At 44.2% G+C, this 67,165-nt stretch overlaps 5 protein-coding genes and 1 gene segment (V, D, J or C); 3 read left to right on the forward strand and 3 right to left on the reverse strand.

The window, feature by feature from the left end:
* Positions 1-2,026: 2,026 nt before the first annotated feature.
* Positions 2,027-5,323, forward strand: LOC134082466 (uncharacterized). The gene is made up of 2 exons (XM_062538203.1): positions 2,027-2,132; positions 3,401-5,323. The coding sequence occupies exons 1-2, from the start codon at positions 2,117-2,119 to the stop codon at positions 4,924-4,926; spliced, it is 1,542 nt and encodes a 513-aa protein (XP_062394187.1). The 5' UTR covers positions 2,027-2,116; the 3' UTR covers positions 4,927-5,323.
* Positions 5,324-5,513: 190 nt separating this feature from the next.
* On the reverse strand, positions 5,514-6,430 carry LOC134082467 (CD209 antigen-like protein C). The gene has a single exon (XM_062538204.1). It carries the CDS (start codon positions 6,387-6,389, stop codon positions 5,541-5,543), a length of 849 nt encoding a protein of 282 aa, XP_062394188.1. The 5' UTR covers positions 6,390-6,430; the 3' UTR covers positions 5,514-5,540.
* A 3,493-nt stretch (positions 6,431-9,923) lies between these two features.
* LOC134082469 (keratin, type I cytoskeletal 13-like) lies at positions 9,924-12,714 on the forward strand. The gene is made up of 7 exons (XM_062538207.1): positions 9,924-10,391; positions 10,580-10,662; positions 10,898-11,054; positions 11,230-11,391; positions 11,743-11,868; positions 12,072-12,307; positions 12,393-12,714. Exons 1-7 carry the CDS (start codon positions 9,924-9,926, stop codon positions 12,586-12,588), a joined length of 1,428 nt encoding a protein of 475 aa, XP_062394191.1. The 3' UTR covers positions 12,589-12,714.
* Positions 12,715-15,644: 2,930 nt separating this feature from the next.
* On the reverse strand, positions 15,645-18,617 carry LOC134082468 (keratin, type I cytoskeletal 13-like). Its single transcript, XM_062538205.1, has 7 exons — positions 17,986-18,617; positions 17,713-17,795; positions 17,330-17,486; positions 16,993-17,154; positions 16,513-16,638; positions 16,074-16,309; positions 15,645-15,988 (listed from the first exon to the last, which is right to left on the reverse strand). Exons 1-7 carry the CDS (start codon positions 18,454-18,456, stop codon positions 15,793-15,795), a joined length of 1,431 nt encoding a protein of 476 aa, XP_062394189.1. The 5' UTR covers positions 18,457-18,617; the 3' UTR covers positions 15,645-15,792.
* A 1,939-nt stretch (positions 18,618-20,556) lies between these two features.
* Positions 20,557-32,507, reverse strand: LOC134082470 (Ig kappa chain V region Mem5-like). The segment is given in 4 exon segments: positions 20,557-21,260; positions 22,400-22,432; positions 32,009-32,308; positions 32,425-32,507. Coding segments are annotated over 4 exon segments (714 nt in total).
* Positions 32,508-40,238: 7,731 nt separating this feature from the next.
* LOC134082471 (alpha-N-acetylgalactosaminidase-like) lies at positions 40,239-47,944 on the forward strand. Its single transcript, XM_062538208.1, has 9 exons — positions 40,239-40,372; positions 42,078-42,234; positions 42,526-42,666; positions 43,374-43,585; positions 43,847-43,941; positions 44,135-44,296; positions 45,170-45,367; positions 46,241-46,381; positions 47,490-47,944. Exons 2-9 carry the CDS (start codon positions 42,080-42,082, stop codon positions 47,709-47,711), a joined length of 1,326 nt encoding a protein of 441 aa, XP_062394192.1. The 5' UTR covers positions 40,239-40,372; positions 42,078-42,079; the 3' UTR covers positions 47,712-47,944.
* Positions 47,945-67,165: the final 19,221 nt, after the last annotated feature.

A 67,165-nucleotide genomic window follows, 5' to 3' on the forward strand; every position in this document is an offset into this window, starting at 1 on the left:
GTTATCTGATAAGAATGCTGTGGCTCCTTCCAAGTGAAACCGGGCTGTTTTGCAGTTGGCAGGATCTGTTTGAATGGCTACAGTATGTCAACGTTGCTATGTCAACTGTTTTGAGAACCTGAACCTCATATTGGATCAGTCAGAGGAATTTGATCAATATCAGTTGGGTGAAAACTGTAAATAAAAAGACCACATTACAAACCTAAAATTAAAGTAGATGTTCTGATTGCTTCAAGTCCAATGGTTCATGTCTGATTCAGACATGAACCACATCTTAAAAAGATATCCACACACAGAAAAACTTCCCAAAATGTGTCACTGGGCTGAAGCCCCATGAAGGTCTTTCGCTGGACCGGTCTCACAAGGATTGCGATCAGCCAGGATTGAAAAGATGAGAGGAAGGAGTGCATGTTTGTGTGTGTGTGTGTGTGTGTGTGTGTGTGTGTGTGTGTGACTGGGCATTTAAACCGGCACTGAGCTGCAGGGGATCAGTGAGCAACAGTGCCACAGTTACTGAGTTCAACACCTATACAAGTTGGAAATTATACTGTATACTGAAGGGGTTTTGACATTTCACTGTCTTCCTGAGTACCCCAGCGCTAGTTGGTGCAGGTTTACTAGGCCTACTTACTAGACTAGACTGGGTAAACCCAGCCCGATCTGCCAGCGATTTTGCCCTGCAGCTCAGGCTGGAAACCTGCATATCTTTCTCTCCTGCTTCCTGTCCACGTTTGCTGGAAGCAATCACAAACGGGCTTATCCACCAGGCGCACCCAGATTGCTGGTCTGATTGGTTGAAGGACTATCCTAATGCGCACAGAGTCATCTGAAGTGTCCTGCCTCTTGTGCAGTAGAAATGCAGAAACACAGACTGAGACTCCCCAGACTAAATGTTCAATCTTAAAAGATTGAGCTTAGTCTGGTGATAGCCAGGCCACTAGTAGACTACATTCCACAACAACAGAGTAAACACCACACCATTGGTACTGCAGCATAAAGCATGATATGTGGAGTTGGTTGATGGGGTTGAGAGGTACAGTACGTTCCACAAACATCATGCCAAATCAGATCATTTCATTTTTTACACTGTTTTATTGATACACACTACATTACAACCTTCTTCTTTTTCGACAACAGAAGGAAGTGATGTCATAGACGCTTGATTTCTGATCTGAAGCTCTCGTGAGTCATGTCCTGGAGCAGCAGGAGGGGGGAGTCTGTCAGGGTAGACATGGGGGCTCCAGAGCCACAGGACAGGACAGTTTCGCCCCTAACACAGTGGAGTCAGCCACAGGCCTCAAGGCACTGTGTGTGTGTGTGTGTGTGTGTGTGTGTGTGTGTGTATGTTTGTGTGTGTGTGTGTGTGTGTGTGTGTGTGTGTGTGTGTGTGTGTGTGTGTGTGTGTGTGTGTGTGCTGTGCAACCGGTTATGATACAAATCTCCAACACTGTAAATTAAACATCAAGTCCAGTAGGCCTATTGGTTCAAATGCCATGAGTAGGCCTACGCTACATGTGAAGTCAGCAGGCTATAGATTAAAAGCATTAAAAGAATGAATGAGATTAATAATTTGGAGGGAAATAGTAGCCTTTTGTCCTGACTGAGGTAATTTTATCCTGACTGAGAAACTATTATTTTGGCTACCTTATTCCTTATGTTCTCAAGGGATAATGGGATAATTGAAGCTATCATTCAGCCTAGATGTTTCAGTAGGTCTGGTGGCAAATTAAAAGATTGAGAGCAAAATTCATTCCCTCTAATATGAATGAATAGCCAAATGTTTTAATAATTGAATTTCAAATAAAACACGTTAAAACTTAAATTGTATTCCTTGCGTGAAACCGTGGAGGTGTGCAGAGATCACATCTAGGCCTACTGTATATAGGCTATAATGTGTGCAGAGATCCTACTGATAACCAGTGTGTGTAACGTCGAGTGCTCTCTCTGATCGGAGACACGATTGGAGTAATATCCTACCGGCGGAAGTTTCAGCTCAGGTAGGAGGTGTGTCCCAGCAGATCATGTTCTGCGAGTGCGGTAGGGAGAGATTCACCTGCCTCTCGGTGCGACCGTCTCAACAACGGTCTCTGCTGCCGCGGTGCTTGGGATCGTTACCATGGCTTCGACACCAAGTAAGAACAGAAAACAAGACGCACCTTACATTCAATACGCTACAGAATCGTATGTCTGTCAACGCAGTTGCATGCTGTATAGCCAGCTAGTCAGTGTCAGTGTGTGACACATTAATAATCGCTACTTTGTTTTCTTTTTTTTTCTGTACTGAATTGCTGTTCTGTTGCTTTGTCCTTTGGACGTCTTTTACAATAATAGCCCAATACTGTAAGCCTATAGGCTACTGCTTTGAAAATATGGCAGTAGCCTAGGCTTACTAGAACAGCCTATTCTGTTATTTGCTGAATTTAGTATTTTGTAAGCCCTTCAACTGCAGTTCACGTGAGAGAGAAAGTGCAACTGATCTGTATCATTTCACCACTGAAACTTGTCCGACTGGATAAGCGCGTTTGGTTCACCAGCTATAAGTTTAGGTAAATAAAGGAAACTTTTCCCACACAATTTATTTGTGTGACATACGCTTGAAGTTACCAATGTGACTACAGACATTAAGCCTGAATCATAAAGCCTGAATTTTTGCAGAAATGATAGACCAAATTTTATAGTTCTGTGAATTCACTCACTGTTTAGGCAACTGGCTTCAGAAAATAAATGAATACACTAATATATTTGTTCTTCACTGAAAGATCACAGGAAACGATAATTGTCTCATATCCAATGGTCTATCAAACCAACTGACCAGCGGTGTATAATTCCTGTAGATAATAACACAGAGTTCATCATATGGTAGCTGTTCAACTCCCCAATACACAGGGTAGTCTGTTATAAGCGTATCCACCCTAATTGCCCCCTGGTCAGACAGACCAATCCAGGCCATTTCATGGTGGCTGTGACCATGCACATAGCTACGGCAAGCCGAATGAGCATTTATTCCGATATCTTGATATCAAGCTACAGTGTCCAATACTAGTGAGTATTTTCTGTAAACTTGTTAACTAGTCTAGTGAACCACATTTTCAGCACTAGTTAAGTAATAAGAGCCCAAATGCTTTCTAGTTAACTAGTGAAGACAGACATGCACACTTTAACTAGTGCAGGAAATGTGGTTCACTAGTTAACTAGTTTACAGAAAAGACAAAAGATTGGACACTGTAGCTTGATATCAAGACATAGGAATAAATGCTCATTCGGCTTGCCATACATGGCCATGTTATAGCTCATGTGCTAAAGCTAGCAGGTATACTGTATATATGGTAGACTAGACAGTGAATGCAGTGGATGACACATGCATGCAGGCACCTCATGCTCTTCTCCTCTGCTGTTCCAGAAGCAGGCAGCCCAGCGATGGAGGCCGCCGTGGGCTTCATCCTGGGTGCGGTCGCCGGCTGTGCCCTGGGAGCCACGGAGGGACCCATGAACCAGGCGGCGGCGGCGCTGACCTCCGGGCCACACCTGAAGGTCATGACGGACGCCGTGGGAGACGTGGGGCCCCTGGGTGTGGGGACGCTCATCGGGGCCACGGCCCTCTCTACCGCCGTGGCGTCCGCCGTGACGGGGGTGACCATGGCCTCCCTGGTGGCTCTGATGCTACTCAGAGTGAGGCGACGCAGAGACGGGTCCTTGGGAGTCGGGGCGCTCGTGTGGGTGACCTCCGGGCTCGCCGCTGTTGTCGGGGCGACGGCCAGCGGAGCGACGCTCGGGGCGGCGATCGAGATGCTCGCACGGGCCTCGGCGGCGGCCGGACTGCTGTGGGGGCTGCTGGCGTTGGCGCTGCTGACGCCGTTCCTGCGCGCCGCCCTCTTGCGGCTCGGGGGCGCGGAGCGGCTCTGCTGCGGGATCCTGGAGCCCAGCGAGGAGGACCGGGAGAGGGAGCGGAGGCGGCAGGAGGCGGCCGCGGACGAGCAGAGGCAGAGGGTCGCCGTGGAGATGGAGCAGAGGATAACGATGCTGGAGGAGGGCGCTGGAGACGGGAACGCGGACGCCACGCAGCAGCAGCAGCAGCAGCATCGGGTCGCCTGGGAGACGCAGTGGCGGGAGAGGAAGGAGGCCGAGCGGGAGGAGAGGGAGCGGACGGAGCTGGAGACGGAGCAGAGGAGCGTCTCCGAGCGCGTCGCCAAGGCGATGGCCCAGTACGTGGACCTGCTGGCGTTCTCGGGCATCCCGATGACGGTGACGGCGGCCGTGACGACGGGCCTCGGGCTGTTGGGGTTCGGCGACTACCGCTTCGTCTTCATGGCCCTGCTCGCGCTGGTTCTCGTCATGACCTTTGCCCTCATGAGGTCGGCGAAGCTGAGCTTCTGGAAGTTCGCCGGCTGCATGGGCCTGTTCGCCACCTTCGCCATCGCCGTGCTGACCGTGCACGCCGGGCAGGAGGTGGCCGGGGACTCGGCCAGGCTGAGAGCGGCGGGGAGAGAGGTCCCGCCCCGCGAGCTCCTCGTCGCCGCCATGAGGCAGCGCTCGTCCCTGGAGGCCGTCGCCGCGGGCTTCTTCGTGGCCAAGCTGTGCCAGGTGGGCCTCGGGGCCACCGTAGGAGGACCCCTGGGGCGGCAGGTGGACGGGAAGGTGGTGGTGGGGGCCGGGGGGGCTGTGGCGGCCACCCTGGGTCTGGTGCGAGCCTCGGCCGGGTTCCTGGGCGCGGGGGGCACGGCGGGGGCCCTGCTCGGGGCAGTCGGAGCGTCGGGGGTGTCTCTGGGGTCAGCGGCGGCCATCGCTGTAGGCTGGTCCACGTGGGCGGGGACTGTTGCCACGACAGCGGGAATGGTGACGGGGGCATTAGCCACTGGGAAATGGGACGTTCCCAACTTAATTCAAGTGCCTGTTGCGTATATGTTTGCTATGACCACTCCCTACTGACAGAGCTGCAGTATTGCTTATTTATTAGTTCAGGAAGATATCTAAAATATTGTCTAACTCACAGTACAGAATTGCATCCTCAGAGATGCTCCCTGAAACACTGCTGACCGCCAGCATAGTTATCAATAAATGTATTTTACTTTACTAATTTTTTATTTGTTTTCCAACAAATGTGAACATAGTTTGTTTTTTAAGGACATGTGAAAGTGTAAAATGCAAAGACAATGTTGTTTGACACACAACATTAATATTTTATGATAAGAGCCAGACAGTTTTTGGTATTTGAATATATGTATTTCTAAATATTTAAAATCCCATTAAAATGTTAAAATGTCAAATGTATGGCAGTGGTTACGGTCTGTGCCAGAACAAGAGCAATAAAGTGTACTGAAATCCCGCTTACAGTAGGGGGCAGTGTTTCTCTGTGTAACATGCCACGGTTCCTTCACAGTCATGGAACAAAGAATAAGAACTTTGAATATGAATACAATAAACATTAAGCCTGAATAATATATTTCTGCAGTAAGGATAGACCTTACAGATATATTCACTCACTATTTACTGACTTCAGAAAATAAATGAATACATTAATATAGATGTTATTCGCTGAAAGGTCACAGAAGGAAACGATGCTTCTCACATATCCAATGATTTGATTCTTCACAGGGTCTATCAAACCAACTGACCATAAATGCAAAATACCTGAAGATGGTAACACAGAGTTCATCTTCATATGTTGGCTGGTCAGTTCCCCAATACACAACGTTGAATGTTATACGCCCACCATCCACCCAGTGGAAAACCCGATCTGCCTCCTGGTCAGACAGACCAATCCAGGTGACTTCATGGAGGCTGTGCAGGAACCTTTGTTCTTCTTCACTGTTGATGACCACCAGGTCAGCACCTCTGTCCTTACAGTCCTGTCTACTCTCAGTCCAGGATTTCTTCTCTGTGGACACGTAGTAGGTGCTGGTCTTGAAGCCGACCCATCCCTCGCACGAACCCTCCATCCGACAGAGCTTCGTCTCAATCTCCCGCTTGTCCTTAAGTAGCTGCTCTATCTCGGCAGCCTTCATGCTGGCCAGGTTGTTTAATTCTGCCTTCAGCTGCTCTATCTCGGCAGCCTTCATGCTGGCCAGGTCGTTTAATTCTGCCTTCAGCTGGTCAATTTGAGCAGATGTGGTGTTGGTCAGGTTGCTGATGACTGCCTTTAGATTGTCCTCCGCGGTGGAGTTCATGTAATGCCATCGTAGGAAGATGCTCAGGCTCAGCTGCAGAATGCATGTGACCGTGAAGCCCACTGCAACAAGCGGGTAGATCCAGGTCCCGCGACCCCCTGCGTTCAGCCTCCTGCTCTGGATGTCCTGCTGGATCTCGCTGGTCCTAGTGCCCACTTGCTGCCCATCTCCTCTATGGCCCTGGACACAGAGTGGGTCAACATTAATATACTCTTCACCTGCCATCTTAGAGTTTTAGATAGAGCTTTTTCAGGCACACCACTGTTTTTCCAGCTTCACCGAAGAAAGCGACTCAGTGTCTGTATGTGATACTGGGTGCTTTCCTCCTTTTATGTTCAGAGTGTATCTGTGTGAAATGATAATTCAGCGGAAGTTAGGTAGGTGGAAGAGGGCGGGCCAAGGCCTACCAGGCTCCCCACAGTGCCATGCAGGTGCATGTAGTTCAGTGTCAGCACATGTAGCTCTTACACATTTAGAAGTGATATCAACGCTGATAAGGAAAGGGACTTCTCCTTCGCTAATTTCCCACGGAACTAGTGAACACTTTATCTAATTTCATATCCTCTCCTATCCCTATCTTTGTTCTATCTTGTGCTATCTTACTTCGCAGATGTCACCATGCAAAAACAGCTATTTTCCTTCATGTGTTCAGGCTGTCTTTCTGTTTCTCCTGTGTGTTCTTGTACTGTATGTAATATGGTGTTTATATGGTTTTGTTTCTTTTAACTTGCATAAAACACTGTCCAGTGGCTTATACACAATGCGGCTTATATGCGGGAAATTACTGTAGTTTATAGTTTGTAGACTACTGTCAATCCCATGTTGAGTTATTGATAGAAAGATAAATGGTTTATTAATAAATGGTTAATTTGCCTATTGCTTATACACTTCAAAACTCGTCAAAACTCTACACACAGCCAGACATAGAACTTAGACTCAAACATATAGAACTCAACAATATGCCAAAATGAAACACTGCAATCAAAACCCAATAATCCTGTCTAAAATGTAATTATTGCAACAAAACCAAACACAAATGCACCATTTGAATTACTCTACCAAATCAACAGCAACACACTGATGTGCTTTATATAAAACACTGCAGTCTTTGCGTTTCTATATGTGACCCTGCAAAGCGAAACCAGTCCATGTGGGCATCAATGACTCTTGGAAGGCCAGAACCCTGGCACACATGAAACATGAAACTTGGTGGGAATGTTGCTCCATTAGAAATAAGCATTTTCCCCAGGGGCCACTACCATCCCCCCCCCCCCCCCCCCCCCCCAATTCCAAATAACTACCCGCACCGTTGCTCCCAAGATGACAGAATTTTAGAATTTTAGTGGTCAACCTAGCCCATAACCACTCATTTATAATACCCCCCCCCCCCCACACACACACACCCAAGTAAACAAATACAAAATCAAATGCATGCCACTTTAATTTCCGCTATCTTTGGCCAAGATGTTCTAAACTGCACCAAAATGTGTGTGTGAAAGATGTGTATGATCACCACAACAGCCTCTATGACATCCCAGCCACCATGCCTCAGGGTGCTCGGGTATTGCTGTGAGCAGTTGTTTTAAAGTTCACTAAGGATTAGTGAAGGTGTTTACTAAGGTTTGTTGCTTGAATGAAATGCCTGAAATGCTTTTCATAAGTTGCAAATTTATGTTCAGAGCGTTTGTCTCTTGCTTCACTTCAAGAATCTCTTTTTACTCAACTTTATATGGGGTGCCAAAAACACTGTATTTCCAATACATTTTTTCATCTGCATGGCATGTTCTAAACTAACAAACTAATAAAGAAAATGTTTCAGTGAATGCTTGTGAAATAGATTCAGATTGAGATTTACACAAATCACACAACCATCAACAGACTAAAGCCATTTTGCTGTGAAAAATGACATGAAATGTCGCTCAAATTGTATTATTGCATTGCATTAAAAGTATTGCATTATCCAGCTAAACGAAACAAAGTGGCCTAAATGACACATCCATTTATGGTAATAAACAAATGTGTTTCATCTCATATTTCTACTTCAGTCATCATGTCATACTGCTGGGACCAAGAGACAGCTATAGTACATTAAGTTGCAGAGCCGATAAGATTTTATTGCACCTACTGTAATGTAGAGTTTGAATGACTCTTGTCAATTTGTTTGCTATACTTATACAATAATCAATGTATCCAGTATATTTTAAGCATCAATTTGTAAATTAGTTCCACAAAGTTAATCAGAAGTCATCACTGGAGGGGCAGTTTTTCCGCATCTTCTTTCGGGGGGGCATGCCCTCAGACTACCCTATAGCATTTCAGGGGGACCCAGAATTATTTTCTGTCATATAGGGCCCACATTTTCTAGAAGCGGCCCTGAGTACTTTAATGAACACTGTCGCTAATCCGGTGTGAACTTTACCAGTGGGAATACACTAGAACCCCTGCAGCAGAATCGTTGGGATGTTTTCGAAGCCATGCGAGTGCAGTGCACGGATTAAGCTTTTTTTGTGTAGAAGTGCAGGAAATGTACATGTTAAGGGGTTATTTTACTGTGATCTACCTCTGCTTTGTCTAGAGGCGACACAAAATGACAGTGTTGCTTTGTTTATAAAATAAGGCTGATAAGATTTAAATTTGTCTACCCTCAGTAAATGTCATGCTGAGTTGAGTGGAACAGGTGTCACTTTTATATTGTTCAAAGTTGCTACAGGTGCTCACAAACTACTTGATTGATATAGTCTGAAATAAGATGAAACTCCTTATAGACTTAAAATTGTGTTAGCAAAAAAGATTTGTTGAACATAATAATGTATTTTATATGCTTTACAGTATAATAATACTCTATAATCAAGTACATTTTAAGCGTCAATGTACGAATTAGTTCCACAAAATTCAAGGGGTGATTGTTCAAAATGTTGTTCTTCAAATTTTCTAGCAGCAAACAGTATAATGGAAGTGGCCAAATCAACACTGCCAGCAGGAATACCAGAAACCCCTGAAGCACAATTGCTGAGATATTTCCGAAGCCATGCATGCGAGCGCACTTCATGGATTAAGTTTTTCTGTGTAAAAGTGCAGAAAATGTACATGTTAAGGGGTTATTTACGGTGATCTACAACAGCCAGACTAGAGGCGACACAAAAGTGTTGCTTGTTTTTTTTATTTTTTATATAAGATAAGGTTCATGAGATTTCAATTAGTCTACCCTCAGTAAATGCCATGCTGGGGTGAGTTCAGCGGGTGTCACCTTTACATTATTCAGAGTTGCTATAGATGCTCAGAAGCTGCTCTATTGAGTCTATGAGATGAGATCAAACTCCCAAGACTTGCTTAAAACTGTGTCAGCAAAAAAGAGTAGTGGAATTCAATAACCTGTAGTTTTGTGCTGTATAGTATTATGCTATGCTATAATTTAAATGTGAATTTATCAATCAGTTCCACAAAATTCACCAGAAGTTATAATTGAAGTGTGTGTGTGTGTGTGTGTGTGTGTGTGTGTGTGTGTGTGTGTGTGTGTGTGTGTGTGTGTGTTCTAGCAGCGCCTCTGGGTCTACTTTAGAGAACACTGTCGCTAATACGAAGTGAACTTTAAAAACTGCCAGAAGGAATACAGGAACACCTGCAGCTGAATGGATGGAATATTTCGGAAGTCATGCGAGTGCACTCAACGGATTAAGCTTTTCTGTATAAAAGAGCCGCGTGTCTGGTCTCTCACCACTCCTGAGCTGCTCTGAGAAGCATCAGTAGCCTCCACTCACAATGGCAACCACCTTCTCCAGCCGCGTCTCCATGTCCTCCGGATCATCCATCGCAGGGGGTATGTCATCTGGACTCTCGCTGTCCGGAGGTGGAGCTCGCTTGAGCGTCATGCGGGCCGGCAGTGTCTACGGTGGAGCAGGAGGATCTGGAGTTCGCATCTCCAGCGCCGGTGCAGGTTTCGGCGTTGGGGCAGGGTTCGGTGGGGGTGCAGGATTCGGGTTCGCTGCTGGTGGTGGTGGCGGCGGCGGTGGCTTCAGTCTGATCGCTGGTGGTGGAGCTGGCAGCGAGAAATTCACCATGCAGGACCTGAACGGACGTCTGGCGGCCTACCTGTCCAAGGTGCATTCCCTGGAGAAGGCCAACGCCGAGCTGGAGCTGAAGATCAGACAGTTCCTGGACGCTAAGATCGGACCAGCTGTGCATGACTTCTCTGGCTTCATGGCCATCATCAATGACCTCCAGGCAAAGGTGAGTGTTGGGATGTCCAGTCCCAGTTAAAGGTAATTTTAGCTTTAAACACGTGTAAAACACACGTGTTCCATGATGCATGGATGTGGTGAATTTCTACAGTTAGTTCACGTGGTTGTAGGGCCATAACATGTACAGTATAGTCTGTTTCTAATCTTGATTTTTCTCCCTTTAATTTTTACTTTTAGATTACGGCGATCATCGGTTTTAGAGGAGGAGCTGTGCTGGCCATTGACAACGCCACACTGGCAGCTGATGACTACAGAGTCAAGTGAGTTTTAAGTCAGCAGCACAGCACAGCACAGCACAGCACAGCACAGCATAGCACAAGACAGAAAACACATGTGTGACTTAAGGTCACAGTCACCCTCTACTGGAGGGTATGAATATGTGACCAGATGCATAAACAGTACACATTCATCCATTCCATCACAGCCTGCGTTTTTGTCCTGTTTATTATTACCACTTAATTTTCATGTGTTTTTTTCTTTTTTTTAATATTTCAGATTTGAGGCAGAGCAGGCCATGCGTCTCTCTGTTGAGGCTGACATCGCTGGACTCAAGAAGGTCCTGGATGACCTCACCCTCTCCAAATCGGACCTCTCCCTGCAGTTCACTTCCATTCAGGATGAGATCGCCTTCTTGAGAAAGACCCACCAGGAGGTTTGTTGCTTCGCCTTCCCTCGTTCATATGTACAATTTTGATAGGCTTTGATAGGCTACAACGTATTTCTACTCAGTTGCGTGAAAAGGAGCGTATGTACTGCATGTATGAAGTTTCATATAATCACCTTGGTCGTCATCATCTTCACCGTCCTCCTCATGATGTTTTCCTCAGGAACTCGTGGCTCTTCGTGCACACGTTGGCCAAACAGTAAACGTGGAGGTGGACGCTGCTCCTCAGGATGACCTCATGGCAGTCCTGGCCGGCGTCCGTGAACACTACGAGGCTGTGGCCGTCAAGAACAGAAAGGAGCTGGAGGTGTGGTTCCAGGCCAAGGTGAGTAGGAGAACACCTGCATAGCATGAACCAAAATGGGATTCCAACAGAAACCACTTTAAGAGTTAGAAAACAGAGTAGATACATGTAAGGAAATAACGTCTTTGTCAGTGGCTTCTACTTTGTTATTAATATTTATTAATATACATGATGTAATATGAATAACTGTATGTATGGCATCCAAGTAAATTAACGTTATCCCAATATTGTTAATTTTGTTATCTAAATCAACAGGTGTCAGTACTCGAAAATAGACTTCCAATAACAAATTAACGACAACAAAAGCAGGCTACATTTAGGAGGCAACTCAAGCAACTGTAACATGTTTGCGTTTCTTTCCCATGTCTGCAGACGGAAGCACTCAGCAAAGAAGTCCTCACAAGCACAGCTGTTCTCCAGACGTCCACCTCAGAAGTCACAACCCTCAAGAGCACAGTGCAGGCACTTCAGATCGAGCTGCAAGGCATCAGCAGCATGGTGAGTGGGCACTTAAACCATGTCCGGTGGTGTACTCTATTAGCTGTAGTCAATAACTATTCATAGTAGGCTAGTATTACATTAAGCTATCCTGTATCAATGGGATTGCAACATTAACAGTCAATATTATTAGCGACAATGGTATAATGTGGGATGTAACAACGCTTTCATGACTAGTTTTCTCCTGTTTGTGTGTGTCTTAGAAAGCGTCCATGGAAGTGACCCTGGCAGAGACACAGACCCGCTACGCTAGCATGCTGGCCGGCTTCCAGGTACAGGTGAGCAGCCTGGAGGAACAGCTCGCCGCCCTCCGCGGAAGCCTTGAGCGCCAGGGCTACGAATACGCCATCCTGCTCGACATCAAGACCAGACTGGAGCTGGAGATCGCCGAGTACAGAAGACTGCTCGAGGGAGACGCGTACGCCGCCTCTTCGTACTCGTAAGTATAGCCCACCACGCTTGAATTGAATTAGAGTTCATTAAACTCAACTCATGTTGACCGCTGTCTCTCTTCTCTCTGCCAGGACTATATCGTCTTCTTCAGCGTTGTCGTCATCATTGTCGGCATCATATTCGGCATCGGCCTCCGCAGCGGCAGCAGTATCAGCAGTGGTAGTAGCGCCCGTGGCCACCACACGTACCAGAGTGGTGACAGTGACGGAGGAGCTGGTGGATGGAAAGGTGGTGTCCTCCTCTTCCTCCTCCTCCATGGTCGCGTAAGGAGGTGCCTCCACCGAGTTTCTAAAGCCCTGATCCACGACTTACCTGTTGATTCACCTGAGCTCAAGGCAGGTTTTACCATGCAGTTTGGCACAGGTTATCTTTAATGTCAAGTCAGAATAACTACCAATAAAACAAGAGCCCTCTAAAATCCCCATTCTCTGTGTGCATCCTTATGTGTGTGGAGTTTGTAAAGACAAAGGAACATGTTCTTTTTAATCACTCATTCCAGTGCAAGGTTTAGGAATCACATAATACCAACATCACATCAGACCAATGATCCGGGTACATCTTTTGGTTAAAAGCTAGTTTGTGATTGGACTCAAAGGCGGTGGACAGGAAGCAGGGGAGATAGATAGATATGCAGGTTTCCAGCCTGACCTGCCGGCCGAAATCCAAATTCATCCATCCAAACGGATCCCAACAAACATCCTGTAGACACTTGCATATGCTCATAAATAAGTACATTAAAGCTACAGTAGGAGATCCTTTCTGATACATTTTTGCTATAGAGTGAATTCTGGTGAATTCATTTTTTATGTTCTTCACAGAAAATGAGCCAAGGCCAATGAGTCTGAGTTTAAGGAAATAATAAATAGGATATTTTTTTAGTTTAGTGAACATTAAAAATGGGTCCCATAGACCCGAACACCTCGCAAGGGTTAAATTAAACTGCACGACTGTAGCCGAAGGAGCTATAACCACATCAAGATGTAAGGTCTAGAAACTCACCATAGCAGGGCTCAATCAGAGTGGGATAAACGGTTGTCTTTCAAATTCCCTTTCCACACAATAGGATAGCGCTAAACGAATCATCTTCTTGTTTTCAAATAGCAAGATGCTTAACGGTCGCAACTTCTGGTCGCAGGTCAATTTTTCTTTTGTTAAACCTGCCTACTGACTCTATACACTATGTGATTGGCCTGGCCCTCGTTGAACATGGCAAGCTCCCAAGTCAACAGAGAGTTGCTAGACTACCCCAGCAGCAAATTCGATTTGCTGCCACTAGGGGCATCTAGATTTCTAGGCTCACTCTAATGTTTAAACAGGGCTCATTCGCAAACACCATCACGGCCATATTGTTGACATGACATTCGACTGAAGCACGTAGATTTTAATTAAACTGAACAGAGCATAGAAGCCTTATAGCTTCATCCTGTCTATATCTATCTTTCTATATGGGGCAGCCGTGGCCTACTGGTTAGGGCTTCGAGCTTGTTACCGGAGGGTTGCCAGTTCGATCTTGAGCAAGGCACCTAACCCCTCACTGCTCCCCGAGTGCCGCTGGTTGGGCAGGCAGCTCACTGCTCTGGGTTAATGGGTGCTGTGTGTGTTCACTAATTCGGTTAAATTGGGTTAAATGCAAACTGAATTTCCCTTACAGGATCAAAAAAGCATATATTCTATTCTATATATTTCATATATTATATTCTTTCATGAAGCAAAAGCACCACGCTGTGCTGCCATGGAGAAGAGTAGGTCTAATATACAGTACAGTCCTACAGAGCCCCAAAAAGGACTTTTATCCTGATCAATGTGGACATTTAGTTTTCCTATTGAGCTCTCTCATAATTTGCCTTATTCATGATGGTAATTGTAAAACAAAACAAGGCTATGGGGCACACAAGCTAGATGATTGTTGTGTTCAATGCATTCGCCAGCAGGTGGCGAGAATGCATATACAGAAGGCAGAGTACCCTACCCCATAATTTTGGTTTACAAACTCAAACAAGTTTGGAAGGGCAACAAAGTTCTTTGTTACAGGACTGCACAGGAAGCATGTTACACAAAGAAACAGTGCCCCCCTGTGTTCACTGATGTTTTCACATTTTGACACTGTTAAAACCAGGGGGTCAGGATTTGACTGATCAGCTTCGCCAATTAGCAAGGCACTTTCTCGTCGCCAGAAATATATCATGTCCGGTGCCATTTCTCCTCATGCTGATTGGTGGCTGTTCCACTCTCAGCTCATGCACGAGCTTAGTGTGGGCACAACCTCTCCTTATAGCTTTCTTCTGTACCTTACGTCAATCATTAACCTGGCACTTCATTGGCTAAGTAAAATGGCACCGGAAACAAGCCCCTTGAAACGCCATGTTGAAGCCTGAAAAAATCGTTCAATTCTGGCAATTTTCACTAGCCTAGCATTCCCATTGAAATGAATGGGGGCGGGAGTTGTTCACTTACTCCAGTTCTTATAATACCTCCACCAGGTTTGTTTTAGGTGTTATAACATGGGGGAAACCACACGTGGATGAAGATTAAAGGACTTACAGTAGAGTATACTGACTGTACACTGAAGTGCAGTCAGGACAATTGTGATGGTGACAGATAAAGCTGCCGTGTAAATCAGTGTAATGTGCTATAATCCAAACAAAAGACAAAAGTGATGCATTCTGGGGAGGAGAACGCAGAACCCCAGTCAGGTAGCCCCTGGGTAGCACCTTTTACTTGTGAAGAGGAGGAGAACGCAGAACCCCAGTCAGGTAGCCCCTGGGTAGCACCTTTTACTTGTGAAGAGGAGGAGAATGCAGAACCCCAGTCAGGTAGCCCCTGGGTAGCACCTTTTACTTGTGAAGAGGAGGAGACGCGCTCACACTATCGCCTTCTGATGAATCCAAGTCTTTAACTGGGTGCTGCCTGAATCCCACGTGTAAAACATAAATGAATGAAAGAAGCGAAGGACAGCACTCTTCAGATTTTCTTTGTTTATTCGCCTACGATCGTTTCGGGCAGAGCCCTTCTTCAGCGTGTAATGGCGATTGCACCCACAGGTGGTAGGTGGGCCTGCTGTCCTTAGCTTCTTTCATAGCACCTTTTACTGCCATGCCCATAAATAAGTACAGTATGTCTATGTTTGTTGGGATCACAGAGAGATGTGTAGAGATCTTTGTACCTTGTCTGAACTGTTTTGCAGTGGATGGCATTCCATTCCATTCCATTTGGCTGACGCTTTTTAACCAAAGCAACTCATTCCAGTTTCTTTCTTATAGTAAAATACTAATTTTGTCTTTATCAACTCCACACACATAAGGATGCACACAGAGAATGGGGATTTTAGAGGGCTCTTGTTTTATTGGTAGTTATTCTGACTTGACATTACAGATAACCCGTGCTAAACTGCATGGTAAAACCTGCCTTGAGCTCAGGTGAATCAACAGGTGTCGTGGATCAGGGCTTTAGAAACTCGGTGGAGGCACCTCCTTACGCGACCATGGAGGAGGAGGAGGATGAGGACACCACCTTTCCATCCACCAGCTCCTCCGTCACTGTCACCACTCTGGTACGTGTGGTGGCCACGGGCGCTACTACCACTGCTGATACTGCTGCCGCTGCGGAGGCCGATGCCGAATATGATGCCGACAATGATGACGACAACGCTGAAGAAGACGATATAGTCCTGGCAGAGAGAAGAGAGACAGCGGTCAACATGAGTTGAGTTTAATGAACTCTAATTCAATTCAAGCGTGGTGGGCTATACTTACGAGTACGAAGAGGCGGCGTACGCGTCTCCGTCGAGCAGTCTTCTGTACTCGGCGATCTCCAGCTCCAGTCTGGTCTTGATGTCGAGCAGGATGGCGTACTCGTAGCCCTGGCGCTCAAGGCTTCCGCGGAGGGCGGCGAGCTGTTCCTCCAGGCTGCTCACCTGTACCTGGAAGCCGGCCAGCATGCTAGCGTAGCGGGTCTGTGTCTCTGCCAGGGTCACTTCCATGGACGCTTTCTAAGACACACACAAACAGGAGAAAACTAGTCATGAAAGCGTCGTTACATCCCACATTATACCATTGTCGCTAATAATAATGACCGTTAATGTTGCAATCCCATTGATACAGGATAGCTTAATGTAATACTAGCCTACTATGAATAGTTATTGACTACAGCTAATAGAGTACACCACCGGACATGGTTTAAGTGTGCACCCACCATGCTGCTGATGCCTTGCAGCTCGATCTGAAGTGCCTGCACTGTGCTCTTGAGGGTTGTGACTTCTGAGGTGGACGTCTGGAGAACAGCTGTGCTTGTGAGGACTTCTTTGCTGAGTGCTTCCGTCTGCAGACATGGAAAAGAAACGCAAACATGTTATAGTTGCTTGAGTTGCCTCCTAAATGTAGCCTGCTTTTGTTGTCGTTAATTTGTTATAGCAAGTCTATTTTCGAGTATGTCTGAAAACTGTTGATTTAGATAACAAAATTAACAATATTGGGATAACGTTCATTTACCTGGATGCCATACATACAGTTATTAATATTACATCATGTATATTAATAAATATTAATAACAAAGTAGAAGCCACTGACAAAGACGTTATTTCCTTACATGTATCTACTCTGTTTTGTAACTCTTAAAGTGGTTTCTGTTGGAATCCCATTTTGGTCCATGCTATGCAGGTGTTCTCCTACTCACCTTGGCCTGGAACCACACCTCCAGCTCCTTTCTGTTCTTGACGGCCACAGCCTCGTAGTGTTCACGGACGCCGGCCAGGACTGCCATGAGGTCATCCTGAGGAGCAGCGTCCACCTCCACGTTTACTGTTTGGCCAACGTGTGCACGAAGAGCCACGAGTTCCTGAGGAAAACATCATGAGGAGGAGGGTGAAGATGATGACGACCAAGGTGATTATATTAAACTTCATACATGCAGTACATACGCTCCTTTTCACGCAACTGAGTAGGAATAAGTTGTAGCCTATCAAAGCCTATCAAAATTGTACATATGAACGAGGGAAGGCGAAGCAACAAACCTCCTGGTGGGTCTTTCTCAAGAAGGCGATCTCATCCTGAATGGAAGTGAACTGCAGGGAGAGGTCAGATTTGGAGAGGGTGAGGTCATCCAGGACCTTCTTGAGTCCAGCGATGTCAGCCTCAACGGAGAGACGCATGGCCTGCTCTGCCTCAAATCTGAAATATTTTAAAAAAGAAAACAACACATTAAAATGAAGTGGTAAAAATAAACAGGACAAAAAACGCAAGCTGTGATGGAATGGATGAATGTGTACTGTTTATGCATCTGGTCACATATTCATACCCTCCAGTAGAGGGTGACTGTGACCTTAAGTCACACATGTGTTTTCTGTCTTGTGCTATGCTGTGCTGTGCTGTGCTGTGCTGCTGACTTAAAACTCACTTGACTCTGTAGTCATCAGCTGCCAGTGTGGCGTTGTCAATGGCCAGCACAGCTCCTCCTCTGAAACCGATGATCGCCGTAATCTAAAAGTAAAAATGAAAGGGAGAAAAATCAAGATTAGAAACAGATAAAGCTACATGTTGTGGCCCTACATACAACCACGTGAGCTAACTGTAGAAATTCACCACATCCATGCATCATGGAACACGTGTGTTTTACACGTGTTTAAAGCTAAAATTACCTTTAACTGGGACTGGACATCCCAACACTCACCTTTGCCTGGAGGTCATTGATGATGGCCATGAAGCCAGAGAAGTCATGCACAGCTGGTCCGATCTTAGCGTCCAGGAACTGTCTGATCTTCAGCTCCAGCTCGGCGTTGGCCTTCTCCAGGGAATGCACCTTGGACAGGTAGGCCGCCAGACGTCCGTTCAGGTCCTGCATGGTGAATTTCTCGCTGCCAGCTGCACCACCAGCGATCAGACTGAAGCCACCGCCGCCGCCGCCGCCACCACCAGCAGCGAACCCGAACCCTGCACCCCCACCGAACCCTGCCCCAACGCCGAAACCTGCACCGGCGCTGGAGATGCGAACTCCAGATCCTCCTGCTCCACCGTAGACACTGCCGGCCCGCATGACGCTCAAGCGAGCTCCACCTCCGGACAGCGAGAGCCCAGATGACATACCCCCTGCGATGGATGATCCAGAGGACATGGAGACGCGGCTGGAGAAGGTGGTTGCCATTGTGAGTGGAGGCTACTGAAGCTTCTCAGAGCAGCTCAGGAGTGGTGAGAGACCAGACACGCGGCTCTTTTATACAGAAAAGCTTAATCCGTTGAGTGCACTCGCATGACTTCCGAAATATTCCAGCCATTCAGCTGCAGGTGTTCCTGTATTCCTTCTGGCAGTTTTTAAAGTTCACTTTGTATTAGCGACAGTGTTCTCTAAAGTAGACCCAGAGGCGCTGCTAGAACACACACACACACACACACACACACACACACACACACACACACATACACACACACACACACACACACACACACAACCCCTTCAATTATAATATAACTGGTGAATTTTGTGGAACTAATTGATAATTTACCCTTAAATTAGGTATTAATTACATTGTTTATCATATGCATATATTACTATACAGCACAAACCTACACAGGTTATCGAATTCAACTAATCTTTTTTCCTGACACAGTTTAAGCAAGTCTTGGGATTTTGATCTCATCTCATAGACTCAATAGAGAAGCTTCTGAGCACCTGTAGCAATGTTGAATAATGTAAAGGTGACACCCGTTGAACTCACCTCAGCTTGGCCTTTGCTGAGGGTAGACAAATTGAAATCTCATGAACCTTATCTTATAAAAAAAAGTTCGCTTCATATTAGCGACAGTGTTCTCTAAAGTAGACCTAGAGGTGCTGCTAGAAACACACACTCACACACACACACACACACAAAGACACACAGACACACACACAGACACACACACAAACACACACACACACACACACACACACACACACACACACACACACACACACACACACACACACACACACACACACACACACACACCTTCTGGTGAATTTTGGAACAAATTGAAAATATATTGTTTATAGCATAGCATATTAGGCCTACAGCACAAACCTACACAGGTTATCGAATTCAACTAATATTTTTTCCTGATACAGTTTTAAGCAAGTCTTGGGAGTTTGATCTCATCTCATAGACTCAATAGAGCACCTGTAGCAACTCTGAATAATGTAGAGTGACACCTGTTAAACTCACCTCAGTATGACATTTGCTGAGGGTAGACAAATTCAAATCTCATAAACCTTATCTTATATTAAAAAAAAGCAACACTGTCATTTTGTGTCGCCTCTAGTCTGTAGACAAGGTAGGGGTAGCTCACTGTACTAACATGTAGCCTACACTTAATCCATAAAGTGCACTCACATGTCTTGCAGGGGTTCTGGTATTACCGATGGTAAAGTTCACTTCAGATTAGCGACAGAGTTCACTAAAGTACCCAATTTAGGCATTTTTATGACAGAAAATAATTCTGTAAATAGAAATGCTGCGGGAGTCTGGGGGCAAAATGTGAAAAAATCACCCCTTTGGCGATAACTTCTGGTGAATTTTGTGGAACTAATTTACAAATTGACACTTAAAATATATTGCATTGCAAACATTGATTCACAAAGCAAGGCAAAACTTAGTTATTGCAAGGGAATGCAAAAACATTGTGAGGGTATGCGAAGCTATTCACCGTATGTTATAACATGTAAATAGAAAAAAATATGGTGCTATCATATATTATATTATATGTTATATCATATTTAAAAGGAACTAAACCAAGATCATCCTCAATCATTCACTGCTTCTCTTTTAAGTTATTACAAGCTAACCTCCTATCTTCTTGAAATAGGCTCAATTGTGTTTTATGCCCCCAACGGCACCTTCCAGGCAGCACAGCCTAAAAGGCACTATCTTTACCCTATTCCTAACACTAACCCCCTCAACCCTCCTCCTACCCCTAAACTGAGGGGAGTAGTGCCTTGAAGGCAGCGCTGCCTGGAAGGCACCATTGAGGGAAATAGACCGTTTTTTACTGCTTAATTGATAAAAGCTGTAGATGTAGTTTATAGTGCGTAGATTACTCAGTCCCCACTGAAACATGGCCCCTAAATAAATTATCCAATTAGTTTGGGCTGTGCTGCTTTAATGTGCAACATGTATGTTTGGTACATTCCGAACACACTCGAGATAAGTCAGATGAATTCAAGAGATTTAGACAGAAAGTTATGAAATAATGAAATAGAAAAAGACAAAGAAAGGATTCAAAACAAATATGTTTATTCTTTTTAGGCAAAAGTGAAAAGGCAGTAGACATGACACTGTAGCTGAAAGCACATAACACATTTTTACTGAGGAAGTTTGACTGACTTTACTTTTACTTTAACTTTTTTTGATTTTGAAGCGATTCACATAGTGGTTCAACAAACATACAGTGGACTCTGACTTTAGATTACTTCTTCAGATTGATAATTTGAAGCAGCAAATGCAAACACATTCGCAAAACTGAGCCGAAAAGAGGAAGTAAAAGAATGAGCGTTAGCATCTGCATGTTTCGAAACAGGTTGTGTGTGTGTGTGTGTGTGTTTGTGTGTGTGTGTGTGTGTGTGTGTGTGTGTGGACTCCCGCAGCTAGTTGCACTGACTCTTGTCCAGCGTGGCGACGGTGGGGTCCTTCCTGCTCTCGTGCTGGACCTGGCAGCTGAAGGTCTTGGCCGCCTCCCAGTCAGCCGGCTGGAGCCACAGAGTGCTGCTCATGCCGTAGGTCTTGTCAGACGCACGCACCGACTGACTGTCCTTTTTGTCCCCTTTGCCCCCCTGTCCGTCCACCAACCAGTTCACCGTCACTTGGTCAGGGTAGAACTTGCTGACCACACAAACCAGTGAGGCAGGAACGCCGGGAGAGGCATCATCCCTTTGGGTCGGGCGAAGGATCTTGACTTCGGGAGACGAGACCTCACGACCTACAAAATATTGGATAAAAAAAATGATGAATTATTAGCAAGCTTTATGTTTCTTGGTGTTTCAAAGCAGCGCTACCTGGAAGGCACTAGGGTTAGGCATGGGTTAAGGTTAGGGTTAGGATTAGCTGCCTTTAAGTCGACGGTGGAAGCGCTGTCTGGAAGACGACGTTGGAGGCTCAAAAAACCATCGAGCAATATTTACATGTATTAATTTAGCCATCTATAAAAGCGATTTCTGTAATTAAAGTGTAACTATTAGCTACAGCTTATACAGAAATAAAACTCTGACACTTGAATAAGACTCTGATGTCCTGCGGCTTATACACAATGCGGCTAGTACACAGGAGATTACTGTATTCATTTATCCATCCATATAAAGCGATTCTAATACAGGAACACACACATAATTCACCAACATTTGTGCTTCCTCATAATCAAAGCAATGACCTCTAAATGTTTTATAGCTGTACCACTCAAGCCTTCTACACAGTGCCAAGCTGCTCCAAAGCCGTACTCTCATTGTGTGTCTAAATCTACGGGGTTACAAAAAATTGTTCCTTCAATCAATGTACTGGTGTAAAGCTACGGACAGTGACACACATAGGCCTACAAGAATACTAATTTGAAATGATTTGACAGATGTGATCTTTATCATTTCAAATATGTTGTAGATCGCCAACCACACTGCCAGTTAGAGAAAGAAGATTCCACATCAGACAGTCTAATAATGGCAGTGTGTTTTTAATGAATTGGACTTATATTGTTATTTTTACTTACATTATGATAAGGTTACAGTTCGGTTTTCTATGCTTTTTTTTATGTTTATGATATTTAGCAAAGTTTGTCCAAAGCGACTTAGACTGACATTAATAGACATTATATTAACATTAAAATGAACAGTTTAAAGTACAATCAATTTGCAAATAGCCATAAAAAGGGGATTTTTTTTCTGATACCAGTAAACTACTGTATGCTCAAAATACATATTTCAACCTGATCCAAAATAGAAACATAACCAATACGCTGAAAACATATATTCTATTGTAATTCATTTCAGGTAATTATAGACCTATTATTCATTAACATAGCTTACTTAACTTACTGTACTATGAAGAAAAGGAGAGAAGTGAATCACTTACTTTTGACAATCAGTTTGGTTCCTTGACCAAACATGTACCACAGTGACTCAAGCAGTGGGAGCAGTCGTACAAAAACCTCCACACAGCGTTTCCTTACCCATAACATCTACAGTATGTGCTGCTAACTGATCTAAATAACACTTTACCTACACTCATTAACCAGAAATCAATATGAAGACATCCATAAACACATTCATAATGTCTCATAATGATTATACAAACGTCTATATAACCATTCAAAATATATCTATGACTGCACTCAGAAGATATGATGCCCTTGCAGCTTGAAGTATCACGTGCATAATAAAGCTTTAACAATAACAATAACACAGTTGTATGTCATGACTAATGTAAATCATTATAAGGCTTTGCAAATGCTTTACAAGCCTTTATTATGCTTTATGGATACAATGGGGTCATACCTAAACTAAACCACATGCCATCATAATCAAATATTTGCATTTATAATTGACAAAAAATATTGTTATGGCATGAATTTTCATGTTAATAATCTAATATAGGTAATCGGATTATATCCTGTAACCTGACACTAGCAAACAGATTATTAAACGCAAATTCAAAAACTATTGAGAGTACCTGCACCTTCATGTGCCTTTTCTATGGTGTTGATGTATTTGTCGTGTAGTTTATGATATTAGTGCGTTTATGCCTACCTGCATTTAACGCTGTCTTCTCCTCCACTATGAGAGAGTTTGGAGCGCTATTCTCCACAGTCAAAGGCTTTGTCCCTTCACAAATGACTGCACGATCCCACAAAGCATCACGCAAAATATATAACCACTCTTCGTAAAGGATCACGTGTATCCATTTGAACTGAATGAATAATCCTTATTTTATCACTGGATCAGTGTGGTACAACCAGCCTGTTGTACTCTCCACAGAAATAGGTCCCATCATCTGCATCGACGTTCATCACGGAAAATACCAAATCCTTAGATGATTTAGACCATAATCCATTGTGTCGCGTTCACAAGAGTCAGTTTGCCATTTTGTTTTGAGGCGAGCATGCAGAGGCTCATGCTTGAGCTATAGGTCACTGAAGTGTGGAGTGGAGTGGAGTGGAGGCTTTTGTACGCTGACATTTGAGCGGCACCTCTTCACTGTGAGTGCAGTGATACTCGGCCTCATCCTCTATCTGAACTCTACTGATGGTGAAGGTGTGGTCAGTTCTTGCTCCATGTACCACTTAAAACGACAAAGTACTGGGTGGTTTTATTGAGGCTGTCTGAAGGCTGTATGTGATTCATTCATAAGCAAACTGCCATGATGATGTGATCACTGAAGCATGGAAGTGCTCAGGGGTTTTTGTACGGCGATATTTCACTGTGTGAACGGCACTTGATCACTGTGAACACAGTGGTACTCAGCCTCATCCTCTATCTGAACTCCACTGATGGTGAAGGTGGTCAGAGCCCCATTCAAAGAGCCACTGAACCTCTCAGGGGTGTCTGAAAACTTCCTGTTACTGTAGTAAATTAAAGCTTTTGGCGCTTGTCCAGGTTTAAACTGGTGAAGAGACATGTCAGGTCCAATATCCTGTGAGGCTCTACAGAGGATCTGCACAGTGTCCTGAGGCTGGGCATTGATGACAGCAGGAGACTGATCTACCGTGATAGTGATCCCCACAGAACCTGAATAGACAAGAGAAAACCGTTAGACATACATTATTCCTTATTCTTATTTTTTCTTGATATCAATCTGTGTATGACAGAAATCTTACCTCTAATCCAAAGAGCGATAAGAGAAATCATCTGAAGTGTTGGACTCATTTTGGTGTGTTGTAGTTTTGATGTTTCCACTGCTTGGGTGAGGAAACCTGTTGTGTTGTTTGTCTGGAGGAAGACTGGTTTTAACACAGAAGATGTGAATATACAGTTATGCAAATGAGTGTCAGTGATGCAATATCTCATGCTTGATAGACTCGCTCAATGCTGACTAACTATGAACCTAACACAGTTTCAATTCTTTTTAAAGATTTGGCAGTGTCAAACTAGCAGTACAATTAATTGATTTATATTAATTAATTAATAGACCAGCGCGTCTTCTTTCTTTTTAATGTTTTAGACACATTCACAATGAATATGCAGCTAGATGTGTTACCCATACAATGTTATGTAAACTAAGCCCTGATGAAGACCTCTGTGCTAAATCGAAATATGTTGAATTTTTAATTGAATTAAACCAATTGTTATAGAATGTATTTGCATCCCTTCCTCACTGTCACTGTATTTGGAGAGCCTGGATTAATATCTTTCTCATATTACAACCATTTCTGTTTAAATATACTGTACTGTATACTCCATGTCAAAAATAGACTTTAGATTATTAGGAATGTGTTGAATTTTGGGGCTTTTTTTTTGCAAAAGTTGTGTTGAATAGAGTTGACTGGGTCTACAAACAACAAACAACAATTTGTAATGTTTCTGAGGAATGGAGCTATTTTGAATCCTGAACATGAGACCCAGATACATCTATGGTTAGAGGTGACCCACACTCTTAAGAAGACCATTATCATTATAAAATATAATTATATAATGATATAACTGGAAGTTAGTCCCAGGGCAGGTCTAAATTCTCTTGAATGTGTTTATAGTGTTCAAGAAATGTTGCATGATTGAGAGTACAAACTGCCATGATCAGTGAAGCGAAGAGAGGAACAAGAGGTTTTTGTACGGCGATATTTCACTGTGTGAGCGGGAGCTCTTCACTCTGCTGGCAGTAGTACACGGCCTCATCCTCTATCTGAACGCCGCTGATGGTGAAGGTGGTCAGAGCCCCATTCAAAGAGCCACTGAACCTCTCTGGAACACTTGTGTGTCTCTGTGTACTATCATGAATCATTAGTTTGGGAGCTTGGCCAGGTATAAACTGGAACAGCTCAATATCATCTCCAATATCCTGTGAGGCTCTACACAGGATCTGCACAGTGTCCTGAGGCTGGGCATTGATGACAGCAGGAGACTGATCTACTGTGATGATCCCCACAGAACCTGACAACAGAACAGAATGAAAATCAGACAGCCTGATGGAGCGAAACAGAACCGTGAACCATTCCATACCCAAATGCAGAACACGGTATAACACAATCACAGCATAACGCAAGGTAAAAATACCTATTAAGAAACTTACCTGAGATACACAGCATCACAATAGAGAATATTTGACTGATGTGAATCATGTTGTTTGCTTGACACTGTTGTTCTAAAAAATTTAACTCAATTGTAAATGGTTAATGTGATGGAGTGTGGTAAGCTCTGGCTACAGAGGTGTCTTTATGATGTGGGATTTGAAACCTCATGTAAATGAGGGGCAGTTAACCCTGCGTCTGTGTGTGTGTGTGTGTGTGTGTGTGTGTGTGTTTATTTGATATATGAAGGGTTCAGATGCAAAAGCCTCTAAATCCGTCTGACCACTTTTCTTTTAAATGAGCATTTTGTATCAGGCTCCTATAGGGTTTCGCCTACAAATCAATATTTCAGACCAGGAAGAGAATGGTATTTAGGGAGTTTTTAAGCTTAATTATTGAATTAACTTACACTATATGTGAAGAGCATTCACTCACCATCATTATCTCATTTTTGACAAAAAGTGGATTTAGAGGCTTTTGCATCTGAACTCTTCATATAGACTCTGTAGCACTAATATTGACAGATATAGTGGTAATTCCTGTGCACTGTAGTTTAAACGGTATTCTAATGCTGTAGCCATAGCTGTAGTTTAAACGTTTAAATGTTAAAAAGCTTAGATGTTAATAGCTTAAATATTATTAGCTATATTGCTGTTGTAATAGCTCTGTAGAATTATCAATAGCTTAAATGTTATCCCATTGCTGTCAATCGCATTGGGTAAACGCATCTGCCAAATGAATAAACCCTTACATCAGGGGTCGGCAATTAAGTTTGGCCTCGGGCCAGATATTTTCCGAGCCATTACATAGCGGGCCACAAGTTCACAACCAAAACAATGGCTAATTTAATTAATTAATATCGGAGGAGGTAAAAATGATAGGCGCTCTTGAAATGACAGAGCAGAGACATTCAAGCAGGCTGATGTAGGTTAAATTTGTCGACTGGTCATTGGGGGCGCTATTATATGCCTGTGTCTTTAAAAAATAATAATAAAAAACACCAGAAAAACATTGCCACGCGTTGCTGTTAGCTGTCAAAAAATGGCACAATGAAAAAATCTGAAGAGAAAAGTTAACAGCGAAAACAGGATCTTTAATGATGAATGGACAGAGAACTATGCCTTCATCCTCCCTAATTGTATTAATGCAAAGCCCACATGCCTGATCTGTAACAACTAACGAGGGTTTCTCTGCATGCAAAGAGTACAAGACGGCACCACGAAAGTAAGCATGCTAATTTAAAGGTTGCGTTCCTAAATAACACGCACGCTATTAATGTTTGAAACTCGTGTTTTACTTTTCACAGTTCTATGTGCGTAAATTGCCTGTTTGATGTCAGGCCTGTTTAAAAGAAGTCGTGTTTTAATTATCACCATAAGCCTATGTCCGTTGTTTGAATGACAACATGTGTTTTAGGGACTAGCTTGGAATTTGAGAACCAGCGCTGTCCACTGACTTCATTTTGATTTTGCATGTTGTGCGTTCACGCTGCACCTCGCTGCGTGCTTCACTCGTATTCAGATGAGACAAATATCTAAGCATTTAGATTGATTGAAATTCTTCTGTTCTGGAAAGTTACGTTTCAAAATAAAGAGCATGTTTGAGACTGGCAGTCCGATTTTTAAAAAGTTTTTTTTTTTTTTTCATTCTCTGGTTCAAAAGATCTCACGGGCCAGATGTTTTTCGCTTGCGGGCCGCATCTGGCCCGCGGGCCGCCTATTGCCGACCACTGCCTTACATAAACCCTCTCCTCAGTAATGGATTGTTTAAGACTGACAACAGTATCAACCACCCTCATTACATATTAAAAATTCTGTGATCAATGCCAATATTTGTAAATGATACAACAATTCTTTGCTGTATTTTGCTTCAAATGATTAGTAGGCCTACCGGTATTCTAATTATGTAATTTTGTTGGACAATTTTGTCGTTAAGTTTTATAAAATACAACTGAATAGTGTTTAGGTGCTACAAGCTGGTTAGTTCTGTCCTCCCCTGCAAATGCATCCTGATTGTGTGCACTTCCATAGTTATATACAGTATGTGTAATGTGTTAGTTATGTTACATTCATATGCATATATGTGATAAATAAATGTGTTGCAAATATGGTGTAGTTGATGATGGTGGTATAGAATACGCTGCATCAGTCTCATCTGTAAATCTCTATACACTCCCTCTTACCCCCTGCTGACATCCTGTGTTAATATCGTTGTTATTAATTATGGTTATTGTGCTTTTACACACACTTTTATTTGAACTGAAAGATAATTGCTCTACTAACTGTCTTGGCTTAGTATATGATGCTGATAACAAAATAAATCAGCAATTCAATAAGAACATTTATGTCATGATATATTTTATTATATAACATTTTATATTAGTCATTTATGATTGAAAAATAAATTAAATATGTTGTGCATGTATATGTTAACAGATGCATATTTCCAACTCCAGACTCCAGACTCGTTGTCTCTGGTGAGATTTCCATAGATATCCATAAATAGTGTTGCACATTTGAACAGCTTAAGGAAGTTGGTGAAGCGTGACATGTAGGGGAGGTTTTTGTACGGCGGTATTTCACTGTGTGAACGGTAACTCTTCACTGTGACCACAGTGATACTCCGCCTCGTCCTCTATCTGGACGCCACTGATGGTGAAGGTGTGGTCAGCTCCTGACCATGTACCACTGAAACGACTCGGGGTGCCAGAGAACCTGATATTTCCATTATAGATCATGAGTTTGGGGGACTGACCAGACTTTAACTGGTACAGCTCCATGTCACTGTCAATTACTCTAGAGGCTTTGCAGAGAATCTTCACAGTGTCCTGAGGCTGGGCATTGATGACAGCAGGAGACTGATCTACTGTGATGATCCCAACTGATCCTAGACAATCAGAAATAGTGGGACATATATTTAATAATTCCTATTATTTTTAGAATAATAATATATGTATGGCAGAAATCTTACCTCCAATCCAAAGAGCGATAAGAGAAATCATCTGAAGTGTTGGACTCATTTTGGTGTGCTGTAGTTTTGATGTTTCCACTGCTTGGATGAGGAAAGCTGTTGTGTTGTTTGTCTGGAGGAAGACTGGTTTTAACACAGAAGATGTGAATATACAGTTATGCAAATGAGTGTCAGTGATGCAATATCTCATGCTTGATAGACTCGCTCAATGCTGACTAACTATGAACCTAACACAGTTTCAATTCTCTTAGAGTAGAATTCAGCAACAGATCATGTCGGGGAAGATGGTTGGTCCTTTGCATCTTCTAACACTGACTTCATGACCAATATCTAAATGGAGCTCCATGATGGCCTAACCAGATAGATAGATGATAGATAGATAGATACTTTATTGATCCCCAAGGGGAAATTCAAGAACCATAACCAGTGGAGTGCAAACAGCTAGATGTGCTACCCATACAACTATACAGTAAATATTGTGTGTAAACTAAGCCCTGATGAGGACCTCTGCATTAGATTGAAACATGTTGGCTTTTTAATATCTCTTTGATATCTCTCCTTTTGTTTTATTTGTTTTATTTTATGTTTTTTAACTAAATGTGTGTTTCTTTTTTTTTTTACTTACTCTCTGCATTTTTGCACTTTACTGTGAAGCACTTTGGTGCGGCTCAGCTGTCTGTAAATCGTGCTATATAAATAAACTTGACTTTGACTTTGACTTTAATGTAGCCAGCTAAAATAAAAGCTTTTAAAAATGTATTTGTATCCCTACCTCGCTGTCACTGTATTTGGAGAGCCTGGATTAATATATTTCTTATATTACAACCATATGTCTGTTTAAATATACTGTACTCCATGTGAAAAAACAGACTTTAGATTATTATTTTTATTATGAATGTGTTGATTTTGGGGGGGGTTTAATTCTTGTGTTTGTAGTACTTGTCAATCAAACAAAAGTAACACTGATCCAAAGTTGTGTTGAATGGAGTTGGGCAAAAAAATCATATCTGAGGAATGGAGCTATTTTGAATCCTAGACATGAGAAAGTACCCAGATACTATCTGTCAATGTTTAGAGGTGACCCATACTCTTAAGGAGGCATTATCACTTTAACCTACAGTATAGTGCCTACCAGAAAGGAACATTTGAAAATGTGAAAATGTATCAGCCAACAGCAGATTTAACCTACAATATAGTGCCTATATAGCTGGAAGTTAGTCCCAGTGCAGATCTGAATTGTCTTGAATGCATTTAAAGTGATCAAGAAATGTTGCATGATTGAGAGAGCACAAACTGCCATGATCAGTGAAGCTGAGAGAGGAACAGGAGGTTTTTGTACGGCGATATTTCACTGTGTGTACGGATACTCATAACCCTGCTGGCAGTGGTACACAGCCTCATCCTCTATCTGGACACCACTGATGGTGAAGGTGGTCAGAGCCCCATTCCTGATACCGCTGAACCGCTGTGGCGCGTCTGAAAATCTTGTGTCACTGTAGTAAATGAGACTTTTTGGTGCTTGTCCAGGTTTAAACTGGTAAAGAGACATGTAACGTCCGATATCCTGTGACGCTCGGCACAGGATCTGCACAGAGTCCTGAGGCTTGGCTTTGATGACAGCAGGAGACTGACCTACTGTGATGATCGCCACAGAACCTAAAACAGAACGCAGGGATTACAGACTTACTTACGGGCACCTGTGAGAAACAGAACTATGAACAGCACACACACACACACACACACACACACAGTGTAAAAGATACAAACATATACTAAAAAGATGCTATGAAATTTACCTGAGATGCAAAGGATCAAAGAGGACAATATTTGAAATATATAGATCATCTTTATACGAGTGTCAAATTGCTAGGAAAAAAGGTTAACTTGTCGTTAAGGTAGGAGCAAGGATGATCAAGTCTTGTCATCTTTGGACACAACAGAGAGAGCAGCTTTTATGATGTGAGGAAAGCGAAACTCCATGTAAAGGAGTGACAGCTACATCTGGTCTGTTGGAGGTGCTGGTTGGACCAGCCTCCATGTTCATGCCCCCAAGTTCAAGTTCAAGATCAAGTTCAATTTCAAGTTTATTGTCATGTACTCATATAAAGAATTTATAAGTAATGACATTCTTTGTGCTCAAGTGTCCATTCACCTACAGAAATAAATAAATACTATATAAAAGAGGGATTGGGTAGCACCAAGGGACAACCAGGAGCAACAGGAGCAAGGAAAAACTCCCTTGTAGAAAGAAACCTTGGGCAGATCCACGGCTCAAGGGGCCAACCCAACTGCCTGGGGTCGGGCTAGTAGAGGGAGCATGTAAGTGTGTGTGTGTGTGTGTGTGTGTGTGTGTGTGTGTTTAGCACTGTACCTGCCTGGCAGCTGTTGGCTGCAATAACTCGAGTTTTTTTTTTTTGGAACTGACAGTTCTTGCTGGTCTCAAGAAAGAAAGATGTGAAAAAATCCCAGGAATTCTCCTTTAAGCTTTGTAGAGGATGCCAGCGTTACTCAGGATGTGTGGGTATGTGGCATTCTCTGAAGGAGAGCGTGCTGTGTGTGTGTGTGCGTGTCTGTGCCAACATGTCGTGAGCTGGTGACGCCATAGCTGCTGCAGGCCTCTGATTCTGGGAAACGACCAGCAGGAGACAGATGATATAATAATAATGATAGCCAAGGGAGTCTGCTTGTAGTTCCTATCATTCATGTGCCTTATTGTGGCCCAGAACCCAAGATACAAAGTCAGACCACCTCTGCCAGCGACTGTATGCAGGTCCAGCACGTGCACAGATGGACAAGTTTGTTGAGTGTTAGGCTGACTCAGGATCCTGCATGTAAGTGTCGGGAAGCAAATGAGACTGGACTAGCACACACCAAGCCAACAGTCGGATGTTTGAAGACGTTGGGTCGATTGATGAGCATTTGTGGCCCAAATTAGTCTGGTGTGTGCAGCACTGCAGCTCAAGCAACTTGTTTGCTGCTGATTCAACAAGATAACCAGCCAGACTTGAGAGTGTCTGAGTGAGGTGAGCCCTCGCCCTTATGCTAACCCTCTCCTCAGCATTAGCTGCCTTAAGATTGACAGTGGGGTCAACCACCAACATTTCATACAAAACTTCTGTGGTCAATGCCAACATTTGTGACAGTTATTCTGTTTACTTTTTTGATGAAGTTTTATGAATGCAAATGCATTTTGTTTTGACTGTGCTATAAGCTGATGAGGTGTGTGCATTCTGAATACTTGCACATCCATAGTTTTATGTATAATGTGTTAATTATGTTGGATTCATATAGATATGCGTTATAATGAAATGTGTAGAATATAATTAATAATAAATTATTTTACAACAATAATAAAAAAACATAATGATATAGTATGTGTGGAGTGGGTATGTGTGTTTGTGCGTATGTGTGTGCAGGTTCATATTAAGACTGAGGTGATCACTGAAGCATGACAGTACTCAGGGGTTTTTGTACGGCGATATTTCACTGTGTGAACGGGAACTCTTCACTCTGCTGGCAGTAGTACACGGCCTCATCCTCTATCTGGACGCCACTGATGGTGAAGGTGTGGTCAGTCCCAGAGTAGGAGCCACTGAAACGACTCGGGGTGCCAGAATATGTGTATTCACTACTGTAAATGAGGAGTTTGGGTGGTTGCCCTGGTTTGAGTTGAAACAGCTCCATATCTCGGTTAATGACTTGAGAAGCTTTACACATAATCTTCACAGTGTCCTGAGGCTGGGCATTGATGACAGCAGGAGACTGATCTACTGTGATGATCCCCACAGAACCTGACAACAGAACAGAATGCGTTACATCACAAATCTGACAGAACTATGATTAAACACATGCGTCATTCTAACCAGACCACAGCATAACATGACAACATATTGGCGAATTCACTTACCTGGGATGCACAGGATCACAACTGAGAATATCACAAATATGTGGGTCATGTTAAATGAGTGTACGCTCGTTAACGTCAAATTGTACTTGTTGCGATGATGACGAGCAGTGATCTCTAGGTTGTGAGAGTAGCTTATAATGATGTGAGAACTGAAACTTTATGTAAATGACTGACAGTTTTGCCCTGTGTGTGCCTGTGTGTGCATGTGTGTGCGTGTGTGTGTGTGTGTGTGTGTGTGTGTGTGTGTGTGTGTGTGTGGAGGAGTGCTCAGGGGTTTTTATACGGTGGGTGGTTGCCCTGGTTTGAGTTGAGACAGCTCTATATCATAGTCAATTACTGCAAAACTTTACACATAATCTTCTCAGTGTCCTCATTGAACAGCAGAAGACTGACCCCCTGGGATGATACCCACAGAACTCGAGTAAAGGAATAAGACAAATGGTTACAAATGAAGGGGAAGACGCCTCTCTTAACCTTGCTGAGACAGAACTTAAACTTGCCTGTTATCCAGAGGGTTAAAAGAGTTATATGGTCTTGTGTGCTGGGCCCATGATGATGGCTGTAGCTCATTCAGCTCTGTCATTATAACATAGGAGATCTGTCTGTTGTTAAGCAAACCTACAATTTCTCTGCCCATGCAGCACCTTAAAAGTTACAAAAAAACAACACTTTTTCAGTGTTTTTGTGCATGGTTATGGGTGCCTATGAGTCTATCAATGCAAAAACACTAAATTATCAAACCAGTTGTTTGTTTATGGCCTGGTCTGGACAACTTGATTCAGTGAGACAAGAACACTGTGTGATATTTAAGAAATTCAGTTGAATATGCTGAGTGGTGATTGCGTTTGTGCAGACATGTCAGTATCTCCTGTCATTGCTTGATCTGTTGCTTTTGCACTTGTTTGCACTTGCCCAGTCACCATATAATGGGCTCATTTTCAACACATTTTCTTGTGTCTTTTTTGTTTGTATTGTTTTTTCCTTGTTATGTAAAGTGACCTTGGGTTTGAGAAAGGTGCTATACTGTATATATATATAAAACATATCATTATAATTTTTATATTACATTCACTTATCGGATCGACACGTAATACGATTTAATATCACAAAAATAATGGCAGCATAATGGATAATAATGAATAATATTCACAAATAATGGGTGCGCAGGTGTAAGTAATTAATTCAACAAACATAAGTCAATTTGTTGTGAAGAACTAGAAGCAGCTGTCTGGGGTTTGTACATTCATTCAATGTACAAACTGTCATGATCAGTGAGGCTGAAAGAGGAGCAGGAGGTTTTTGTACGGCGATATTTCACTGTGTGACTGGCCACTCTTCACTGTGAGCGCAGTGGTACTCAGCCTCATCCTCTATCTGGACGCCACTGATGGTGAAGGTGGTCAGAGCCCCATTCAAAGAGCCACTGAACCTCTCAGGGGTGCCAGACATTCTAGTGGTACTGTCATGGATGAGGTGTTTGGGTGGTTGTCCAGGTTTAAACTGGTACAGCTCCATGTCATCATCAATGGCTTGTGAGGCTCGACAAAGGATCTGCACAGAGTCCTGAGGCTGGGCATTGATGACAGCAGGAGACTGATCTACTGTGATGATCCCCACAGAACCTGGTAATGTTACAGAATAGATTTGAGGAATCCGATCTTCTCAGTTTTTGTCATGCTAATATAAGTACAAAATCATCAATGCAGCGATATAAGTTTAAACTCACCTCTGATCCAAAGACTTAGGATAGATACCACTTGATATGAGAGATGCATTTTGTATACCATGCTCCTGCAAATTAAAGTTGCTTTGTTTTCAAGGCAAGGGCAGCTGTACTGTGTGTATGTACAGTAGGCTAGAGGGCGACTGTTTTAAAGGAATCCCAGGAGCCAGTATTCAAATGAGAGCAGCAAGAACACCTCTGGAACTATGGTTTCATTTTAACTTTTGTTTCATATCAAAGTGCATGGAAGAAAATGAGTCAGGTTTTTCTTCCACAAAATGTGTTTCACAATTTATTACAAATGTTTATTGAAACATGTTTTAAAATCAAAAGGTCCTTCGGCATCTAGCCTTTCGAGGGATACATTTCCAATAAAAGGAACTGTTCGGAATAAAGTTCTAAAAATGTTATATGAGAATATGAGAGAAATATGCATTATTTTGATAAACCAGCTATTATCGGTATCAAAAGGTAGCACACCGCTAGCACATCTGGGAGTGGTAGGTGCCTTTGCTGATTATATTCCTGAGCATCAGACATGATGAAGTATCTGAACATCTTCATTATGAGGATGGAGCATTCTTTTGTTTTCATTGCCTCCAAGCAGAGGACCATTCCCACAGATATGGTTATTGTGTTATATTATGGGATGTGCTGGTGCAGCAGTTAGGATTAGAGTACAGTAAGATACTATATGTCTCCTGCATGAATTACACTTTTGATTGAAGCTTTGAAGCTCAATACAACCTAATCATCCTAAATATGACAAGCATTGATGGAGCAATTGCTTTTTTAACGTTATATAAGATTTTTAGAAATGGCCACTCTGCCTAAAACATAGCCAACCCAGAAAATGGTCAACCACACTATAGGGACTCTATAGGCAGCTGCTTGAATGAATGATTTTACAAAGTGCATCAGTTTTTTATTGCTATGTTGGGCATATGTATATTATGCAAAGTCAGAAAATAAAATGTGAATAAAATATATGGTGTGATGTGGTATGTAGGATCATAAGAAGCACCAGACTGAAGTGATCACTGAAGCATGGAAGTGCTCAGGGGTTTTTGTACGGCGGTATTTCACTGTGTGAACGGCCGCTCCTCACTGTGAGCACAGTGGTACTCAGCCTCATCCTCTATCTGAACTCCACTGATGGTGAAGGTGGTCAGAGCCCCATTCCTGATACCACTGAACCGGGGTGGGGTGTGTGAAAGTTGAGTCACACTTTAGTAAATTAAAGTTTTTGGCACTTGTCCAGGTTTAAACTGGTGAAGAGACATGTCATTTCCAATATCCTGTGAGGCTCTACAGAGAATCTTCACAGTGTCCTGAGGCTGGGCATTGATGACAGCAGGAGACTGATCTACTGTGATGATCCCCACTGAACCTGGTATATAATGTTACACAATTGAAATATTTGAGAAATTGAACTTTCTCAGTTTTTGACATGCTTATAGAAGTAAAACAAAAACAAAACAAAAACAATAATCACTGTGACTTCATATGCTGAAACTCACCTCTAATCCAAAGACTTAGGATAGATAACACCTGATATGAGAGATGCATTTTGTATACCATGCTCCTGATAAACTGAAGTTGCTTTGTTTCCTAGGCAAGGGCAGCTGTACTTTGTATGTAGGCTGAGGGCGACGGTTTTAAAGGAAACACATGGGCCAGTATTCAAATGAGGGCAGCAAGAACACCTCTGACATAGGTTTCATTTTAAGTGCATGGAAGAAAGTGAGTCAGGTTTTTCTTCCACAAAATGCATGTTTCACAATTTATCAGAAATGTTTATTGAAACATGTTTCAAAGATCAAAGGTCCTTCGGCATCTATCCTTTCGAGGGATACATTTCCAATAAAAGGAACTTTTTGGAATGAAGTTCTAAAAATGTTGTATGAGAATATGAGAGAAACATGCAACATTTTGATAGCTCGGCTATTATTGGTATCAAAATGTAGCACACAGCTAGCACATCTGGGAGTGGTAGGTGCCTTTTGCTGATTATATTCCTGAGCATCAGACATGATGAAGTATCTAAACATCTTCATTATGAGGATGGAGCATTCTTTTGTTTTCATTGCCTCCAAGCAGAGGACCATTCCCACAGAGATGGCTATTGTGTTATATTATGGGATGTGCTGGTGCAGCAGTTAGGATTAGAGTACAGTAAGATACTATATGTCTCGTTGGATAAAAGTGTCTGTTAATACCTGTTAACATCTTGTTGATTCATTCCTCTCCAAACCTCATCCACTGATGACTGTTAATTTGATTTATATGGCCCACATGTTTTACTGATACCTGTACTCTAATTAACGCACAAGTTACAGTTTTTCTCAGTCGCTTCGGTGAATTTCTCAGATCAGAATTTGAATTCTTAAAGCTGCGTGTTTAAACTCCATATCATCTTATCAATTCGGCACCTCATAAAAGCAATTTCTCCTCATCTCCTACAGTACAACAGTGAATGATTTAGCGTGCAACTGATTATGTTCAAATGTCTGCTGTTTTATACATTTTAATTGCTTCTGTCATTCTGTTGGTAAAAATGCACTTGGTCAAACTTCATGTTTTGTAGTTGACCCATAGCACAGAATGAGTTCATAATTCAGGATAACCTGCATGAATTACACTTTTGATTGAAGCTTTGAAGCTCAATACAACCTAATCATCCTAAATATGACAAACATTGATGGAGCAAATGCTTTTTGAACGTTATATAAGATTTTTAGAAATGGCCACTCTGCCTAAAACATAGCCAACCCAGAAAATGGTCAACCACACTATAGGGACTCTATAGGCAGCTGCTTGAATGAATGATTTTACAAAGTGCATCAGTTTTTTATTGCTATGTTGGGCGTATGTTGCCTGTGTTATGCAAAGTCAGAAAATAAAATGGGAATAAAATATCTGGTGTGATGTGGTATGTGGGATCATAAGAAGCACCAGACTGAAGTGATCACTGAAGCGCTGTGGGGTATGTGAAAACTTATACACACTGTAGTACATTAAAGCTTTTGGCGCTTGTTCAGGTTTGAACTGGTGAAGAGACATGTGCTCTCCAATATTCTGGGACGCTCGGCACAGGATCTGCACAGAGTCCTGAGGCTGGGCATTGATGACAGCAGGAGACTGACCTACTGTGATGATGATCCCCACAGAACCTGGTATATAAATGTTACACAATTATGAGATTTGAGAAATTGAACCTTCTCCGTTTTTGACATGCTTATAGAGGTAAAACAAAAACAAAACAAAAACAATAATCAATGCAACATCATACATGCTGAAACTCACCTCTAATCCAAAGACTTAGGATAGATAACACCTGATATGAGAGATGCATTTTGTATACCATGCTCCTGACAAATTAGAGTTGCTTTGTTTTCTAGGCAAGGGCAGCTGTATTGTGTGTATGTAGGCTAGAGGGCGACTGTTTTAAAAGAAACACATGAGCCAGTATTCAAATGAGGGCAGCAAGGACACCTCTGGAACTAAGTTTCATTTTAACTTGTGTTTCATATCAAAGTGCAAGAAAGTGAGTCAGGTTTGTCTTCCACATGTTTCACAATTTATTAGAAATGTGTATTAAACATGTTTCAAAGATCAAAGGTCATTTGACCTTTGGTCTTTTGGCAGATTAAGTTTCAAAATATGGAATTTCTTTGAATAAAATCCTTAAAATGTTATATGAGAATATGAGAGAAATATGCATCATTTTGATAAACCAGCTATTATTATGTAACACACACCAGAGCCAGTAGGTGCCTTTTCCTTATTATATTCCTGTGCAACAGACATATTCTTTTGCATTAGTTTGTTTAAAAAAAAAAAAAAAAAAGAATGCCTCTAAGCAGAGGACCATTTCCAAAGAGTTTTGAACTAATTGTTTGGAGGACTATGTGCAAACTATGATGATTCGAGAAATGTGCTAAAGCGACTGAAAAAAACTGTCAAATAACTGTAATGTTAAGTTTGGAACCCTTGCCTTAAAGATGAACAAGCACATCTTGAATTAGAGTAAATTAAATAAATAGGCTAAAGCATAATGTTAAATATTCTAAATTGATGATGTAATGTTCAAAAATTAAAGGATAAACATAAAGCCCTCTGCATACATGGACATTCTATGATTTCATGTTAGTATGGATTAGTGCTCATGTGTGAGATTGATCAAATGCTCTTTTTCCGTTGTGATTTGAATGTTGCAGTTCTGTTCTCACAGAAACGTAGGCTGCACCTCTGAGATTTCCAGTCACTCCTCTGCTGGGCTGAGCTGAGCTGAGCAGCTGCTGTCTCTGTCCATGCAAATCAAGACAAGCTCCCCCGAGGCCTCTCACATCCCCCCCCAGGCCTCAGAGGAGCCGTGTGGCTGCTGCAGGTGTCTGAAACTCCCACGCCACGGCTGAGTGGCTTTACTATGAGATGCTGCCATGACAGTTAGACTGTATAGAGCAGCGACTCTCTGGAGTCTATATATATATCCCCCAATTTGATCAGTTTTTGTATAACTGTAGTCTGTGAATCTTAATTAAAAAAAACAAATTTCATGACATTCACTTTACCCTCGTATCATTATTGTTGATGTCTTCAAGAATATAAACATATGTGCCACTTTTGCATATGTTTTTAGTTAGATGAAAAATGTAAAAATGTAACGTTGTAGCAGACTATGTCAAAGTGTCCTGGACATCTGAGTGTTAAAACAGTTCTTAAGTGTGAGGCGGGCTCCACTAGTGGGGAATAGAGACATGACAGGTGGGGGATCATACTCAAAACAAAATAGCCACACACAAATGGCTCATAAAGAGACAGGCAATGTAACATGGATGTGAATGTAATATTTTAACGCCACTGTTTTGCTGGGATGATAGGGTCAGGTCCCCCATCTCCAAAGTTAAAATGTTAGAGAACCAATGGCTTAAAATGACAAAAAAAAAACAAAAGTTGCAGGAGAGCAATGAGGTCTGGGATGGAATAAAGACCATCACTGGCCTGGGGAAGAGTAGCAGCTCTGTGGAGTGAGATCTGGACAGGGCAAACCAGTTAAGCCACTTCTACAACAGGTTTGACTGCCCTGCTCCAGCTTCAATGGACGTGGTCTGTCCACCACCCCCGGACACTGCTCTTGCTTGCTTGACTGCAATTCACACCTCCCCTCTCACTCTCAGTGCAACATGTACCCCGCCAGATGTACCCCTCCCCCACAGGACCAATGGTAACCCCACACAGACACACAGTAGGCTACTGGCTACATTAGCCCACATGCACAACCCCTCCCTCCATACTCTTAAATGGACTGTGTCTAACTCACACCTGACCAATGGCTGATACCTTCATCCTATCAAACTTATCCTTGCACTGCTGCTATAACTCTTATATAAGGTGACCAGATGTCTGAGACCAAATCCAGGGACATAATCCCAAAAATGGGGACATATTCAGTTTGACTATATCAATCTGATTGAAATACAAGTTTTATCTTCAAAAAACGGGGACATGTTTTTTCTGTATTTTCCCGGGGTTAACCAAAAACGGAGACTGTCCCCTCAAACCTGGGACGACTGGTCACCCTACTCTTATATTACTGTGTACTTTTCTCTTTTTTGTCCATATATTTCTAATCTCACTTGACCGATGGTTGATGCCTGTTATCTAATTCATCCTTGCACTGCTGCTATAATTCTTATATTACTATGTTACTTTTCTCTTACGTGTCCATATATGTATTGTATACTATAAATGGTATATTAGGCTACTACTACGTTTCTATCTATCTATCTATCTATCTATCTATCTATCTATCTATCTATCTATCTATCTATCTATCTATCTATCTACAGTATCTGTCACTGCTGAGGTAAAATGCTTTTTTGAGAATCAAACAAGATGACTCGCAGCACCACCTTGTGGTCACTGGGTTAGGGAAGTGGCTTTTCCAAACAGTTATGATAGGCGCTTCTCCAACTCCAAGTCCGAAGATGCATCGATAAATTCCCAAGTATAGCCTGCGCAAAATCCAAAGTAATTATATGTTAAAAGGAGTTAATACAACCTGATGCCTGTGCTTACAAATAACGAGTGATACAAATCCATGGAAAAAATCTGCACCCGAGTGGCACTTCCCTATTGTGCACATGACCACCGAAAATTGTCATGTGACTGAAGGTGAAAATTCAAGGAAGTGCCAGTGTTGACTGGATTACGGACTCTCAGGTAAGAAACATTAGTCACAGAATGATTAGGTACTATCCAAAATAGGTTACTTTAAACTTACTAAGGTAGATATCTTATTAACAACAACATCATCGGTGGCATAACAAAGTCTAATAGCCTACAATACTTCTGCCTGTTTGACTGTTAAGTAATCTACTGCAGACTATAGTTCTGTTTTCGTAAACATTAACGTTAATGTCATGTGACAGTGTGTGACAAGTGGGTTTCTGGATGCACCTGTTTATAATAATGCCCTGCACGCTATCATGGAAGCAGCAGCAGGTTGTTGCGTTTGACTGAGAACGTGTAGCGCACGTCGTTGTTTAGAGTGCATAATAGGTTTGCAAAATCATTTGTTTCCAGTGGCACTGTCTGTCACCGTTTACGTTGACCACAGAGCAACTCTAGCCTAGACCAACTTACCACCAAGGCTAAAATACTCACAAAATGATTGTGTTGGTGAAGATGAAAAATGTGTGTACCTGGTACCCAGTGGCGTGCGGTGAGGTCTGTGGCAGGGTAGGCAGTGGCCATTCACATGTGTAAATTCCATCCATACACTCGCAAATATTACTATATTTTCATGGTAATACTCCTCCTACTTAGTCATTTTACAGATTCAGAGGCGTCACTAGGTGTGCATTTTTAAAAAACTTTTTTTTTTTTTTTTACCCTACGGGGGTCTGGGGGAAATTTTGAAAATTGGGCTGTTAAAGATGCAGTTTCAACGTAGTTTGAGAAGGAAATAAGGAAGAAAATTCGTTGGGGTCCTCCTCATCATATTTTTAATAACAAATAGCCTAAGCTAATTTCCCTCACTAGACCTACTGGTATTTATGGGGGATTAAGAGGGGGGAAATCGTTTTAACTGAGACCCAAACTTTTTTTTCTGCCCGTGACATGCTGGATAGGCTAGTGAATACCTGGTGTGTTGTTGGCTTCTTTAGTAGACCTGCTGCAAACGTGAGACATCTTGTAGGCTACTGTTGATGAAATATAACCTCGTTTTCTAGCCTCTCGGTGTACTTGGTTGACCATGGTTATCCGTCTGGGTTTTTAATTAGCTAAACTACATAAATCCACCATTCATCTGTAATTGTATGCCTCCTCCCTGCTGTTTCCTATCTGGAGTTGTTCGAGCTGCTGATGTCCCGAGTCCCGTTGAGGCCGGACTGCCATTGGCTTATCTGCGTTCTAAAGGCAGCGCTTGGCGGGAATAAGCATGCTTATTCTCCCCATAAACTTTCGCATGAATCATGTAATACGCATGCGCAACCTCCGAAATTCGCAGCATTGAAATGAATGGTGAGGATAGGCAGAGACCTTACAAGCCTACCCTGGCCTTTGGAATCAAAGCAAGCTTTGGGACTGCTTGCTTGGGCGTTCCCACGGTAACCAGGCATGTTTGCTTTGCTGCGTAGTTCAGTGTTGTGAATCGCTGTTTGCGTAAGCCTTCACGTTTGAGTTTTTGACCTTAAATAAGACGTAAATTTACTTTTTAGAATTGAAATTGCATTTTAATTGTATTGTTTGTGACTTCAGTGTGAGCTTTTAATAATATTTTTTAAAAATACGTGTCGTCCTTCTTTTTAAAATGAAATTTACTCAGGGTAGGCACTGCCTACCCTGCCTACCCTGACCGCACGTCACAGAATCACTATGCATATGTTATGGCACCAACATCATGCTGTTTCCCCCCTTGCAGAGATGAAGGTCTCAACTGGGATTTTCTTGCTGGCATTTGCCGTTGCCAGCTCAGCGCTGGAGAATGGCTTGATGAGGACCCCACCAATGGGCTGGATGGCCTGGGAACGGTTCCGTTGCAATGTGGACTGTGAGAACGACCCCAAGAACTGTATCAGGTAGCCATGGAGATGATGGACTGAGGCCATAGATCAGCCTAAACCCTGTTTTGTCATTTTGTCATGTACTTAAATTAATGTTATGTTGATTGTTAAGTGATGGACTTTTACCCTATAAGAGAGGCCTAGCTGTGCAATCATTTTTCCAGACATATGTCTTCTGTGATTCCTTTATACCCCAACCACTTCCTCTTCTTAAATATCTGAAAACATGAACTTAATCTTGACTCTGAGGCTGTTTGTCTCCCCTCACTGCTCTGCTCTGCTCTCCTCTCTTCTGCTGTGCTGCAGTGAGGGCCTCTTCAAGGACATGGCCGACAGGTTGTCAGAGGATGGCTGGAGTGAGCTGGGCTACAACCACGTCATGATCGACGACTGCTGGACGTCCATGCAGCGGGACAAAGATGGCCGACTGCAGGCCGATCCGCACAGGTACCCTTTGGACCGTGAGGAGTCCTGCGACTCATTGTGCAGAAGGATAGAAGCATTTGGTGCATTCTTAGCTTGGCTATTCCCAGACCAAGCTCAATCTTTGTGAGATTGAACATTAGTCTGGGGAGTCTGCGTTGTATTTCTACTGCACAAGAGGTGTGATGAATGGGCGTAGTTTAAATGACTCCGTATGCTTGTATAGTCCTTCAACCAGCCAGACCAACGATCCGGGTGTGTCAGGTGGATAAGCTAGCTTGTGATTGGTCCATGGAATATTTCCTTGGAACCAAAACATTTGAGAACCCTTTTAATGAGCCACATTAGGGAAGTGATCAGTAGCCCTAAGAAAGGGAAACAAATTGACTGCAGTTCAGCAATAACAAAGTTGTGCATAGACAAATTTGGTGTGTGTGTGTGTGTGTGTGTGTGTGTGTGTGTGTGTGTGTGTGTGTGTGTGTGTGTGTGTGTGTGTGTGTGTGTGTGTGTGTGTGTGTGTGTGTGTGTGTGTGTGTGTGTGTGTAAACTATTAATGCTGCTGCCTGCCCTTAAGGTGCCCTAAGCGGAATTGCTTTGGCTTTGTGCTTTTTGAATGTCTTTGGCCTTTGTTGAGAAGAGGAATGCATTTGGCCGTGCTGCTGCAGAAACCCTTTCCTTTTGGACTTGCCTGACGTTCCCGTGCCTTTTTCTGTGTATGTGCTCATTCTTAGGTTTCCAGGAGGGATCGCTAAGCTGGCACACTATGTCCATCAGCGGCGCCTTAAGCTGGGCATCTATGCCGACTTTGGCACGCACACCTGCGGTGGCTACCCGGGCACCACTCTCGACAAGATTGAGACTGACGCGCAGACGTTTGCCAACTGGAAAGTGGACTACCTCAAATTTGACGGCTGCTACTCCAGTCCAAAGGAACAAGAGAAAGGTGAGACCAAAGATTCTAGAGTGCTGCGCTCATTTTTTAAACCACGCATTTAATCTAAAGTCATGTCTTGTGAGAGAGCTCTCTACCTAGGGGAGGGAGGGAGGCAGTAGGCAGCTGCCTTCCGTTTCGAACAGAGCCTTCTTGTTGGGGATGAATGTGAATTACAGGCTGAATCACAGGCTGAAAAGGCTCATAGTGCATGAAACATGAGTTCACATTCCCATCCATTTTGATTGCAATGATCTTTATCATGTCGTACAGGTTACCCTGCCATGTCAAAGGCTCTGAATGCAACAGGGCGCCGCATTGGCTACTCCTGCAGCTGGCCAGCCTATGAAGGTGGACTTCCTCCAAATGTAAGCCTCAAGTGATTGGTTGTTTCAGGTTCATGAGACAAATAATCTTTGACCTTTTAGGCTATTGATGTTTGTCGTCATTTGTACAGTAAGTTAAGAATGCGGAGTTCAGTTAAAAAAAAAAACACAGTGCGGTTTGTGAGTGTGCATGATGAGAAGATGAGACCCATCATCACTGTCTTCCTGTGGTTAGATCAACTACACGCTCCTGGGTGAAATCTGCAACCTGTGGCGTAACTATGACGACATTGAGGACTCGTGGAAGAGTGTTCTGAACATCGTGGACTGGTTCTTTGGCAACCAGGACCAGCTGCAGCCGATAGCTGGACCGGGACGCTGGAACGATCCGGACATGGTTGGTTCTGCTCCTGTCGTGTGGAATCAGAAATGGGCTCACTACCCAGTTGGTTTACATAAACACTACCGTTCAAGATTTGGGGGTCATGTTCTCAGGGGAAATATTCTTGTTTACATACATACATACATGAAATACATGTACTTGAAAAGGTTGTGTAATAGTTGTGTATCTCAAACTTTGTTTATATCAAAGAATCCTTAATTTACTTAGTTTTTTTTAAAAAAAAGATCCACAAACCTTTGAATCTGCTCTTCTTTCTTTTGCATTTACATTTTTCAGCTGCTTTTATCCAAAGCAACTTCCATATGTCAATTATATTACAAGAGCCAATGTCCCCAGATCAACTCAGGGCTGAGTGCCTTGCTCAAGGGCACAACAGTGAAAGCCGGGTATTGAACCCACACACATTTGCTACTGCATGCTAGCCCAGCTCCTAAACCACTACGTTACCACCTACTGCATGCTAGCCCAGCTCCTTAACCACTACGTTACCACCTACTGCATGCTAGCCCAGCTCCTTAACATGCTAGCCCAGCTCCTTAGCCACTACGCTACCATCACCCCTCTTCTCTGCTACTATTGATAACCCCTCATGTCTTCTTCATATCTCCTCTCGTCCCTCTTGTTCCCTCTCCTCTTCTTGCCATCCTCTCCTCCCCTTTCTGCCGGTCAGTGTTTTAAAAATGTGAGAGTGACCCAAACGGCCTGAACTCAGATTCCTTGTACGTGTATGTTTGGTTAATTGAATCCTATTATGAAATACAAACCGGATTTCAAGAATAGGTCCACATTGCTCACTGTCTGTTTGAAGCTTAGCAGGAGTTTATTATGGCGAACAACCGAGTCTGACAGGTCTCCTCTCATCCTCAGTTGATCATTGGCAACTTTGGCCTCAGCCCTGACCAATCCCGCTCTCAGATGGCTCTCTGGGCCATCATGGCCGCCCCGCTCATCATGTCCAACGACCTGCGGACGCTGACCAGTGAGGCCCGGAACATTCTCCAGAACAAAGCTATCATAGCCATCAACCAGGACGTCCTGGGTATCCAAGGCAGACGCCTTGTTCAGGTAATTTATTCACTTCACAGCATCTCACCACATTCTGTTTGAGCAGATAATGGCTCCCAGTGATCCTTGTCTAGTTGTGTGTGTTAGTCCCATGCAAGTGTGTGACATTAAATAGTTGCATGTCTTTAGAACTTCAGAACTGGATCTCTTTTAACGTGATCTATGGAATGGGTACCGGTAGGCTGGCATTCAAGGTGTGTGTACACAGTATGATGCATCGCAGGTCAGGTGTATCAGGACCCCAGACTTAATTGTTATGTGGGAGTGGATAGTGGGAGTTGTTAGCACATTGCTGGGGATTTTTTAACAGGGATGTGATTCATGGTAGGCGTGCAGGTAGTGTCCAGTGGAAAATGGACAACGATAAGCTTCCTCAGTTTTGAGGAAATGGGCAGCGGTAAGCTAGGGGCTTTTGGAGAGGCGTCAGTGGACAGGCTGAGTAACACCTCACAGTGGAGATTATGAAGAGAGATGGGAGGAAAAGAGAAATAATGGAATTAGCTTTTCTAATAGCTTGTCTTGTATTTGCTATAAGGGAACACAAGCTAGAATGGTGGCCATCGGTGTTGCAAATAGGGTCTGGCTCAAGAGGGAGAAAGAGAGACAGATCAGCTGTAGACCATGACATTACATTTACATTTAGCAAACACTCTTTCATCCAAAGTGACTTACATATGTCAACATGTGACGTGTCCGTAACCAAAGAAACATGAGATGACCTGAGAAATATTCCATTTTAATATTAATATTTTTATATTTTCAGCGTGTATTTCTTTTCTGTCTTTCTTTTTGAATCTGACTGCTTCCACGGATGTGCATATTCCATCTCTCTCCTCTCTCTCTCTCTCTCTCTCTCTCTCTCTCCATCATCAGGAGAAGAGTGGCATTGAGGTGTACTGGCGTCCGCTGGCTCGCTCCACCAGTGCCCTGGTGTTCCTCAGCCGCCGCACAGACATGCCGTATCGCTACCAGACCAGCCTCGCCCGATTCAGCTACCCCGTCGGCCTCTACGAGGTCAGTACAGATCGCCTTTATCCATGTCATGTGACCCACGACTCACAGCCCTTGAGTCGTGGGTCTGACTGAGGTTTCTTCCTATATGTATCTCCAATTCTAGGGAGTTTTTCCTTGCCCCTGTTACTCATGGGCTCTCTTTGAATGTCTAACACTCTGTAAAGCGCCTTGAGACATGTGTAATGTATTGGCGCTCTATAAGCAACATTAAATTGAAATTGAAATTGATGTCCTCACCTCTATATGTTTGCACATTTGTGTTTTGTTTTGTGCATACTGCTTCTGTTATCAGTGGAAGACGATCATATTGAATATAAAATGTGTGCCATTGTTTTGGAAGTGGATATACTTGATAAATGTGTATTTAAGATTATTGTGGATTATCTGTGGAGAATGACTGAACTGACCTAGCCTGGCACGCCCTCCCAGTGACGCAATGCCTTCAGGCTTTTGCTGCTGGTCTGGTCAACTGCTCATTGAGAAGGATTTCTGAGTTCCCGAAATCTGCGGAACTGCCCCCTTTGGTCGAGAACCAATCAACTTTGAGCAGCTCCAACGGCTCTGGGTAGAGGCGTGTTCAAGGCAGAGGAAAGAGTGTTGTTATTGGTTTAAACTCGGCAATCCGCTTTCTGACATCTACCAGTAGCAAATCGAGGCACTTAAAGGAGGCGGGTCAATCAGCGCTGGCAAGAAACCGTGTTAGCACAGGCTGTTGGTCAGACTAAAGTCTCGCAGAGCCTTTGAAAGTCGATGGTAATCAGGCTACTTTATCCATGTCCTCACCTCTATATGTTTGCACATTTGTGTTTTGTTTTGTGCATACTGCTTCTGCCATCAGGGGTAGAGGATCATATTGAATATAAAATGTGTGCCATTGTTTTGGAAGTGGATATACTTGATAAATGTGTATTTAAGATTATTGTGGATTATCTGTGGAGAATGACTGAACTGACCTGGCACGCTAGTCAATGGACTGTGCGTATGATACAGTAACTCATGAATGCTTTACCATATATCGTGGTCTGCATGTGTGTGTTTATGTGTGTAGTAACATGTGGCTTGGGATGTGATATGGCTTGTGTGTGTGTGTGTGCATGTTGTTTTACAGGTATATGATGTCTTTACCGGGAAGTGGATGTCTTTGCCGTCGCACGACACGCCGTTTACGGTCTCCATCAACCCCTCCGGAGTGGTCATGTGGTACGTCTCCCCCGCCACACACCAGGAGGGGACTGAAGAAGCAGGGAGGTACCCCAACGTCCGGCGCAAGTACAGAATATCCTCACTAAAGCACTACCAGCTGGGAGGGGAGCGTCACTTTTTCCTTTGAGACAAAAAAAGTGCATTTTAACTCTCAGTTTTACATTTCAAGGGATCTTGTTTGTGGGACCCCTTAAAAATGATGGGGAAGATGGACTTGACTTTTCAGGGACAATTTAATTTCTGCCTCAATGAAGCACTTGCACTTGCATTTTTACTCTTTAATAATAAAATGATTGTTGTTTGTATTTTTTTCATAGCAATGGCTGGCATATAGCAATAAAAGACGAGTGTGAACTTGCATTTGATAACGCTGCTGTGTTATTTCATTATATACTGCACACAGAGTACTTTGCCCAGATTCTTTCCCCTCTAATAATTGTTGTTATGTCACAGTAACAGTTTTACCGTCTCAAAGACGAGCCTCAAGGGGAGATGAGATAAGAGTCAAGGCTGAACGGGAATTCATTGTTTACTTCAATCAACTTGGCACACTTTTGCTAGCGACGGCCCCTTTGAAGAGCACAGGTTTCTCTGTTCCCTGCACCACAGACTGTTCTCCATCAGGGGGCAGTATTGTATTCTACAGGCTGTTATCCTTTGGCACGCTGACCTTACGACTCATTACGTATCACATCCTTTTCTCAGATTTACAATCTCATCTTCACGTGGCTAGGTCCTCTGTTATGAATATGATTTGTTTTCCTTTTTTTTGTCCTAGACCTAGTGTGTTTACTTCAGTGTAGTTGTAATCAAACTCCAGTGTAACTCCAGTGTCACACACAGGCCTGGCAGTGACATCAAAGTAATAATCATTTGCTGCTTATCACTGACCCAGCAGTCAAAACACTGATAAGATGAACTGGACCAGCAGAAGTCACGGTGACCAAGACAGGCCTCAGGCAAAGAGGGAAAGGGCTGAAGACCAAGGAAGCTCTGAGAAAAGCTGCCTTGAGTGAAAGAGTGTACTGCATGTAAAGGATTCACTGTTTAAAGGAAGAGTGCGAGTTTTGTGATAGACAATCAATAATGACGCATCACACTGCATGCTCCTGAAGAGCAGCGTGTTGATTGGCTGGCTAGCAAAGGGCCTGGCCAGAGCATCTCTGTGGCCCATTTAGATAGCCATCAGGATTATGTGCAAGCAGCAACCCCAGCGGCATATACACTGAAACGCTGAGCTGTGTGTGTGTGTGTGTGTGTGTGTGTGTGTATGTGTGTGTGTGTGTGTGTGTGTGTGTGTGTGTGTGTGTGTGTGTGTGTGTGTGTGTGTGTGTTACAATGGGTTCCCTGATGCTTGCTGGTCAAGTAAAAATGAGTACTATCACAGTATACATACACACAGTGATGGGAAAGGAAAAGGGGCCATATTTAGTCCTGTCTGTTTAACTGGTTTAACCGTTTAACTGGTGGAGTAAGCTTCTCCGAGAACATGGGTTTGATTTGCACAATAAAAAAATAAGTCTTTCCTGCACTGTGAATTACATTAGAAAATAAAAACTGCACAATGAATCAATGTGGTTTTGAACATGTAAGGTTGGACAAGGCTGTTTAAGTGATGTAGGAAAACATGCTGGGAACACATTAAGTCAATTCCTGATTCTGCCATTATTAGGTGATTAATGTCTTTTCCGTCTCCTGTCATTTTCTGTTTGTAAGATAGAAGGTTGGCTCTAGGTTTGTGCTATCTCTCTCCAGCCCCTCTCATACCCCCTCTCCCCTTTACTCTCTTATACTCTCTCTCTCTCTCTTCCTCGCTTCCTCTCTCTCTTTCTCTCCCTTATTCTCTCTCTTACTCAATTCAATTCAAGGGTGCTTTATTGGCATGACGAACAAGACATTCATGTTGCCAAAGCAGTCAAACAAATGTATATCGTAGTGTAACATTCCCTCTATCTTTCTCTTACTCTCTCTTTTTCTCTTACTCCCTCTTTCTCTATCTCTCTCTCTCTCTCTCTGGCTTGGTTTAATGCTCCACGTCCATCATGTTTGTTCATGTTCCAGATTCTGCACAGAGATGAGAAGAGATGAGAAGAGAGTGTCCAGCAGGAAGAGAGTGTCCAGCAGGATGACTCCAGACTCAAGTGATGCTGCCCAGAGACATCTGCTGGGGAGTGGCCAAGAGAGGAGAGGCTAAGAGGAGAGTGGCCGTGACCTCACAGCTCAACCCAAGTGGTCAGAGGATCACTGCGGGCAGCTGCACACTGGACACAATGACTGAGGTCCTGATATCATTTGTAAACAGTAAGTAAGAAGTACGTTTTTGACTCATATGTTGTAACTTATATATATATTTTTTTTCGGGTGACACTTTTTTTGGTTCTTTCCCCATGCCATTTAGCCTTTGTACTGCAGGAAGACCTGAACGTGAATGAAAGCAGGTTAGTGAGGGGGATGGAAAGGAGGTGATAGAGAGAGAGAGAGAGAGAGAGAGAGAAAGAAAGAGAGAGAGAGAGAGAGAGAGAGAGAGAGAGAGAGAGAGAAGAGAGAGGAAGCAAGTATGTGAGAGAGATGAAGAGGTAGATTGAGAGACTGAAAAAGAGATAATGAGAGAGAGGGAGGAAGGGACAGAGATAAAGAGGTAGTGAGAGAGAGAGATGAAGTGGTGGAGTGAGAGAGAGAAAGAAAGTGAGATGGCTAAAGAGAGGGAGAGATAGAGAGAGAGGGACAGAGAGAAAGATAGGTAGCTAAAGAGAGGGAGCGAGAGGGACAGAGAAGAAAGCAAAATAGCTAAAGAGAGGGAGAGAAAGAAAGGGAGGTAGCTAACAAGAGTGAGAGAGAGAAAGAAAGAGGTCGTTTAAGAGAGACAGAGAGAGAGAAAGAGAGAGGTAGCTAAAGAGAGAGAGAAAGAGAGAGAGGTAGCTAAAGAGAGGGAGAGAGAGAAAAAAAGAGAGGTAGCTAAAGAGAGGGAGAGAGAAAGAGAGAGGTACTGTAGCTAAAGAGAGGACGAGAGAGAAAGAAAGAGAGGTAGCTAAAAAGAGGGAGAGAGAAAGAGAGAGGTAGCTAAAGAGAGGGAGAGAGAAAGAAAGAGATGTAGCTAAAAAGAGGGGGAGAGAGAGAGAGGGAGAGAGAGGGAGCGGCGGGGCCCAGCCCGACCGGACCGAGCGAGGCCTCTCGTTGGCCCGACGCCCTGAGTGGCCCCGAGGGGAGGGGAAGCGGCCCATGTCCACCCACGTCTTTCCCACGGCCCACTCAGGGGTCAGCCGGGGTCAACACGGGTCATCCGTGCGCTGCCAGCTGGGATCACTCACGCCTGACTCCCCCCGCCAACCAGCCTGGGACACGCCGTGCTCTTAGATATACATCGCCAGTGCCCATGGGCATCCGCACACAGCACGACCATCCCCGGTGTGTGTGTGTGTGTGTGTGTGTATGTGTGTATGTTTGTGTGTGCAAACTCTTCTCATAGCAACCTCAAAATACACTAATGATGTACTCTGGTCAACAGTGTGTGTGTGTGTGTGTGTGTGTGTGTATGTCTGTGTCTCTCTCTGTGTGTATATAAACTCTCACAGGCAACCTTAAGACGCAGTGGAATGGAGTGCCCCTGGCTGGTTCAGGTTCCCAGCTCTCCCTCCCTGGAGTGGCACTCTTTTGACTGGCGTTTGGGGTTCTTGCTCTCCCTGATTTACTCACCCTAAAATAAACTGCCAAAGAGTGGCCACAGCTGGGGAGCTCACACAGGGGCAGACAGACTGCACTTATAAACTCTGAGTCACACACACACACACACACACTGACCACCAGCGAGATCGCTTGACCACTTCACTCCACTCCACTCCGCCCCCCCTAAGTCTTCCAAAAATGGCCCCTGGGATCTCAACAGGAAGTGACATCATGAGGTGACAAGGCAGCAGGGCAGATGCAGCCCCTGTCACCTTTCCATGACTTGCACGGTAATGGAACTGACAGACTCCACACCACACCATAGCTACCTTTCTTCACCAATAACAAACCCTCTGCTGACAACCCAGCACCGACTACAGCCACACACACACACACACACACACACACACACTCAAAGTGAGTGGCCCTGCTGAGTGAGTTGGGGCCTTTACTGCGGCGTAAAGCTGGAGGCCAGACTGCGCGGAGGCACCTCTGCCCCGCGGACAATCAGCCACAGATGTTCCCTCCGTCCCCATCCTGCCACGGAGGCCTTCGAGGGGAAACCCCGCGCTGCACCCTGCTCTCCGCTCAGCTGCCTCCAGGAAGCAGCGCTAGCTCCAGCTAGCTCCAGCTAGCGCCAGCCACACCGAGGCAGCGCGGGGTCGGGTCAAAGGTCGCGACGCTCACCTCTCTTCACCCCTCCTGAAACTGTGCGGATTACATAATGAAGTTGAGTTGTGAAACGAGAAAGGCCTGTGCGATTTCACAGGCTCAGAGGGAGCATCGCTTTCCCAACCAGGAGAGAGAAGGAGCTCCCCACACTCCATGACCTCTTCACAGCACTGTAATGTGGAGCGAGAGTTTGACCTTTCTGTGTTTACTTCAGAATTGTGGTATATAGGGTTAGAGAGTTTGACCTTTCTGTCTCTACTTCAGAATTGTGGTATATAGGGTTAGAGAGTTTGGTCTTTCTGTGTTTATTTCAGCACTAGTGTAGGGAGAGAGAGTTTGGTCTCTCTGTCTTTACTTCGGCATTGGAGTGTTGAAAGAGAGAGTTTGCTCTTTCTTTATTTACTTCAGCATTGTAGTATATAGGGATCGAGAGTTTGGTTTTTACTTCAGCATTGTAGTATATAGGGATCGAGAGTTTGGTTTTTACTTCAGCATTGTATATAGGGATCGAGAGTTTGGTCTTTCTTTCTTTACTTCATCAAGTAATGCACTGAAAATGGGCTCTCCGTTTTACTGAGAGTGAACTGATGCACTTTTCATGGATCTTTGTTTTGGACAAAACTCTCGTGATATCTGGCTGCTGGCAATGTAATGTAATGTTATCTTTTTCATCTAAGAACACAAGTGAGCAAAGTACATGCCTTTGACAGACATGCAATTATTTTTACCTTAAAATAATGAATGCCTCACAATTATCATTGGCTTCTTTAACTATTGTGAGATTGTGTTAATCATGGCAACTTTATTTGAATAAATGCTTATGATTCTTATCATTCAGTGTCTAAATGACATATCACAACCACACAAACAGACACATTCACTGCACCGTGTACAACACAAAATGACATCAAAGCGCTCCACACTCCAGACACAAACCATGCCTCTGGCGTGAGCACGACAGACTCTAGCTGCGTTCCAATTTGCATTTTGCACCTCTGTATACAATACCCAGAGGTGGAAAACTCCAGCTGTCAGAAAGTAAAAGTCCTACCACATATCTGTGCTAAGTCACTTAAACCAGTTGATTCTAATTAGCACAAGCTAATTGATGAGATCACCTGTGTGAAGTGCACAGGTAGAACCAATACATGATTGGACTTTTACTCTCTGAAGCTGGAGTTCTCCACCTCTGACAATGCCTAATATGAGCGCATTGCAGTTGTGTGCACTCATATTAGGTATGGTAAGTGCAGAAGTATGCAAGTTGGAACTGGGCAGTGCTGGGATATGGAGCATGCATCTGTGGGCTGGTATGGGGGGACCGGAGCATAATTTGCTGGAGCGGCCGGGGACTTTGTGAAGCGCTTTGTGCTGTTGAATAGGCCCGGGGCCGGCGCTGTCCCCCCTGGGCCATTGATGACCGGCGGGGATAAAGGAGCTGATTGTCACTGCCCTCTGGGCGAGCCACCGAGCCTTGGCATCAGCGTCGGCACGCCGCTCGTCCACTCGCTCGCCCGCCCGCTCCGCAGGGCCCTTTGAACGCATGTGACTTTGCGATGCCATTGTGTTTAAAGATAGACGGGGACGATCACATCAATGGCAGTGTCTGTGTGTGTGTGCGCCCGCTTGGGCCGCTGGTGTGGAGATACTTTAAACATGCATGCATGCTTTCAGCGCTCACACACACACACACACACACACACACACGGTTCACAGAGGCCAGGCTGTGGTGTCCAGTGTCACGTGCAGCAGGAAGCCTATGTCCCACATTGATTAAGGCAGTCTACACTTCTCATCTCACAGAATCTCAACACTTCACTCTTTGTTGCTCTTTCTCATCACAAGGAGAATGAGAAAAAGGGGGAGAGGATGGGGCATGGGGAGGGGAGGGGAGGGGAGGGGAGGGGGGGTGGTGGGGGGGGGGGGGGTTGAAACTGAGCTAGTATTAAGGATTGGCTCCCTGCACTTCCTCACGTAGTCATACACACACACACACACACACACTCTCTCTCTCTCTCTCTCTCTCTCTCTCTCTCTCTCACTCCACACACACACACACACACACACACACACACACACACACACACTAACACTCTTTTTTCCCCCTTGATTTGTCACCCTCCCTCCTTCCATCTCCCTCTTTCACACCGTCATTGGCAGAGAAACGCACCAGCTCCAAAATAAAAGCAAAGTGTTTTTTTTCCGACCCGCATAGCGTGCAATGGCTCCTGAAGTCACCACTTCCCTGTTTCTCTTTCCCTGGAAAGTATCTGAGTGGCGGTGGGGGGAAATAGTCTCGCGCGGTGCTGTCTGACGCTGGAGGTGAGACTGAACCACTGGACCAAAAATATCATCACAAACGTCAACGCCGTGTCAAACAAGAGGAACAAGAGATGGGACACCTCACCTTAGGTGTCACCATGTATCCCATTAATATCTCACTACCACCTCAGATGACTCCCGTGTTCTATAAGTCTATAAGAATGGCAGCTATAATAGGTCCAGCATTCTACTTACAGTATGTACATCTTGATGGCAGCAGTGGCATTGCAGGGACAGAGTCATGCGTGTTTACCTCATCACACGCTAACATATTATTATATTATTACACTATTGTGGTTTTTAATGCTCTGTAACGACATTCCCACGAGTTACCTGCATAAGCAGAAATGACAGATAAAAACGAACTTGGCTGGAATTGACCCTAACTCAACAGTGGGACATACTGTAAGCCCAGCATGTTTGCTACGCTCTGCTCTAGCTCTTGCTGGGACCAAAGAGCTGTATACTGTATCAAACGTGTTGGCTCCATCAGAAATAGGCTGCCATGTGCACTTGAGAGGATATAAGAGAGCCATGGTATTCCCTGTCTGGTTTCCAAGCGTGGATCTCACTCGCCCACATGCACTAATGTCCTTGATCAGGTCCACCATTAGCCTGCTGCTGCATAGCCTAGTCCGTGTTTATTTTTGGTTCTTGACAAAAAAAAAAAAAAAAAAAAAAAACTCTGCTCAAATAAACCTGGGAAACCTTCCGCGAAGACAGGGCGTGTTTCTTTCAGTTTCCGTTTTTTCTTACAGGAATTTTGCTCAGTCACTTGCCATTTTTGTCACCGACCAGTGGCAACCGTTTAAATGTAATTCTAAAATGGTAGTACTTTGAACCGTTTCCCTGCTGAAATACTGAATCATTTGGGTTAGTCACTTGCAACATGACTATGCTCATAACTGCCAAAATGTAGTCTGCCGTAGCCAAACTCAAATTTCTATGAGAATTTGAGTCTGGCAAGACATCATTTGGATTTGATTATGGGTCATGTTCAAACCTGTCCTGGAAGTCGGACTGAATTGACCATGCCCACAAAATCTGAGGATGTCAAAAGCCTAACTGCTGTAATCGCTGCTCTCTGTTTGTCGAAATCTAAACATGTCACTTCTCCAGCAGCAGCCGTTTTGGTTGACACATAATCAACTCAAGCGCATTTTAGGTGACGTGGATGACCGCTATTACTACTGCTCATTTGTCCATCATCGTTCAAATCGACTGAACACATCTCAGCACACTTATGCAGACTTCTCTATGGAATGACTCCAGATGGATTTCCCCGGCCCTCAATTCTTACAGGCGGGGTATATTTGAGTTGGCTTCCAGGCGAGCCAAAACACATTTACAAGTAAAAGAGGGTCTATCTAAGATCTACTTCTAGATACAGCATAAATAATATAACTGGAAGTAGTTAAATATCAGTTAAGGAAGTTGTGTAATCCTGCCGTAGAATGTCTAAGTTAACATCATGCAACAACGAATGTGCAGACCAAAATCCTGCTCAAGTGCAAAAATAGCCATTTGTACATTATTTCCAAGACCTTATAATAGAACAAAAGGTCCTAAGCTTCAATGAAACAAATGGCTTTTGTATTACATTTGAACGTACAGTGCAAGTTACTGTAAACAAAAGTTTGGACAGCATACAAAAGGGCCTTGAGAAGGTTAAATATGTGACACTTGTAACTCTAATTCCAGTGATGTTGATTAAGCAGGCCTAAATCAAACAAGTGCTTTGATTCTAAGATATGAAGTCACAGCTCATTCAGACCTTGCACACCTACACTACATTTTGATTCACTCCACGGTCAGGTGCCCTTGTTAATTTCAATTTCAAGTTCATTTCACTTATAGAGCGCCAAAACATTACATATGTCTCATGGCGCTTTACAGAGTGTTTGTAATTTTGAAAGAGAGTCCATGAGTAACAGGGGCGAGGAAAGACTCCCTAGAATTGGAGATACATATAGGAAGAAACCTCGGACAGATTACGGGCCCTAGTTAGGCATGGGTGAGTGGCTGAGACATGGATGTATTACAAGAACTGGAGAAAGTGTACAAGTCCCGCCCCCATTCATTTCAATAGAAATGCTAGGCTAGTGAAAATTGCCAAAATTTAACGATTTTTTCAGGCTTCAACATGACGTTTCAAGGGGCTTGTTTCCGGTGCCGTTTTACTTAGCCAGGTTATTGTTATATTATACGGGGCAGCCGTGGTGTACTGGTTAGCGCATCGGGCTTGTAACCGGAGGGTTACCGGTTCGATCCCCGACCAGTCCACCACGGCTGAAGTGCCCTTGAGCAAGGCACCTAACCCCTCACTGCTCCCCGAGCGCCGCTGGTTGGGCAGGCAGCTCACTGCTCTGGGTTGTGTAATTCACCTCACTGTGTGTTCACTGTGTGCTGTGTGTTCACTAATTCGGTTAAATTGGGTTAAATGCAGAGAACTGAATTTCCCTCACGGGATCAAAAAAGTATATATTCTATTCTATTCTATTCTATTGATTGACGTAAGGTACAGAAGGAGAGCTCGTGCCCACACTGAGCTTGTGCATGAGCTGAGAGTGGAACAGCCACCAATCAGCACGAGGAGAAATGGCACCGGACATGATGTATTTCTGTAAAAATGGCGACGAGGAAGTGCCTTGCTAATCGGCGAAGCCAATCAGTCAAATTCTCACCCCCTGGGCTGAGAGACAGAGCTCAATGGTGTTTTTTGCCCCCGACGGCACCTTCCAGGCCGCACAGCCCAAAAGGCACTACCTTTACCCTATCCCTAACCTTAACCCCCTCAACCCTCATCCTACCCCTAAACTGAGGGGAGTAGTGCCTTGAAGGCAGCGCTTCCTGGAAGGCACCATTGAGGGCAAATAATACCAAAGACCGCTGAGAGACGGAGCTCCCCCCAGCAGCGGATGATGGGGACTGGTCTCAGGCCTCCACATGTCTGTCTCTGGGCCAAAGTAAGCATGTGTGTGTGTGTGTGTGTGTGTGTGTGTGTGTGTGTGTGTGTCTCACGTCCGTTCAGAGGAGGTCCAATTCCATTTTTCCGTCATCCCATTTTTTGAGGGTTTTTTTTTACATTAAATCTGACAATGTCATCTTTAAAGCTATTGATCTTTTTAACAGATGGCTTCAAGGTGAAACATGAAACATGACAGATTCCTCAGCGAAGGGGGTGGTTTGCCGTGAGGCTACCCGCTGTTGAACACAAAACCCGATGATACGCATGATCGAGTATTCATGGCACATTTCACAGGCTAATGCTAATGCCTGCATGTGGTTGTGGATACATGATGGATATCTGGATAGAGCAGCAGGTGGCTGGCTGAAGGGGAAAAAAAGAAGAAATGCTTGTCGTGTGGCAATATCACCAAAGGGGGCAGTGTTGGCAAAGCAGACTTCCAGACTGCAGCTGTGACACAGCCATCTGACTGTGAGTGAGCTGACTTCACAGGTGCCTTTTTATCAGGGTGTCTACTGTCTACACACAGCCCGCAAGCAGAGCTTTGTGTGTGCATTGTGTGTGTGTGTGTGAGCGAGAGATGCATATCATGTGTTTAGGCTTGTGTGTGTATTGTGTGTGAGAGAGATACATTTTGTGTGTGTGTGTGTGTGTGTGAATGTGTGTGCGTGTGTGTGAAAGAGAGAAAGAGAGAGAGAATGTGTGTGTGTGTGTGTGTGTGTGTGTGTCTTCGTCTGCGCTTTGTGCTGCTTCCCTGCTGCAACGTGTGCAGAATGCTGAATGCTGGATCCTGTGTTCTGATCCAAAACTTCCCTCTGCAGATTAACCGGGGTGACCTTGCCCCGCTGCACTAATCCACTTCATCACTGTGACTAACTGCCCTTAATACCCCTCTCCACTCTGCACTGGTCCCCACTGACCCACAATTGGAGGGGCAGGGGGGTTGGTTGCTGCCACCCCCCGCCCCCCCCCCACCCCCCCAGTAAAAAAGGCACCGGATTTACAGGAACTTCATTTGGACTAACATCGAGTCTCTCGTTGCAGACTAATTGCATTGCTCAGGACGCATAACTAACGACCGAACAAAATATTACGCAATTAAGAATGCAGAGTGTCCCTTTTTTTTCGTGTTACATGACTGTCTGCACTGCTCTGACCTTCCTCGGTGTCTCGGCCCGTACGGATCACCTGTGGAATGCGGTACCTGTCTCGACGCACCTCTCGGGCTACTGACAGACAGTACACATCGTCTCAAGGACTATGAAGGAGGCTCGGCTCGGCTGGGCTGGGCTCAAGGCCGAGCGATGACTGGGAAAACACGACCCGAGCCCGGCGGTCACGTTATTATATCAGATTCAGCCCCCCTGTCACGGGGCACACGTCCACTCTATGTCCATGACGTCAAACAGGAGGCCTGCACACTGGAGAGAGGTTAACATTGTAGCTCGTTGTCGCTGTCCAGTGTCCACTCCTCTGCTCTCCTCCCCCCCTGCGCTGTCTCTCTCTCTCTCTCTCTCCCTCTTGTCCAGTCGCGTCTTCGTCCACGGGCCTTTCGTGACTCGAGCGATGCCAGGCCTCCGGGTCCGAGTCCGGCCCCCCCCCCCTGCTCTGGCCTCACTGTTCCAGAACCAGAACTCACTGAATGGGCCCAGTGAGGCAGAGCCGGACCACCGGGTAGAACCACGCTACCCAATTAACCATCTCAGATCACTCATTATATAACCAATTATTTAGCAAAGCACAACAGCCTTTTACCACGTGGGTAGGAACTTTAAAGGAGGACGTTGTTATTTCATTGAATTGTTCAATATACTGTTGAAACGCGTTGCCATGTAGCCTTTTTTTTTTTTTTGCATTTTATATTTATCAGGAGGGCCTCAATTCTTCTGCTTTTTCATACTGTATGTTTGTTTGGCATGTTTGTCATGAAATGAATGGCAGACAATGTTTTCAAGATGTATTTTTGAGTTTTCTAAGCTGTGTCTATGCATGGAGAAGACATGAGTGGAGGAGAAGAGAGAGGGTTTGGGAACGGACCTCAGGAGGAGAGAGCGAGAGAGAGAGAGAGAGAGAGAGAGAGAGAGAGAGGGTTCTGGATATGGAAGAAAGAGAGAGGGTTTAGGAATGGACCTCAGGAGGAGAGAGAGAAGGTTCTGGAAATGGAAGAAAGAGAGAGGGAGAGGGAATGGACCTCAGGAGGAGAGAGAGAAGGTTCTGGAAATGACGCCAAATTGCGCTGAGCCCACATTACATGATACAGGACACTGGCGTCATCGCTGCAGCAGGGCTCCTCTGTTTAGGGCTATTTTAGGAGCAACCTCTGCATGCCCTTAGAGATTGACAAGTCATATAGCCTACTGTAGAGGGTTTCAGCAACCACGTGTGGATTGGGGTTTAGTGATACAATAAGGCTTTATTATGTTTTCAGACTTCCTCTGAGTCACAATCTGCATCAATCCAGCAGCTTTTCAGCTCAATGCAGTTTTTTTATAGCAACATAAACCTATGCTAAATCCCATCACCCTCCCATCGCTACGCTAAAACTGAGCTGTGTGTTTAGAACGAGAAAGAGAGAGTGCTCAGAATGATCTGAAGAGGGGGGGGAGTGGGAGAGAGCTTGCATACGTACTATACACAAACACATTTGCATACGAATACAAACACACAAACGACACATACAGTACTGTACAGTATAGCCTATATATAGCCGTACCCAAAAACCTCCTGGGTTGCAGAAGACCTGCTGTGTAAGAGCAAGTGTGTGCTGGTGTCTGTGTCTGTGTGTCTGATCTGGCCATGGCTTGCTGGTGATGGTGTGAGTCACCTCTTCATCTTCTCATCCTCCTCAGCCTAGTCACTCTTCCTCCCCTCTTCCTTCACCCCTTTCTTTTCTCTCTCCTCCCTCAGCCTCCTGTCCTCTCCTCTTTCATCTAACCTGACACTGCACTTCTTCCTCCTCATCCTCTCATCAGTCACTCTTCCTCCCCCACTTCCCACTATCCCTCACTCCTCCTACACCTCTCTCCCCCTCTCTCTCTTCCCTTCTTCCTCCCTCCCCTGTCACTCTTCCTCTCTTCCACTCTTCTCCAAACCTCTCTCTCATTCTCTCTCTCTCTCTCTCTCTCTCTCACACACACACACACACACACACACACACACACACACACACACACACACACACACACACCTACAATGACTCAGGGCTTCTTTCTTTTCATTGTGAGAAAATATCAATATAGTTGAACATTGAGATATCATGATTAATGACACTACATTCATTCTCAAAACAACTGGTTTGATCATTAATGAATAGATTACATACAAAAGTTGGTGGCAGATAGTGGTTCATTCATTAACTCACACCAATATAACAAATACTGGGACAGGAAGTAGCAAAAGGAAGCACAACCAGCATCATCATTGTCTAAAATTCAATCAAAAAATAAATAAATCACAGTATTAATTTACAGTTAATTTAGTTTACAGGATAGTTTACGATATCGTAATATATATCACAATATGTTGAGTCATTACCACTGTATCATGATATGTATCATATTGCCAGATTCTTGGCAATACACAGCCCTAATTCTCTCCCTGTACCACTCTGTTCTCTGCTATCTCTCCCTCCCTCCTCTCCTTTCACCATCTCCATTCATCCCTCTCTCTCTCTCTCTCTCTCTCTCTTCCTCTTTCTCCCTGCCCTTCCCTCTCTCCTCTCTCCTCCCCTCTTTGTCCATCCCTGCTCTGTCTCTCCCTCCCTCCCTTCCTCCCTCCCTCCATCTCTCTATCTCTCCGCCTCTATCCTGGGTGCTTGCCCGGTCGGTCTACATGGCCAGCGGCACGTTGCAGGGCTTAGAGCTGGGGGGGTGGCACTGCGCCAGGCTGTCAGCTGCCTGCTGGCATGAATGAGTAGGTCAAAGTCAGAGCCACCTGCCAGTCGCCCCCATGCCGCACTGGTCCGCACCGCACCACCCCATGCCACCCCATGCCACCCCACACCACACACTCACATCGGGGCTTTTTCAGACAGATGCCCTGAGCTCCACCACAGAGGGACCAGAGGGATGTGCGCAACAGCCACACACACACACACACACACACACACACACGCACACACATGCACACACACGCACACACACACACCACACCACACACACACACACACACACGTGCACATACACATACACACCACACCACACCACACACACACACACACACACACACACAGACACACACACACGCACACGCACACGCACACGCACACGCACACGCACACGCACACGCACACGCACACACACACACCACACACCACACACACACACGTGCACATACACATACACACACACTCTCTGTAACATCTTTAGAAATCTTATTTGTGAGACATGAGACCCCACCACGAAGGTTCTCATCGTCATGCCTGCAGAACCTTCTTCAAGGTTCTTTTTCTGTGGAACACAAAAGGAGTTATTTGAAGGTTCTCTGTCTCTTTTTTTCCCTTAAGAACAGCTCTATCGCCTCTTTAATAGTATGAATCGAATCCAGCTTTTTGTAGTCACTGATTTTTGTCTTTTATTGGGGACAGAAAGAGGTGAAGAATAAAGCTTTTTTAGCTTTTGCTGCAGATGCTGATGTCAGCTGGGTCCAGGAGGTCAGTACAATGAACACAGGTGTCAGAGATCGTGGAGGAAATGAAATCGGAATGCTCCGCCTGGAATAAAACTTCATTTCAGGGAAGCGCACACACACATACCTGAACACACACGTACAGTACACACACACACACTCTCTCTCTCTCTCTCTCTCTCTCTCTCTCTCTCTCTCTCTCTCTCTCTCTCTCTCTCTCTAACACACACACACACACACACACACACACACACACACGTCCTCAGTTGGTCCAGAGTGCAAGAGCAGATATGTAAAAGCGTGGGAGTAAAAGTACTGTGAGGACAGAACACGGACTCACTGTGAAAAGGACCGGTCAGAAAGAGAGAAGAGAGAGAGAAAGAAAGAGAGATAGAGAGAGAGAAAGGGTTGAATGAGATCGGGGTGGGATGACATCAGTGGTAAGAAGTAAAGCTTGAAGCAATGTGTGAGAAAAGGAACTGATGTAGTGAGATGAGATGAGAGAGGGAATCATGATTCAGGTCAGGTGTTGTAAAACAGGACACAGTTAAATGGGAGAGGCAGGGCAGTGAGATTAGTGTGATTACAGGGTTATGGGCAGACACTCTGTGTGTGTGTGTGTGTGTGTGTGTGTGTGTGTGTGTGTGTGTGTGTGTGTGTGTGTGTGTGTGTGTGTGTGTGTGTGTTGTGTGTGTGTGTGTGGATAGTGAAGCCTATCTCTCCCCTATTCTCTCTCCCTCTGTGTGTGTGTGTGTGTGTGTGTGTGTGTGTGTGGATAGTGAAGCCTATCTCTCCCCTATTCTCTCTCCCTCTGTGTGTGTGTGTGTGTGTGTGTGTGTGTGTGTGTGTGTGTGTGTGGATAGTGAAGCCTATCTCTCCCCTATTCTCTCTCCCTCTGTGTGTGTGTGTGTGTGTGTGTGTGTGTGTGTCTGTATGGATAGTGAAGCCTATCTCTCCCCTATTCTCTCTCCCTCTGTGTGTGTGTGTGTGTGTGTGTGTGTGTGTGTGTGGATAGTGAAGCCTATCTCTCCCCTATTCTCTCTCCCTCTGTGTGTGTGTGTGTGTGTGTGTGGATAGTGAAGCCTATCTCTCCCCTATTCTCTCTCCCTCTGTGTGTGTGTGTGTGTGGATAGTGAAGCCTATCTCTCCCCTATTCTCTCTCCCTCTGTCTCTCCTTCTCTCTCGAGTCTATGTGTGAGTTCCTGAGAGTGTGTATGTGTATGTATGTGAATGTGTTTGTCCATTTATGTGTGTGTGTGTGTGTGTGTGTGTGTGTGTGTGTGTGTGTGTGAGAGAGAGAGAGAGAGAGAGTGTGTGGGCATATGTGCATCAGTGTGTGTGTATGTGTATGTAAGTATGTGTGTCTGTATGGATAGTGAAGCCTATCTCTCCCCTATTCTCTCTCCCTCTGTGTGTGTGTGTGTGTGTGTGTGTGTGTGTGTGTGTGTGTGTGTGTGTGGATAGTGAAGCCTATCTCTCCCCTATTCTCTCTCCCTCTGTGTGTGTGTGTGTGTGTGTGTGTGTGTGTGTGTGTGGATAGTGAAGCCTATCTCTCCCCTATTCTCTCTCCCTCTGTGTGTGTGTGTGTGTGTGTGTGTGTGTGTGTGTGTGTGTGTGGATGGTGAAGCCTATCTCTCCCCTATTCTCTCTCCCTCTGTCTATGTGTGAGTTCCTGAGAGTGTGTATGTGTATGTACTGTATGTGAATGTGTTTGTCCATTTATGTGTGTGTGTGTGTGTGTGTGTGTGTGTGTGTGAGAGAGAGAGAGAGAGTGTGTGGGCATATGTGCATCAGTGTGTGTGTATGTGTATGTAAGTATGTGTATACGTATTTGACCATCTGTGTGTGTGTGTGTGTGTGTGTGTGTGTGTGTGTGTGTGTGTGTGTGTGTGTGTGTGTGTGTGTGTGTGTGTGTGTGTGTGCGCGCGTGTGTCAGTGTCTGTGTATGTGTGTGTGTGTGTGTGTGTGTGTGTGTGTGTGCGTGTGTGTGTGTGTGTGTCAGTGTGTGTGTGAGTGTGTGTGTGTGTGTGTGTGTGTGTGTGTGTGTGTGTGTGTGTGTGTGTGTGTGTGTGCGCGTATAGGAAAGTGTCTGTAGGCCTGGACCACCATGCTGTGTGTGAACATCAGAACTTCCAGTGCTGATACAGCGTCTGCCCAGCCGAACTGTTTGTTCCTGCTCCACCATGCTCTGCTGCTCACGTAGCCACGGTCCACCCTCATGACCATCGCCACGGTCATCAGCAGCCAAGCGCTAAATTAACTCCCATCCATCAATCACAAGATATCCTTGTGTGGGTGTGTGGCATGTCAGAGAGAGAGAGAGAGAGGCAGAGAGAGAGAGAGAGAGAGAGAGAGAGAGAGGGACAGGAGAGAGGGATGTTCCAAATACTGACCTGAATAGTGGAAAGGAAATCTATGCATTCATCAGGAAAAAAACTATCTCAGAGTTCCTCAGTTGGCCCCGTGATGTCACAGGAGAATTAATCACACAATCAAAATAAAGTGTGTGTGATTATGCATAGACACCTGACGGTAGGTAAGTTATTCCAGGTACTAGTAAAGTACTCCTGCTTCTGACAACTCAGTGGGAGTTCTGATGGCGCAATGGAGAGTTTGAGAGCTTTATGTCCCACAAAACAAACTATTTACAGAGCAAAGCAACTGGATAGATGTGCTCTCTAGGAAAATGACTTATTTCATGGTTAAGAACAGTTATTATTGGGACGATATTCCACAGGAAAGTGTGTGCGCACACACACACATACGCACAAACACAGCACACATGCACAGACATACAGACACACGCACGCACGCCATCGTCATCGTCATCAGCCCAGACGGCATCAGTTACTCACCCCTCAGGTCTAAAGGTTGCCATGGTGACTTGGAGTGACCGCTCTTATAAATCTTTCATTTTGTTCCCCGCTCAGACGAGAGTGAAATGAGAAGGGAGCATTTCTTCTGTAGCTTTCCTCGTCTGGAGCAATTTTCTGCTTCGATTGTCTGACAGACAACTGCAATTTGAAGAACAATGTGCCCAGTGAAGCTCTTTAATTTGCAAGGCATTACTGTATGCTCAGTCAGTATACATGAAAAGAGCAGCCGAGTATGTATTTGGTGATGATGCTGGTGGGGGTGTGTGAGTGTGTGTGTGTGTGTGTGTGTGTGTGTGTGTGTGTGTGGGGTGGGGGGGGGGGGGGGGGGGGGGGGGGTGGAGGAGGTGGTGGTGGTGTGGAGTGACCAGGGAAAAAGGGATTGTGCAGACACTGTTTTTTCCGAATGGCAGGCTGGGGTGATTTTTGAGACGCGTGTTGTTTGTTGTTTCCCACCTTAAGTGATGCATATCCTCCTTTTGATGAGTTCTCAGTCTGGGGCATTGTCTAGAAGACCTGCCAAAAAGCAGAACAGAGGTATTTTACCGTAGAACCGTACCTTAGAAACCCTCTTTACTTTAAGATGGTGAAAACATCCTGTAATATTTCCACATACAGACAGATTTTGCTAACGGTCAGTGGATTCTCACAGATCCAACTTTGCTGATAAAATACTTCTCTGGCTGCAGGCCTATCCTCCCTCTTGACTTTAGCTTGACCTTTCCTGGATCACTGAGAGAATCAAGCACAGACACAGACACAGACAGACACGCACACACACACACACACACACACACACACACACACACACACACACACACACACACACACACACACACAGTCCATAAAGACATAAAGTAACGTTGGCCAAGCCATACAAATGGAAAGATGGATTTCATCGTCTGGGTTATGGTCCCACAGGCATCCAAGCAGTGGAGGGAACCACCAATTTCAGTGCTCTGATCTTATACATGTACAGTAGTGCGCCTGAGATGGCCATGCTGAAGTGTCCTCAATGGGCCATTGTGTGCTCACTCACTGTCCTCACCGCTTCATGTGGATACAACAGGGCTGCTGTGAGAGGAGTTCTAGAACCCAATAATGTAACCCCCTGATAATCTGATAAAATTAACAGCATCAACAATATATTTGCTAATTTACCCCCGCCAAAACCCCACAATGTAATGTTTTTTCTTTTTCTTATAATTTTACATATGCACCAATTTGTGACTATTCTTTTTTTTTTTTTTTTTGGGGGGGGGGGGGGGGGGGGGGGCAAGCAACCAAGCTAAGTAGGAGCCTATTGTAACATTACCATGTTTTCTTCCATCGATTGTTAAACCTGCAATATACATGTACACAACATTGACAACAGATGCTCAAACCCATCCCTATAGGTGGCGCCAGGCTATTTTGCCAGGGCTTCAGGAATTTCAGTGGCCCCGAATATCATTATTTTTTAAAAGTATGTTTTTTGGCCTTTTTTGCCTTCATTATGATAGGACAGTGAAGAGGTAGACAGGAAGCACGTGGGAGAGAGACATGGGGTGCGATCGGGAAATGACCACAAGTAGGACCCCGTTGGCATTCAGACCCGTGTATGGTACAGCCCAGAAAGGTACAAATCAGTTGTTTAACTCAAGGGGAGGTGGAATATGAATGTAATTCCCTAAATGGTGGAATATTTAAGCCCCTGTCACGTACGCTCTTTTGTGTGACTCACCCAGATGTGGCACTTTAGTTGGAAATCCTGTTAAGTGGTACTTCCCTATAAGCAAATAGTAGGAACGGCATTCCAAATAATAGGAAGGTCAACCACTTGTCCCAGTACCTCTAGCCCGCACTGCTATTTTGACAGACATGTCAAAAAATGTTCGGAATGTTCTGCAGTAGTGTTGAGTATCAATGATTGGCCAGAAAAACCTACTCCCTTACCGTAGGTATGTTTTTTGCTTGCCTAAATGACTAGCTCATCGCTGATGGCACAAATCCACCAAGTCCTCCAAGGAGTCCTCCAACCACCACTTTGCTTAACAGACATTTCCGCCAATTTTAACAACAAGCTCTGTGAAAGTGAGGCGAAACGGTGGAAGGATAAATAGAAAACTGATTAGATGAAAGCTAAAAAATATTGTGATTTATTCATTACGACCGCCGCTAGCATAGCTAGCGTAGCAGTCATATTGTGATTGTTTTTTTTTGTTGTTTTTTTTTCTCCAGTCCTGTTTTTGGTCATCCCAATCTATCCCTATCTTCAGAGCCCTATCTTCAGATGAAATGTTATGAACGGTACCAAATTTCGTGTGTATGATTAACCTGACATCCTTCGGGAGTATACCAAGTTTTGTCGAATTTCATCCATGGGGGCTATGAAATAAATGAATTTATGTGTACATTTACTGACTGTACACCCATCGGTCTGCAGATGATGCTATTGAGCAAAGGTTTGCTGGATAA

This window comes from Sardina pilchardus, chromosome 6 (assembly GCF_963854185.1).
Source record: "Sardina pilchardus chromosome 6, fSarPil1.1, whole genome shotgun sequence".
Taxonomy (NCBI): domain Eukaryota; kingdom Metazoa; phylum Chordata; class Actinopteri; order Clupeiformes; family Clupeidae; genus Sardina; species Sardina pilchardus.

What these genes read in the sequence shown, in the direction of transcription:
- LOC134082467 (XM_062538204.1), bottom strand. Translation starts at nt 6,389, where the DNA reads ATGGCAGGTGAAGAGTATATTAATGTTGACCCACTCTGTGTCCAGGGC.
- LOC134082468 (XM_062538205.1), bottom strand. Translation starts at nt 18,456, where the DNA reads ATGGCAACCACCTTCTCCAGCCGCGTCTCCATGTCCTCTGGATCATCC. An exon ending in GCTGATGACTACAGAGTCAA is followed by an intron (nt 17,487 to 17,712) that starts GTGAGTTTTAAG and finishes AAAATATTTCAG; the next exon opens with ATTTGAGGCAGAGCAGGCCA. An exon ending in TGAGAAAGACCCACCAGGAG is followed by an intron (nt 17,155 to 17,329) that starts GTTTGTTGCTTC and finishes TGTTTTCCTCAG; the next exon opens with GAACTCGTGGCTCTTCGTGC.
- LOC134082471 (XM_062538208.1), top strand. Translation starts at nt 42,080, where the DNA reads ATGAAGGTCTCAACTGGGATTTTCTTGCTGGCATTTGCCGTTGCCAGC. An exon ending in CTGCAGGCCGATCCGCACAG is followed by an intron (nt 42,667 to 43,373) that starts GTACCCTTTGGA and finishes GCTCATTCTTAG; the next exon opens with GTTTCCAGGAGGGATCGCTA. An exon ending in AAGGCAGACGCCTTGTTCAG is followed by an intron (nt 45,368 to 46,240) that starts GTAATTTATTCA and finishes CTCCATCATCAG; the next exon opens with GAGAAGAGTGGCATTGAGGT.
- LOC134082469 (XM_062538207.1), top strand. Translation starts at nt 9,924, where the DNA reads ATGGCAACCACCTTCTCCAGCCGCGTCTCCATGTCCTCCGGATCATCC. An exon ending in AGGTGTGGTTCCAGGCCAAG is followed by an intron (nt 11,392 to 11,742) that starts GTGAGTAGGAGA and finishes CCATGTCTGCAG; the next exon opens with ACGGAAGCACTCAGCAAAGA. An exon ending in TGCAAGGCATCAGCAGCATG is followed by an intron (nt 11,869 to 12,071) that starts GTGAGTGGGCAC and finishes TGTGTGTCTTAG; the next exon opens with AAAGCGTCCATGGAAGTGAC.